This window comes from Pteronotus mesoamericanus, unplaced genomic scaffold, assembly GCF_021234165.1.
Source record: "Pteronotus mesoamericanus isolate MK-2021 breed Mesoamerican mustached bat unplaced genomic scaffold, CSHL_Meso_final scaffold_137, whole genome shotgun sequence".
In the NCBI taxonomy this organism is placed as follows: domain Eukaryota; kingdom Metazoa; phylum Chordata; class Mammalia; order Chiroptera; family Mormoopidae; genus Pteronotus; species Pteronotus mesoamericanus.
Window position 1 is genome coordinate 1,245,964 of NW_026555306.1, and position 71,612 is coordinate 1,317,575.

At 48.0% G+C, this 71,612-nt stretch overlaps 1 protein-coding gene across 1 annotated transcript; it reads right to left on the reverse strand.

Moving 5' to 3' along the window:
- Window positions 1-8,138: 8,138 nt before the first annotated feature.
- On the reverse strand, window positions 8,139-44,582 carry LOC129082825 (CD177 antigen-like). The gene is made up of 17 exons (XM_054588563.1): window positions 44,531-44,582; window positions 44,309-44,449; window positions 43,865-44,050; window positions 43,065-43,184; window positions 42,797-42,913; window positions 27,677-27,817; window positions 27,233-27,418; window positions 26,433-26,552; window positions 26,161-26,277; window positions 15,634-15,774; window positions 15,190-15,375; window positions 14,394-14,513; window positions 14,123-14,239; window positions 9,847-9,987; window positions 8,996-9,181; window positions 8,729-8,860; window positions 8,139-8,468 (listed from the first exon to the last, which is right to left on the reverse strand). Exons 1-17 carry the CDS (start codon window positions 44,580-44,582, stop codon window positions 8,173-8,175), a joined length of 2,499 nt encoding a protein of 832 aa, XP_054444538.1. The 3' UTR covers window positions 8,139-8,172.
- Between the last annotated feature and the right edge of the window lie 27,030 nt (window positions 44,583-71,612).

Here is a 71,612-nt window from a genome sequence, read left to right on the forward strand (position 1 = left end):
CTTGCTACTTCTAAGATTCTCCCTTTGTCTTTATCCTTTGGCATTCAATTATGGTGTGTGTTGGTGTGGGCCTCTTTAGGTTCATCATGTTTGGGACTCTCTGTGCATGCTGGACTGCATGTCATTTTTCTTCACCATGTTTGAGAAGATTTTAATCATCTTTTTTTTTTCAAATAGGTTCTCATTTTCTTGCAGTCTCTCTTCTCTTTCTGGTACCTCTATGATGAGTATGTCATTATGCTTTATGTGGTCCAAGAAGCTCTTTAACTATCTTCCTTTTTTACATTCTTTATTTCCTCTCTGCTGCTCTGATTGGACATTTTCAGCTACTTTGTCTTCCAAATCACTGAAATAATAGTCTTCCTTATCTAGTCTGCTGATGACTCCTTCTAGTGTATTTTTCTTTTCAGATATTGTATTCTTCATTTCTGACTGGTTATTTTCTTTGTTTTTTCTGTCCTCTTTTATGCTTACTATCTTTTGGTTAAGTTTCTCACAGAGTTCATCTATTGTTCAATTAGCTTTCCTCAATTAATGTATCCTTCATTTCTGGCTGGATCTTTTCTGTGCTGCAGAGGTCCTCGTTAAGTTCCTTGAGCACCCTTATAAAGTTTTTTGAACTCTGCATCTGATAGATTGCTTCTCTCTATTTCACTTAGCTCTTTTTCTGGAGTTTTGATCTGTTCTTTCATTTGGGTCATGTTTCTTTGTCTGTTTGTTTTGGAAGCCCCCCCCCATGTTTATTTCTACGTATTAGGTACAGCTGCTTTGACTCTTGTGTCTTGGTAGTATAACCTAATGTAGTAAGTGTCTTGCAGGGTCCTGTGGCACTGCCTCTATTATCACCTACACTGGGTCCTCGAGGTGCGCCCCTTGTGTGGGTTGAGTACACCCTCTTCTCGTAGTTGAGCCTTGGTCGATGTTGGCAGATCAATGGGAGGAATTTACCCAGGCGAGTCACATGTATGGATTGGTTGTGACCACTGAGCACCAATATCTGCCCTCTGTGGAGGATCTGCTGTGCAAGGACAGGGTTTTGGAGCTCTGACATGGTCTTGTGCTATCCAGTGGGTACACTGTCCCTAAGGTTTTCCAGGTGGTGCAGGCCAAGGTCAGCCCCACCTGTATTTTGCCTGAGGCCACCCTGCCTGTGCTATAAAGCAATCTAAGATGGCCGCTACTTGTGCTGGGCTGGGAGCTTTCCAGCTGGAGCCAAGCTGTGAATCCAGGTCCACTGCTGCTAGTGCAGGGACTAGGGCTCACTGAGACCAGTTGTTGTTTGTTTGAGAGTATTTAGGAAGTTGTGCAGTAAGAGCCAAGACCAGCCATCCATATGGAAAAGCAGCTTGGGAGGGTCCCTACATTGGGTGGGGTGGAGTCTGTGGAGAAACAGTGTTATCCAGGTCGACGGAGTCTCAGATATGGCACCATTTGGCAGCTCAGTGGTTCTGTTGGAGGAGGGTTTGGGAAAGCATCAATTGCCTCCGCTTGCCTTGATGCTAGACAGACACTTCACATTCTCCCTGTATGCTGCTAGTACCTTTCAAGCTGCTATCCTATTGCTGGAGCTCAGAGGGAGTGAGTCTGAATAGGTGAATCTGTGTGGAGATTTTTTAAGAGGAACTGATTGAAGCTCCAGTAGTTTCTAATACCAACTCAATCATCACTGGTTTTTGCATCAGGATTTGTGGGGACTTTTGGATACTGGAACCCTGGTCTGGGGGCCTGGTGTGGTTCCCATGATATCCCTTCCAAGCTTTTATCCATGACACAAGGGTGTGGGGCCAGCCTGCTGTGTCAGTACCCCTCCTACCAGTATGGATGGATGCAGTTACTTTAATTCCATAGTTTTCAGACTTCCATTCTACATGATCTCCGACTGTTCTGAGTGATGGCTAGTCTATATTGTAGTTGTAATTTAATGTGGTTGTGTGAAGAGGTGAGCCATGTTTTCCTGCACAACCATCTTGACCAGAAGTCTCAAGTCTCTTGAGCATGCTATCAACATTGTTTTCAACTTTGTATCTGGTAGCTTGCTTGCCTCCATTTCATTTAGCTGTACTTATTGGTATTTCTCCTGTTCTTTCATCTGGGAATTTTTTTGTCTCTGTATTTGTTTCTGTGTTAGGTATATCTTCTGTATCTCCCAGTCTTGGCATGCCTTATGTAGCAGGTGTCCTGTGGGGCTCAGTAACACATTCTCCCTCATTACCTGAGGAAGGTGCTCCAGATATTTCCATGTTTGAGTTCTGTAAGCCCTCATGTTGTAGCTGAGTCTTTTTTATAAAAATTACATTTTATCGTTTATGCAATACAAATGTCCCAGTTTTTCCCCTTTAGTCCTTCTCTGCCCAGCCTCTATTCTCTCAAGCAATTTCCGCACTGTTTCCATGTCCATGGGTCATGCAATATGTCCTTTTACTACTCTATTCCCTATGATGTTTTTTACATCCCCATGACTATTCTGTAACTACCAAGTTGTACTTCTTAATCCCTTCACATTTTTGTCTATCCCACGGACCCCACTCTCATCTGGCATTAAGGAAAATGTTCTCTGTATCTGTGATTCTGTTTCTGTTCTGCCTGATTTTTTATTTTGTTTTTTACAGTCAATTGCTGATAAATATGTATTTATTGCCATTTATTTTTCACATTTTGGTCTTCTTCTTAAAGAAGTTCCTTTAACATCATATAACACTGATTTGGTGGTGATGCACTCCTTTAGTTTTTTCTTGTCTGGGGAGCTCTTTATCTGTCTTTTGATTCCACATGATAGATTTGCTGGGTAGAGTAATCTTGGTTGTAGGTCCTTGCTTTTCATCACTTTGAATATTTCTTACCAATCTCCTCAGGTTTGCAAAATTTCTTTTGAGAAATCAGCTGACAGTCTTATGGGAGCACCCCGGTAGGTAACTAATGGCTTTTCTCTTGCTGCTCTTAAAATTCTCCCTTTGAACTTAACTTTTGGTATTTTAATTAGAATGTGTCTTGGATTTGGGCTCTTTGAGTTCATTTTGTTTGAAACTCTCTGCACTTACTGGACTTGTATGTCTTGTTCATTCATCATGTTAAGGAAGTTTCTTGTCATTATATTTTCAAATGGGTTTCCAATTTCTTGCTTCTGGCATGACCATTATGTGAATTTAGGAATGCTTGAAGTTGTCCCAGAGGCTCATTACATTCTGCTCACTTTTTGGGATTCCTTTTTCTTCTTGATGCTCTGATTCATTGTTTTTTGCTTCCTTATAGTCCAAATCACTGATTTGATTCTTGGTTTCATCCACCCTATTATTGATTCCCTGTAAATTGTTCTCTATTAAAATTAAGGTAGCCTTCATTTCTGACTGGATTTTTTCATGCTGCTGTGGTCCTCACTAAGCTCCTCAAGCATCCTTAAAACCAGTGTTTTGAACTCTGCCTCTCACAGATTGCTCGTCTCCATTTTTTTAGTTATTTTTCGGCAGTCTTTTCTGTTCTTTCATTTGAGTCACATTTCATTGTCTCCTCATTTAGACAGCTTCCTTGTGTGTGTTTTAGGTAGAACTGCAATGGCTCGCAGGCTTAGTAGAGTGGCCTAATGTAGTATGTGTCCTGTAGAACCCAGTGGCACAGCCTCCTCTATTACTCAAGCTGGGTACTCAAAATGCGCTCACTGGGCGGGGGCGAGGGGGTACTTGGAGAGAGATATGGTGTATAAATGGTGAAGGAAGGAGATTTGACTTGGGGGTGGTGAACACACAATACTATGTGTTGATCATGTGTTATTGAATTGGGAACCTGAAATCTTTATAATTTTGTTAACCTGTGTCATCCCAATAAATTCAGTAAAAGGGAAAAAAAACCTCTCTATATAAGAAATAAACCTCTAACTTAGTTCCTTAATGATCACACATAATACTTTTTCTAAAGTGATGCCTTTCCTGAGACTGTGGAGCTTGTACTAACTGTAGAATCATGCTTTTTAGAATGTTGTTCCTAATGCAATCAAATATTAAGGAGCCATTGCCACATAAAGTTGTTCTGAGAGGTTTCTGAGTGTCTTGGAAGTATGTTTACACAGTATGACAGAATGGAGAGAGGCTTTTTTCAAGCAAGAGTTCAAGGGCTGACCAGACTTGGGCATCCAGTAACAGCAAAAGGGGCCAGGTAAACTCTAGAGATTTAACCTTGGATGATAGCTGCTTTTGTGATACCCAAAGTTATAAAAGGCAGGGGAAAGGTAGGAGGGTGCTTTCAAAATGGGTGTCCCATTGCTGTCTCCTTAGAGCGTATTCACAGACTAGAGGTTGTAAAAGACTGGGTGTTGATGAAGTCAGCATCACTGCAGTCTTAAAATTACATCCAGTCAGTCTGTCTTAGGTATAAGGATGTCCCTTGTTCAATGCAAGCCCTGGGGACTTTCTGGAAATCAATGTGGTATGTTTGCTGATATAGTTAAAATAATGTAGTCTACAATTTCTTAAACTCTATTTCCCTGAAATCGCTGACCTTTCCAAAGATCCCTACAACACAATCATCATTCCAACCTAAAATGACTTTTTTCATTTTAAATATTTGACATGTCTAAAAAAGGAAGGAAGGAAGGAAGGAAGGAAGGAAGGAAGGAAGGAAGAAAGAAAGAAAGAAAGAAAGAAAGAAAGAAAGAAAGAAAGAAAGAAAGAAAGAAAGAAAGAGAAAGAGAAAGAGAAAGAGAAAGGAAGAAAGAAAGAGGAAGGAAAACCAAGAGCTGTGTGGTGGCTCCGATGGGACTAAATAGGGTCCTGGAGGGGCACAGCAGTGACTCTGGTCAGGCAGAACAAAGTGGCAGAGTCACTGAACCAAGCCATGGAGCAGAAAGGTCATCGGGGAGTCCTGACAGGCTGGGATCTGGGGCAAAGTTAAATGACCAGGCAGGCACTATAAGTGAGATCAGTGGGGAACCTACGAAAGTGCTGCTTGATACAGGTGCTAACTTTCTGGTTCTGATAGGAAGAAATGGGACCTGGGTTGCCATGTAGGGTTTTGTGACTTCCTGTCCCAGACTAAGCCAGCTCTCAGACCTGGAACCCCATGAATGAAAAGGGCGGCTGGCCCATTTGATAAGGACCCTGTAACCATGGATGTACACAGTGGATCTTCCCCCACAGCAGAGAGATGAGGGGCCATAGATCGGAGGACGTTGGGCACTGGTCAAAAGGAATGAATGCTCGGTCTTTTTGTTTTCCTTCATGGTGGCTGTGGATGGGTGCTGATCCCCAGTGTGAACCAGGTCAGGGCACAGATGGGCTTTTGGTGAAGTCCTTTTCCCTGTGGGCTCCGTGGGGTTCAGGCTCATCTTCTTGTTTATGTCATCCCAGAACATGCAATAACTATCGGCAACTGGAGAAACCCCACACAAGTCATCTGACCTATGGAGCGAGGGCTGTTGCGGTAGGAAAAGCCCAAGGATGCTTCTGATGCTATCGCCATCCTACCAAGACAGAAAATGGGAAGCAGTAATGGACCCCTGGTGGAATTTCCGAGATTAGCGCCCACACCAACGCTTGAGAGGTGGAGGGTGCAGGTTGTTACACCACCTCCATTAGATGCGCCTGTTTGGTCACAGCAGAGGGTCTGGGCCATGACAACAAGTTACGGCAAATGTGACGTGGTGATGACAATTGCAGCGGCAGTTCGGGGCGCGGTTTCTCACGGGCCACGGATCAGACCGTTCATTTTTCTGTATGTTGGGCAGAGATAATCATTTACGTTCACATTTCAGGGACAAGAGTACACCCCAACTTTCTGGTGACTTTTCTTTGTCCTCTCGCTTGCTCTCTCCTATCATGTGCTCCAGAGAAACCCTGATCATCTGATTTTCTCCAGAACGTCATACTGGTCCACTTCATCGATGAATTTATGTGTTTTAATCAGACACAGTGAACACGATGCAGCAAGCACCCTTGATGAATCAGAAATAAGACTGTGCAGTGGGTGGAAGAGAAGCTGTGCTTCGTCCCGCACCCAGTTCACTGGTGTAAATGCTGTAAGTCTGGGCACATCCAGCTCTTCCTTCCAAACTGACAGACAATGTGCTCCCCTTTACTCAGCTGCTTTTAGAAAAGAGACAATTCTCTTAGAATATTGGCGGTGTGTGTGGGATGTAGCACGTTTTGCTCCTGCTCATTTGCCAAGGAACCTATAAGATGGTCTTTTTTATAAACCCAAGCAGAAAAGGGCTCTGATTAAAGTTCAGGCTGGAAACCTAAGTGTCTGGAATCTCGGGCCATAGAATGCAACAGACACAACACCATTAAAAGTTTCTGTGACCAAGAAATAATAAGGATAGTCACAGTGTAGAACTTTAGGATTTTGGAGCAGCTCTGAACTCATTACTGGATCCCAGCAGAGACTGGATTCCAGACCACGCGGCGTCAAGGGCGTTGTGATCTGAACTGCCAATGCTGGGTGCTGTCGGAGCCACCAAAGCACATTAGACATGTCCAGCAGTGCCCATGTCCATGAAGCAGGAGTGTGTGGGATCCTGCTCAGACAGGAACGGAGGGCACTTGTGAACACCCCAGCAGGGGCCTCCGACTCCCATGGCCCCTGTTCCTCCTGCCCCTTTCTCCACCCGTACCCGTGGGCTCCTGGGCATCTCCAGTGACCCACTAGCAGAGGGGAGCGAGCACAGAGCAGGTTTATGTTAGTGTGGGCGAGGAATCCCACCGCAGTTCTAGTCGCCGGGGAACCACAGCTGCTCCCTGGCCGCTCTGTGCTCCTCTTGCGGCTGAAATGGTGAAAGAAGAGGGTCACTCTGCTGATTGCCCTACGGCACCTGCTACCAGAGGGAGGGTGGGTTGCTGGGCCAAGGAAAACTGCATTTGGGAGTCAGGAGAGTTGTTGGGGGAACTCTTCATATTTCATTGGCCAGAGGCCCTGTGCAGTGGAAAGAGACAGAAACTCAGTGGAGGCAAGACCATCAGACACTCCCTTCCCATAAGAACTGTCCCACGGAAATGTCCAGAGCAGAAGCTGGCTGGTGGGGAGAGAATGCGGAGTGGGTGGTGGAAGAAGGCAGCTCTGATTCCACCCCCAGGACACTTCCAGCTGCCCGCCCCCATCCTCCTCTCACGGGGGTGGGTACACACTGGTCCTCAAATTGTCATCAGGACACCATGTTGCCATGATTAAGTAGCAGATAAGAATTGCTTGTCTCCTATGTTGAAGACGCTGATTTCCAGCCGGACAAAGGAAGGAGTCAGTGTGGAAGGCGGAAGGGTAGACTGCGGTGGACACTCCGTTGCCTTTTCCAGACTCCTGCTCTCCCCCCTCCCCGCTGCTCTGTGCTGTTGGGGGCAGGTCTCTGGGGACTGTGTCAATGGGACCTCCTGCCTTCCAAGTGGGTGCAGTCAATGGGGATCTCCAGTAGGAGACCAGAGGGTGGACACTGCGCGGCCCCGGGCCACCCATTCCCCAGCCCCCTGCCCCGTGTGTTGCTGTGGGCCAGTCGGATCGCCCGGCCTGAGGTCAGAGCTCCCACCAGGCAGCCTCTCTAACCCTCCTCCCTGCCTCGGGACCTAGGAACAGGAGTGACTCCTCCTCGGCCTTCGGGCCTAGGGCAGCAGCAGGCCCTGTGACGTCAGCCTCAGGAAACTGTGCACACCCTCTTGCTTTTCCACTTCACACAAACCCACATGTGGAGGGATTCAGGTGGGATGAGGCCCCTGTTTGTGCAGGGAGCCTGGTTCCGAAGTGGGAGCCCCACTGGTCAAAGTGCACCTTCCCCTCCCCGGTCAGGGTGATGCCCAAGGACCTGCAGCTCCAGCGCCCCGAAGCCTCTGCTGCCACCCCGGCTGGAACAGAGATGTGCACCAGACCCGCGAAGGACGGGCCTGAGATGGAGCGTCTCTCCCCAGGCTGCTCTCCTCCCCACCCCCGATCTCAGCAAGCCTTGCCCTCCCCTCCCATAGAGAAACCCCAGCACTGGGAGAAACGACAATGCCTTTATTTTTCAGACACATGTGGCCACTCTTTGAGTGTCCAGCTCCCACGGGGCCAGTTCACCTGCTCCCAGGCCCTTCCATATGTTGCCACCAGGTCACAAAGTGTGTGGGTGTGCGTGTAGATGAGAATCCATGGAGAAGACGGGGAAACAACTCAGTGTTTGGTTATGAGGTCAGAGGGAGGGCTGGGTTTAGGGGTCAACAGGAACTAAGAATCACAGGGCAATAGAGTGAGCAGGGAGGTCACCGCACACCAAAGGGCCAGGGACAGCCCCAGCCCCACCACCTGAGCCAAGTAGGGGGCAGGAGCAGCCCCGCTATGGGGATCTTTAGAAGCACCCCCACGTTGGAGGTCTTTAGGAGCAGCTCTACTTTGGAGATCTTTATTCACATCCTCAGGGAACTCAGCTGTGTGGAACGGCCCAATCCTATTGGTGTGGTTCAACAAGGAGTTGGAAGGTTGGGCCATGCAGCCCTGAATGCTAAGTGGGGAGGACAGCCCACCTAGAGAGTGAAGACTGAGTCAGCGGGGTCTCAAAGTAGTACACACTTAAATTCCTAAGGCCCGGGAATCCCAGACCCTAACACTCCCCCCTCAGACCAGGAGATCTGGCTCTTAAGCCTCCCCACCCTGGAAATCGGGGTCCCTGGCCTCCTTCACCCTCGAGCCCAGGAACTGGGGTCTCAAGAGCCCTCCCACAACAGCTGCAGTGAATCCAGGCCCCCAACCCCTTCATGCTTGGGGCCTGGCCTTCAGCACTCACCTCCTTTGAGACTGATGTAACCTTTATAACAGTGAGTGGTGCCCTTGGGGCACCTGACAGTTATAGAGCTTGTACAGAATCTACTCATCTGCACACAGGCGGGACACTGCAGGTCTCCTGCGGCAGGGGCAGCTGGGGAGTGAAAAGAAGGTTGGGATGCACAGCTGTGCTCGCAGTGGCAGCCACCCTCCTTGAGCCCAGAGATTTTGTCCCTGGGGCCCCATCTCTCCATGTCCCTTTTCTCCCCCAGCCCCTTGGGTCCCCTACCTGGACCAGGGAGGGAGTTCAGCAGGACACTGGTACTGCTGGCATTGTTGCACCCATTGGAGGAGCAGAAATGGGTATAAGAGGCAGCGAGCACTCCGGGGGGCCCCGAGTGGATGGAGACAGTCTGGGAATCCGGTGTCTCAGCCTTGCCGCAGCCTTTGCTCCCCACAATGAGTGATCTGGGTCCTGTGGGCGGGGGTGGGAGACAGTGAGAGCTGGGCTGAGGAACAGGAGGCTCGGAGGGAGACAGGAGTCAGAGATTCCCGGAGGCTTAGCAGGCAGAGGGTGAGAGCGGGTTCCCTGGGTACAGGAGCATAGGCCGTTGCAGGCCGGGCCCAGAGGAGCCCGAGCCTGGGCCCTCCCCCAGCTCTGTCCCCTCTCAGTTCTTGCTCAGATGTCACCTTCTCAGTAAAGCCTTCCCGAGCTCCCATTTTTCAAACTGCAACCTTCACCTCCCTCTGTGCATCTCCTTTCACTCCTGGATTTTCTTTTTCCTCCCCGCCACATAAATGTGCAGGGAGGCAAACCCCGTGATTTACAGATGGGATGCTTTACAGAGCCTGGCCCTCAACAGGTGCTCAGTAAGGCCCAATGTCACTGTTACTTGCATCAGCCCTGTTCTCACACCTTTGCGTGGATTATCAAATATTTCATGATGACCCAGGACACTAGTGTGACTGCCAACACCTAGCACCCAGTTTTCAGAAGAGGAGAGCAAGGTGCAGGAAGAGGAAGAGTGAGGTGGAGCATTCCAGGCATTGGAATCAGGCAGGAAGTACAGGGGACAGAATCCAGGACGGGGGATCCAGGACGCTGTGCAGTGGTCCCGCCCTGGTGCACAGCCCACGCACCTACATCTATGAGCAGAAGTGTCTCCTGACACACCTCGTCCAAATCACATTTCACAGTTGTAAATGCATCCCATTCCACGGGTTCCTTAGCCAGGTTTTCTTTGAACCGAAGCATGATTCCCTTTTGGCAGGTCCTGAAAGCTGGAAAGAAGAAACCACAGGGTTTGTGTCAGCCCAGGAACAAGCCATGTCTCTCCCTCCAGATCCCATGTTTAAGAAGGTGATCACGTTCGTGAGTCACACTCAGCTAACCAGGACAGTCACTTGATCTCAGGTTGCCAAGGGACTTTTGAAAGTTGAGCCCTGCCCCCTTTCCTTGCCACCACTTCTGCTCCAGCATCTGCAGGGACCTTGCTCAACACCCTTGAAGGCTGCTCCTCCCAAGCCCCTCGGAGTGTGGGAAGGAAGGAAGGAACGTTCTTAACCTGAGCCCTCTCTCCTTCCCTCCTGAGGCTCAAGGTCCTCATCTGGATAACGAGGAGTGTAGACTGACACCCTACATTCCTTTAACTGAGAAACCCTATGTGCCAGACAAAGTTCCTCCAGCACCTAGTGTGTGTGCTGAGCATTCACTCTGTGCCCAGCTGGGGTGGTTGCTTTCCATGGATTTGCCCATTTAATCTTCCCGAGGAGCTCTCTCCTCTGGGTTCCCTCATTGCCTCACAGTGAGCACCAAAGTAGGTGGTCTGATTTTCCTCCTCCTCCCCATTTTTGAGATGGAAGACAGGGACAGAGGAGTGGTGAAGTGATTTCCCAGTGTCCCACCACTAATAACTAGCTCAGCTGGGTTCTTTGGGGTGAGGGATGGGGAAGACAGTGTTTGAAGACCTTGCTCGACCACCTTGGCCTCTGAGGTCCTTGGGAGCCCAGTCTCAAAACCAGAAACTTGGGCTTCACTTACAGCCCTTCATTACATCATCAGCAGGGATGTGTCCCCTGACACAGGACTCCTGGGCTTATGACAGAGCATCCACCATGTGTTCCTGCACAGCAGCCTCACGAAGGAGAACCGCTCATTCCCCCCTTCACACACCACAGCTCGTGCCTCCTGCTGCCCTCCTCCCAGCCTGGGTGCCGCTCTCCCTGCCCCCACCTCCCACGTGTTGGTCAACAGCAGCTCCTGTCTTGCAGTCGCTCACGTGGAGAACATTGCTGCCATTCTTAACAATCTCCATCTCTTACACCCCAGGTTACAGCCATTGAGATATCCCGTTGGCTTAAGATGCAGAACACCTCCAGAACCTGGCCATTCCTACCACTTCTGCTGACTCCACCAGCGTCCAAGACCTGCTGGCTCTGCCCTGCTTTGTCCTGAGTCCCCTGGGGGTCCCCTCCTTCACACCCACTTCCCACTTACTCTATTACTCACTCAGCAGCCAGAAGAATCCCCATGAAATGTAAGTTCATTCCTGTGTGACTCCTCTGCTCACAAGACTCCGATAAGTCCCTGCCCCACTCAGAATAAAAGCTTATGTCCTTAAAGTGGCAGCTCCAATTCCCTGCCTCTCCACCCACATGTCCTTCTCTGCTCTCTATTGAGCACACTTCTGGAGCTGCACTGGCCTCTAGGCTCTGCCTGGAACACCCAGCAGGCCCCCGCCCGCCCCACGGCCGTCCCATGTGCTCCTCTGCTCCCGACTGTCTGGAATCATCCACCCCTCCTTGGGTTTGCTGAAAGAGGCTCCTACATGAGCGGATTCTCCAAAATGGTTCAGGGGCACAGCCCAGAGAGGGACCACATCTCCCTGACTGAGACCTCGGCTCTTAGCCACGGCGCTCCCCTGCCTGTGCCGACCCACCGCCCTCACTGGCACCACGGCCCAGTTCCTCAGGGGGCCAGGCAAGGCCGCTCTCGTTCCAGCCCTTTGGTTCTCCTTCAAGGGGCTCCTGCTGTGGCCTGTTTTGGGCACCTGTGCTCTGGCACCCAGCTCACTCCCAGCCCCAGGCCTTCACAGGAGCTGCCTGTCTGTCACCCAGGAATGGCCTTCTGTCTCCGTGACATCTTGTGCCCCAGCTTCTGACGTCTGTTCTTGCCATGGCCCAGTAAGTGTTTGGTAAACTGCTGAATTGAATCAAACCATACACAGGAAGGCAAACACATCTCCCAGGATCTGACTCTAATGTTGAAAGGTAACAGAATAAGTTTACACATTAGGAATACTTATGTGTGGCATAGTAGCTGTTTTTTATGTGTCATGTGTGTGGTTTGTGTAGCATCTGTGCATGGTATGTGGGGAACTGTATGAGGGTGGGTGTATGCGGTATGTGACATGTATATGATGTATTTGTATGGTATGTGTAATGTATGTGGTATGTGTAATGTATGTGGTATGTGTTTGCTGCCAAGGTGTGGCACGGTGTCAGTTTTGTGTGTCTGTGTTTAGTTTGTGTGTGGTGTGTGTGTCATGTGATGCGTTGTATGGTCTGTGTGTTGTGTGGTGTGTGGCGTATGAGGTTTGCACTGTGTGTTAGGTGGAAGAAAGCATAAGTGTAGTAAGTGATGTGTTGTCTGCATGTAGCATTGTGAGTCCAGTTATGTGTATTGTGCATGTGTGTGTCTGTACGGTATGTTGTGTTGCACGGGTTACAGTTGATTTGGTTCAGGAGCGCCTTCTGGACTAAGAATGTTACCTAGTCCCAGAGAGAAGGGTCACACAACTAAACAGAATTAATCAAAAGGAGAGACTCAGACTGTCCCTACGTGGTCAACATATTTCCATGTTTCTGCTCCCAGGAGAAAGGCTAACTCCTACGCCCAGCCTCCCTGCCCACTCCCGCACCAACACCCATCCCAACACACGCCAGGCCATGCCCGGCCTCCCTGGCCTTGCGACCCCTGATCCTGCTGCTGGAATAGCTCTGCTGAGGTCACCCACACCCACCTTGTCCACCTGAAAACTGGCAATCACTCCCCAGGCCCAGCAGCACCCGTCCTCTTGACGAGACCTTCTCAGGCGGAGCCGGGGAGCCCTGTCTGAAAACAGGACGCTTATTCCCAGGGCCGGGCCTTTGCACATGCTGCCTCCTCTGCTTGTTCACATCCTCTTCCTCTTCTGCTAATAAACTGCAGCTAATCTTTAAGACTCGACTCATAGGTCACCTCCCCTGTGAAGCCCTCCTCGGTGCCCCACCCTTGGGACATTACTTTTCTCCCCCTCGGAGCGCCCCGACCCCCTCCCCACAGCCCTGTGACCATCTGCCTCTGCGATGTCTCGGCTCCCCGTCCTGGAGGCCCTTGAGGGCAGGGCCAGGGCCGGAGTCCTCTGCAGCCTCCGAGGGAGACCTCGGAATCCTGCACTTCTCGTCCTGAGCTGGCCCTCCTGTTGCCTCAGGCGGGAAACCTTGGTGTCGGTGACACCCAGGCCCTGTGCCTAAGGCTCCCAGCCTCGCCGGAGGGGTCCCAGCACGGAGGACTCTGCTGAATCCACTCAACATTCCCCTGGAAGGCTTAAGGGCTGGGTGCTGTGGGCGGATGAGGAAACTGAGGTTCGGACAGGAAGGCCCTCTTCCCGCTCTGCTAAGTCCCCTGTGCCCTCCCAGCCTCCTGTGCTTCTCACTGAGACACTCCAGCCCATAGTGAGTCTGCCCAGTGCACGGTCAGGCTGCATTTGTGTGGGTGAGTGGGGACACCCCCACAATGTCCCTGCTTGGCTCCTGCTGTCCCAGTCACACCTGAAGCACCCTAAGTTTTCTCTCTGACCTTCCTTCCTATACAGCGTGGCTGCTGGGGTGCTCTAGCACCATGGGAAGGGGATGGATGAGCATGGTGTAGGTAGGGTAGATGTGAAGAGGTGAGAGACCCAGGGCTACCCAAGGTCAAGAGGATGGGGGGATAGAACTGAAGGCAATGAATCACTCCCAGCATGAGAGCAATGCACTCTGCATTCACTTCTGTATCCAATGAATAAAGCAGAATGCGAAGCAGCCAGCCCTGTGTGAGACTTGACCTTTCCCCTGCTCCCCACTCCCTGCCATGTGGACAGCCTGCCCTCACTTAGTTGGTCAGTCCCAGTGTCATTTAAAATACACACCAGTGAGCCGCTGTCCCCTATCTGTCCCCTGGATGACGTGCCCTCTCCAGCCCCTTAACCTCTTAGCAGAATCCTCACCCCAAAGAACCTCTTGCTGTGAGCATGCCGGAATGAATAATAAACTTCTAAATTACTTGGGGAGGCTAGTGTCAGCGGGATGTCTTTGATGCTGGACTTTCACAAGGGTCCATGTATCCCAAGGCTGCGGGGCCGGGCACAGCCTTGTGTCAGGGCTCGGAACTCACCGTCAGTTTCACAGCTTTCACTCACAGACAAGCGGCCAACTTTCCGAGTCCCATTAAGCAGGTTGCAGGCTGCTTGGGATGTGCATCCCTGGACTCTCAGATTGGTGTTGATGCCCCCTGCGGGAAGAGGCGACACAGAGTAAGAGAGGGCGAGATGTCATTGCTGGGACCATCCCACCCCAAGAAACCACGCCCCCGCTTCTCCAAGTCTAAGGTCTTAGCTACCCTGCCTGCCTTCTGTGCCGACACGGACCCAAATGTCCCAGCTCACCTCCCCTGAGCTGGAGGAGTCCGTTGTAGCAATGCGAGTGCCCGACGGGGCAGGTCACCTCTGTCGGAGAGTCGCAACCTTCTGTAGAAAAGCAGACTGGGCAGTGCACGGTCCCCGGTACTGGGAGGTGAGAGGGAGGAAGGAAAGATTCAGCGGCCTCTGCATTTGGATCTGGTGCCTTCTACACACCCTCCTTTTGCTACTCCCCTCCATCAACCTCTGCAGCCTGCCCAGGCTTGCCCTTAGGTTTTTGTCATCTAAGCCCATGGTGTAGAAAATCGGAGTCATGTATTTACTGAGAAAAGTGTGGGGGCATGAGATCTGGGAGTAGCACTGAGGAGTGATAACGGGGGGCGGGGTGCACTGGGAGGAACCAAGGCAGAGTTCACCCACAATTCTCACTACACAATCCAAGCTGACCGCATGCCCCAAAGATCAGTGAAAGACAGAGCATCTCCCTAAACCCACTTTATGATACAGACAAGGATAGTGAAAAGTTCCAGGCCAAGTTCACTTTGGAAGAGGAAATACCAAAACCTTAAATGAACATGAGTGAACCAAGCCCAACAGCACAGACAAGGGAGCGTGGCCCAGGTCCGGGCCATCGCCAGGGTCAGAGGTGCAGTCCTGGGGGCTGCCCAGGCCTGTGAGAGGAAGCTGCGCTGGGGCGGGGGGGGGGGGGGGGAGTCCTGGGGGAGTGGGCACAGGGCGGGGTCTAAGGGAACAGTCCCTTTCTGCTCCCCTGCTCCCCGCAGCCCCTCTTCTCTCCCCCTCCTTCTCTCCCCATTTGTCTCACATGTAGGAGGAGGTGGGGTCCAGAGACGGCGGGTGCTGAAGAGGTCATTGCAGAGGTCCTCACGGCGACACACACGGGTGTAGGAGACAATGGACAGGCCAGGGCCTTCCTGGTGCCGGGTGACACGGGCCTCATGATCCTTCTCCTGGGTACAGCCCTTGGTGATCACTAGGAACACCTGTGGTCCTGGATGACAGAGGAGGGGCCGGGTGAGGATCAGGACTCCGGGGTCTAGAGGGAGGGTCTGTGGATGGGGTGGGAGCTGGGGAGGAGGTGCCTGGGCTCCCGGGGGATCCTCCTGTGGAGGCGGGGACAGCTCCTGGTAGGAGGGAGGGGGTCTCCTGAGTCTCCACACAGAAGGCAGGCAGGACGGGTCAGGAGGAGGGAGATGCCTGCACAGGTGAGGGTGGCAGTCACGCTTGGGGTCTGTGGGGCCCCCCTCACCATTCTCTAGGAGCATCACCGTGTCCTGGCAGCCCCAGCCCTCCCTGCAGTCCTCCTCGCCAACGGTCCACGTCAAGGGCAGTTCTGTTGCCTCCCTCACAGCCATTGCTGATCCTGAGTGACAGGTCAGGGTCTGTCCTCCTGAGACAAGAACAGGAAATCCACCTTAGCCCACCCTCCCAGGAAATCCCCCCCAAGACGGGGTCTGCACTCACCGGGCAGCACCAGGGTGAGGCCCAGGAGGGCTGGCAGCAGGGCCGGGCTCATGGTCAAGGCAGCAGCAACTGCTCGCTCCTGCTCTTTCTCCCAGGAGACTGAGCCCTTTTATACCTCTCCTCACCCAGGCAGCCGGGGAAGGGTGGGGAGCGGAGGGCCTTGCTGAAGGAGGCCTGGGCCTAGCCTCTGGTTCTCACCAGCTTAAAGGTTGAGAAACCTGAGTCCTTCCTCCTCCCTCAGACTCAGAAGTCCACCCCAGACCCTCAGCAGGTGAATATTGTGGCATCCTGAAACCCAGCCTCCGCTGGTCCGGACCCCAACCCTCTTTCCTAATGAACCCAGCTGTGCACGTCCCCACCCCCACCTTCTCCCAGGTGGTTTGTGAAAGCAGTTCCCTCATTTCTCATGGCAACCTGGCCACCTTCTCGACCAAGGTGGGGAAATGGCCCAAATGCTCTGAGGATTTGGAGTCATGGGTTTAGGCTGGTCCCTATGGCTTTTCTACCCTAAACCTGCCTGCCACAGATGTATATCTTTTTCTCTTTCCTTCAACTATGGCTTTCCTTTTTATTTCCTCTTTTCCAGACCTTCCTCATGCTTTTTCTTTACCTTCTCCTTCTGATTTGTATTCTGATTCTCCTTCTGTTCTCTCCCCTCCCAGCACAACACAGGCTTAGAGTCCCCAGTTTCTGCCACCAAAGAGGGAGCTGAGGTATGGCAGAGGAAGAGTAAACAGCTAGGGAAGAACTAGGATATTCCTTGACAAAGCAAAGGTTCTCAGTTTGAAATAGACAGGAACAGTGGTGTGAAACCAGAAAACCAGCTTTAAGGAAAACAGCATCAAAAAACACTGCCTCATTCTGTTGGCCTACTACTGAGGTGTAAATACTCCTGCCACATCAGATTTTGAAGCCATCAGCAGTTTAACAACCAGCTTGTCAGATCCTGAATATCTAACAATAGGTTTTGCAGGCGTGCAGAAATCACTCCCAGCCCCCTGTGTAGGAGGGAGACGGGAAAGGATACAGTGCTTAGGTCAGGATATGTGGAGGCTGCATAGAGAGAAAAGTTAGGGCTTGTTTTTGTTTCGGCAGCACCTGTACAACAGCACACATGACAAGGTGGGCAGAGTGACTCTCAGTCAGCTAGCCAGAGGGAAGGACCCACCAAAGAATGACCCAACAACAACCAAGGCCCATTACAATCACAGAGCCAACATAAATGGCATAAAGGGCATCCTGAGAGCATTGAGTTCAGGAGATCAAGGAGACTGCACTGCTGAATCACACAGGTCTCCTACCACAGAAGGTCACACCACAAAGTCAGGGACTCAAAGCAGGTCAATATAAGAAGCATAAACAAACAAGAAGAGTCACCTAAATTTGGGACACAAAGAAACAACCCCCAATCAAAAGGAAAGGACGACTCCCCAGAAAGAGTGTGAAAGGAAATAGAGGCATGCAACGTATCAGACACTGAGTTCAAAGTAACGGTTATAGGCATGGTCAAGGAGCTTGGTGAGAACAACAAAGAATCCAGGGAAGCTACAAGGAGCTAACTGCGAACTATATGAGCATGCGAGAGGATATAAAAGCTCTCAAGAGGAGCCAGGAGGAAAGGAAGAAGGCAATTTCTGAAATGAACAACACAGTAGAAGGAATTAAAAGCAGGCTAGTTGAAGCACAGGATCGATCAGCAAGCTAGAGGACAAGGTAAAAAAAAAAAATCCCAGACAGAGCAATGAAATAAAAAAAGGCTTAAAAAGAATGAACAGGGTTTAAGGAAGTTGCAGGACAACACAAAATGTAATAATACCGATATCACAGAGATACCAGAAGGAGAAGAGGAAGAAAGCACAGGAAGCCTGTTTGAAAAAGTAATGAAAGACACCCCTTTTAACTTGAAAAGAAAGGAAAAAAAAGACCAGAAGGGCATAAGGTCCAATCAAGATGAATCCAAAGAGACCCACTCCAAGAAACATCATAATTAAAATTGCAAAATTCAGAGACCAAGAAAGCATCTTAAAGGCAGCAAAGGAGAAACAGCTAGTAACTTAGAAGGGAGCGCCAACAAGGTTATCAGATGATTACTCATCAGCAACAGTAGAAGCCAGAGGGGAATGGCGAGAAATATTCCAAGCAATAAAAGCAAAGACCTGCAACCAAGATTATTCTAACCAGCAAGGCTCTCATTTAAAATGGAAGGTGAAGTAAGGAGTTTCCCAGACCCAAAAAAACAAAAACAAAAACAAAACGCTAAAAGAACGAGCATTGCAAGAGATGCTAAAGGGACTGCTTTAAGAAGATGAAGAGAAAGAGGGAGGAACAGAGGAACAAAAGGGGAAAACTGGCAATGAGGAAGTACCTATCGATAGTAACTTTAATTGTAAATGGGTTAACTGATCTAAGCCAAAGTCATAGAGTACCTGAATGGATAAAAAAAAAAAAACTGAGTTGCATGCATGCTGTCTACAAGAGACCCACCATAGAACAAAAGAGGTACAGAGACAAAGTAAAGGTATGGAAAATAATATTCTAAGCAAATGGACATAAAAATGCTGGGGTAGCAATATCTATACACAAAATAGGTTCAGAAAAAGGTCATGAAGAGAGACAAAGAAGGACACTACATAACTTAAAGGAATAATCCATCAAGAAGATATAACCCTTGCAAACATACATGCATCCAATATAGGAGCACCAAATATATAAGGATAATCTTGGAGGACTTCAAGAAAGATATCGACCACAACATACCGACAGTATAAGGTGTTAACAACCCATTGTCTAAAATGGATAGATCTTCCAAGCAAAGAATTGACAAGGATATTTTGGCATTGAACTGCACTCGAGATAAAATGGACTTAACTGATATACACAAAACTTTCACACCAAAGAAGCAAAATATACTTTCTTTTTGAATATACATGGAATATTTTCAAAGTCAGACCACACAGTAGAACACAAAACAAGCCACAACAAATTCAAGAAAATTGAAATCATCAAGCACTTTCACAGATCACAATGGTTTGAAACTAGAAACAAACCTCAAGGAAAAAACTCACAAACATTCAAGTTCATTGAGACTGAATAACATGCATTTAAACGATGAGTGGGTTAACAATTAGGTCAAAGAAAGCATCAAAAAGTTTCTGGAAACAAATGGAAATGAACACACAACAGCCCAAAACCTATGGGACACAGTGAAGGCAGTCCTGAGAGAAGACTTCGTACAGTCCTACCTAAAAGAGATAGAAAAATCTCAAATAAACAGCCTAACCCTGCACCTGCCAGAACTAGAGAAACAACAACAAACTAAGCCCAGGGCAAGTAGGAGGAAGGAAATAATCAACCAGAGCAGAATTAAATGACATCTGCACTAAAGAATGATTCAAAGCATCGATAAATCCAGGCGCCGATTTTTTGAAAAAAATAAGCAAAATTTTGCCAGACTCATCAAGAAAAAAAGAGAGAGGACTCAAATAAATAAAATCAGAAACAAACAAGGAGAAACTACAACCTATACCACAGAAATACAAAGGACTACAATAAATTACTATGAAAACCTATATGACAAAAAATTTGAAAACATGGGTGAAACGACAAATTTCTAGAAACATAGAATCTTCCAAAACTGAATCAAGAAGTAGGAAGCCTGAATGGACCAATACCAACGAGTGAAATTGAAGCAGTAATAAAAAAAACTCCTGGTGCACAAAAGTCCTGGATTGGATGGTTTCACTGGCAAATTTTACAAAATATTTATGGAAGAGCTAACTACTATCCTGCTCAAACTTTTCAAAAAATTCAAGAAGAGGAAAGACTCCCAAACTCTACTTATGAGGCCAGCATTATCCTAATTTTAAAACCAGATACAGACACAACAAAGAAAGAAAACTACATGCCAATTTCACTGATGAACATAGATGCTAAAACCCTCAACAAAAATATGGGCAAAGTAGATCCAGCAATACATTAAAAACATCAGCCACCATGATCAAGTGGGATCCATCCCATGTATGCAATGATGATATAAAATTCACAAACCAACAAATGTAATACACCACATAAGCAAAATGAAAGGAAAAAATCACACGGTCGTATCAAAAGATGCTGAAAAATCATTTGATAAAATCCAGCACCCATTTATGATAAAAAAGAAATAACAACACTTAGCAAAGTGGGAATACAGGGAGCAAACCTCAAAATAATAAAGGCCCTATGAAACAAACCTACGCCCAACATCGTACTCAACGGGCAAAAGCTAAAACTTGCCCCCTAGAATCAGGAACCACACAAGGGTGTCTACTTCCACCACTTTTCTTCAACATAGTATTAGAAGTCCTAGCCACAGCAGTCAAACAAGACAAAGGAATAAAAGGCATCCAAATTGGAAAGGAGGAAGTAACACTGTCATTGTTTGTGGATGACATGAAAGTTTACATAGAAAACCCTACGGGCTCCACCAAAACGTACTCGACCTAATAAGTGAATTAGTCAAAAGAGTGGGTTGCAAAGTCAGTATGCAGAAATCAAAGGCATTTTTGTACACCAGCAATGAATTATCAGAATCAGAAATTAGGAAAAATAACCCATTTGCTATAGTAACAAGAAAAATATAGTCCCTGGGAATAAATTTAACCAAGGAGGAAAAAGACCTGTACCCAGAAAACTGTACAACACTGGACAAAGAAATTAAGCAAGCTGCAAATAAATGGAAGCATAGACTGTGGTCATGAATTGGAAGAACTAACATTATCTTTATGTCCATACTACCCAAAGAAATCTATAGATTCAACACAATCCCTATTAAAACACCAATGATGTATTACACAAAGATTTAAACATGAGTCCTGAGACCATAAAGTCCTAGAGGAAAATATAGGCAGTAACATTTCAGATATCCCACACAGCAATATTCTCGCTGACATATCCTCTAGGTTAAGAGAAATAAAGGAAAGATGAATGAATGGGGCACATCAAATTAAAAATCTTCTATATGACTAAATAAAACATCATCAGGGTGAAAAGGGAACCAACAGTATGGGAAAACATATTTGCCAATCATACCTCAGAGAAGGGTGTGATCGCCAAAATATATAAAGAATCCATACGACTCAAATCCAGGACAACAAACAATTCAATTAAAAGCTGAACAGACAATTCTCCAAGGAGGACATACACAGGGCCCACGGGCATATGAAAGGATGCTCAACATCACTGGCCATCAAAGAGATGCAACTGAAAACCAAGATGAGATACCACCTCACATGGGTCAGAATGGCCATCAAAAACAGATCAAAAAAAAAACACATCCCAGAGAGGATGTGGAGAAAAGGGAACCCTAGCACACCATTGGTGGGAATAGAGACTGGTGCAACCACTATGGACAGTTTGGAATTTCCTCAAAAAACTAAAAATAGAATTGCCTTTTGACCCAGCGATTCCACTGCTAGAATTATATCCGAAGAACCCTGAAACACCAATTCAAAAGAACCTATGAACACCTCTGTTCATAGCAGGGTTATTCACAATAGCCAAGTGCTGGAAACAGCCTAAGGGCCCATCAGGAAGTGAGGGGGTCAAAAAAATATGGTACATTTACACAATGGAACACTACGCAGCAGAAAGATAGAAGGAACTTCTGCCTTTCCCCACAGTACAGATGGAGCTGGAGAGTATTATGCTAAGTGAAAAAAGCCAGGTGGTGAAAGACAAATCCTATGTGATTTCAACAATAAAGGAAACTAATGAACAAAACAAACAAATGAGCAAAATAGAACCAGAGTCATGGAAACAAGGAACAGACTGACAGGGGCCAGAGGCTGGGGCCAAAGGAAGAAAGAAGAGAAAGGCTGTAGTCAAAGAATAGGTATAAATGACACATGGACATTGACAACATTTTGGGGATTAATTGGGAGCAGAGAGTTGGCAGGGCAGGGGAGAACTAAGGCTGGAAACTGGGACAAGTATAATAGAACAATGATTTTGTACATATATTGTTCTGATTTTAGAGACAGAGGAAGAGAGAGGGAGAGAAACAACAAGATAGAGAGAAACATCAATTGGCTGCCTCCCATACACGCCCTGACTCCAGATGGAATCTACAGTCTAGGTATGAGCTATGGCTGGGAATCAAACCTCCAACTGCTTGGTATTCAAGGTGATGCTTGAACCAACTAAGCCACACCAGCAAGAGCCACATTCCACTTCACTTCTGGAATATCCAACAACAGGGTTTGTGTGTTTCCATATGAAGGGTATCATTTAAATTGTTTTTGACAATAACCTACATGAGCAATGTTTCATCTTTCCCAGTGGCTTGTATTGGGATTGTATGTCACTTCATTGTATTTGGCCAATTCCTAAGTAATCTTTGGTGTAAACCATTGAGGCCTTATCAAGATTTTAGTCCCCATCTTTGATGGAGACCCTTCCATTTCCTTGCACATATTGTCCTATCACCATACTTGGAGAATCCATTATTATCAACACAAACTACATCAGAGCAGATCACTAACTGTTCCAACCAAAGTTCCTCCAACTCCTAGTGTGTGTGCTGAGCATTCACTGTGTGCCCAGCTGTGGTGACTGCTTTCCATGGATTCACCCATTTAATCTTCCCAAGGAGCTCTCTCCTCTGGGTTACCTCGTTGTCTTATGGTGAGCACCAAAGTAGGTGGTCTGATTTTCCTCCTCCTCCTAGTTTTCAGGATGGAAAACAGGGGCAGAGGAGTGGTGAAGTAGATTTTCCAGTGTCCCACCACTAATAACTAGCCGAGCTGAGCTCCTTGGGGACAGGGATGGGAAAGGCAGCAATTGGTGACCATGCTCATCTAATTTGGCCTCTGAGGTCCTCGGGAGTCCAGTCTGAAACTCAGGAGCCTAGGCCTTCACTCAAAGCCAAGGCATCACCATCATGCAGGTCTCCGGGCTGATGACACAGCGTCCCCCAACAAGTGTAACCTGCACGGCAGCCTCATGAAGGAGGACGGCTCATTTCCCCCTTCATACACCACAGCTTCAAGCCTCCTGCTGCCCTCCTCCCAGCCTGGGTGACGCTTCCCTACCCCCATGTTGGTCAACAGCAGCTCCTGTCTCGCAGTTGCTCAAGTTGAGAGCATTGCTGTCATTCTTAACAATCTCCATCTCTTACGTCCAGTGTTGCACCCATCAGGATATCCTGTTGGCTCAAGACGCGGAACACCTCCAGAACCTGGCCATTCCTACCACTTCTGCTGACTCCACCAGCGTCCAAGACCCGATGACTCTGACCTCCTTCATCCTGAGTCCCCTGGGGGTCCCCTATCCCTCTCCCACCTCTCACTTACTCTCTTTCTCACTCAGCAGCCTTAGAATACCCATAAAGTGTAAGGTCATTCCTGTGTGACTCCTCTGCTCAGAAAATTCTGATAGGTCCCCACACTCCTCAGAACAAAATTTTATGTCCTTAAAATGGCCCCAAAGCCCTATCTCTCCAACCACATGTCCTGCTCTGCTCTCTATTGAGCACACTTCTGGAGCTGCACTGGCCTCTAGGCTCTGCCTGGAACACCCAGCAGGCCCCCGCCCGCCCCACGGCCGTCCCATGTGCTCCTCTGCTCCCGACTGTCTGGAATCATCCACCCCTCCTTGGGTTTGCTGAAAGAGGCTCCTACATGAGCGGATTCTCCAAAATGGTTCAGGGGCACAGCCCAGAGAGGGACCACATCTCCCTGACTGAGATCTTGGCTCTTAGCCGCGGCGCTCCCCTGCCTGTGCCGACCCACCGCCCTCACTGGCACCACGGCCCAGTTCCTCAGGGGGCCAGGGAAGGCCGCTCTCGTTCCAGCCCTTCGGTTCTCCTTCAAGGGGCTCCTGCTGTGGCCTGTTTTGGGCACCTGTGCTCTGGCACCCAGCTCACTCCCAGCCCCAGGCCTTCACAGGAGCTGCCTGTCTGTCACCCAGGAATGGCCTTCTGTCTCCGTGACATCTTGTGCCCCAGCTTCTGACGTCTGTTCTTGCCATGGCCCAGTAAGTGTTTGGTAAACTGCTGAATTGAACCAAACCATACACGGGAAGGCAAACGCATCTCCCAGGATCTGACTCCAATGTTGAAAGCTAACACCATAAGTTTATGTCTTAGGACTATTCATTTGTGGCACAGTCCCTGTGTTTTATGTGGCACGTATGTCATGTGTATGGGAAAGTGTATGTGTGTGGGTGTGCGAGGCGTGAGGCGTGTATATGATATGTTTGTGAGGTGTGTGCAGTGTTGCTTGTATGCGAAGTGTGGTATGTGTGTATTCTGTGTGTGTTACATGTATTACACGAGTGTGGCATGGTATCAGTTTTGTGTGTCCGTGTTTGGTTTACATGTGGTGTAGTTGGCATGTGGTATGTTGTGTCATTTTTTGTGTTGTTTATTATTGTAGTATATGAGGTTTGTGGTGTGTGTTAGGTGTAAGGGGCATATGTGGGAAATGTAATATGTGGTGGTGTGGAATGCATGTAGCATGGTGAGTCTGGTTCTGTCTATTTTGTCAATTGTGTGCTGTGTGTCTGTGTGGTATGGAATGTTGCGTGGATTACACTGGATTTGTTTCAGGAACGCCTTCTGGATTATGAATGTGACGTAGTCCCAGGGATGAGGGCCAGACAATAAAACAGAATCAACCAAAAGGAGGGACTCACACTGTCCCTCCATGGTCAGTACCTTCCCAAGCCTCCGTTGCCCCAGGAGAAAGGCCAACCCTTCAGTCTGGCTTTGTGGCTGCTCCATGCCCCCAGCTCCCAGCCCCCAGCCTCCCTGCCCACTCCCGCACCAACACCCATCCCAACACACGCCAGGCCATGCCCGGCCTCCCTGGCCTTGCACCCCTGATCCTGCTGCTGGAATAGCTCTGCTGAGGTCACCCACACCCACCTTGTCCACCTGAAAACTGGCAATCACTCCCCAGGCCCAGCAGCACCCGTCCTCTTGACGAGACCTTCTCAGGCGGAGCCGGGGAGCCCTGTCTGAAAACAGGACGCTTATTCCCAGGGCCGGGCCTTTGCACATGCTGCCTCCTCTGCTTGTTCACATCCTCTTCCTCTTCTGCTAATAAACTGCAGCTAATCTTTAAGACTCGGCGCATAGGTCACCTCCCCTGTGAAGCCCTCCTCGGTGCCCCACCCTTGGGACATTACTCTTCTCCCCCTCGGAGCGCCCCAACCCCCCTCCCCACAGCCCTGTGACCATCTGCCTCTGCGATGTCTCAGCTCCCCGTCCTGGAGGCCCTTGAGGGCAGGGCCAGGGCCGAAGTCCTCTGCAGCCTCCGAGGGAGACCTCGGGATCCTGCACTTCTCGTCCTGAGCTGGCCCTCCTGTTGCCTCAGGCGGGAAACCTTGGTGTCGGTGACACCCAGGCCCTGTGCCTAAGGCTCCCAGCCTCGCCGGAGGGGTCCCAGCACGGAGGACTCTGCTGAATCCACTCAACATTCCCCTGGAAGGCTTAAGGGCTGGGTGCTGTGGGCGGATGAGGAAACTGAGGTTCGGACAGGAAGGCCCTCTTCCCGCTCTGCTAAGTCCCCAGTCCCCTCCCAGCCTCCTGTGCTTCTCACTGAGACACTCCAGCCCATAGTGAGTCTGCCCAGTGCACGGTCAGGCTGCATTTGTGTGGGTGAGTGGGGACACCCCCACAATGTCCCTGCTTGGCTCCTGCTGTCCCAGTCACACCTGAAGCACCCTAAGTTTTCTCTCTGACCTTCCTTCCTATACAGCATGGTTGCTGGGTTGTTCTAGAACTGGGGGTTGGGAATGGTGACGGTGTGCTGGGTAGGCTGATTGAGAAGAGGAGAGAGACCCAGGGCTGCCCCAGCTCAAGAGTGTGGGGAGATAGAGCTGAAAGCAATGAGTCTCTCCCAGCGTGAGAGCCAGGCACTCACATTCACTTCCGCATCCAATGAATAAAGCAGAATGCAAACCATCCAGCCCTGTGTGACACTTGACCTTTCCCCCGCTCCCCACTCCCTTCCATGTGGGCAGTCTGACCTCAATTATTTGGCCAGTCCCAGTGTCACACCCTCAGTGGGCCCCATCCCCTCCACATCCCCTGTACCATGTGCCCTCTCTCTCCCTTTCTGTTGAACAACTCCTACCAGCATCCTCATCCCAAAGCATCCTCATACCAGGACAATCCCACATTTTGCACATGCCTGAGTGAGAGATAAGCTTCTAAATTGCATAAGGGTGCTAACATTGGTGGGAAGTGTTGAACGTCCAACTTTCTTGGGTCATGGTACCCCAAGGTGGTGGGCAGGACACAACTTCATCTTCTGGGTATGGGCCTCACCTTTAGTAGGACATTTTTCACTCGCAGACAAGGGCCCAATTTTTTGAGTCTCATTAAGGAGGTTGCAGGCTGCTTGGGACATGCATCCTTGGACTCTCAGTTTGGCGTTGATGCCCCCTGTGGGGAGGGGCCAGGCAGAGTAAGAAAGAGGGTGAGATGCCACTGCTGGGAGTATCCAACCCTGAGGAGCCAGACCCACCCTCCTCTGCACCCCAGGTGTCAGCTACCCTCCCTGCCTTCAGCGCCGGCAGGGACCCGATGTCCCAGCTCACCTCCCCTGAGCTTCAGGATCCCGTTGTAGCAGTGCGTGTGCCCGACGGGGCAGGTCACCTCTGTTGCAGACTCACAGCCTTCCGTAGACAAGCATAATGGGCACCGCACAGTCCCCGGGCCTGGGTGGTGATAAGGAGGAAGAGAAGACTGAGCTGCTGCTGCATTTGGATCTGGTGCCTTCTACCCACCCTCTTTTCCTGGTCCCCTCAATCAACCTCCTCGGTCTCCCTGGACTAGCCCTGCTCATGTTTCTCTCCTGTCGGCCTGGGTGCAGGATATTAGGATCATGTGCATGGGGAGAGAGAAAGGTTGAGGGGCATGATATCTGGGAGTAGCACTGAGGAGTGATAACGGGGGGCGGGGTGCACTGGGAGGAACCAAGGCAGAGTTCACCCACAATTCCCACTACACAATCCAAGCTGACCGCATGCCGCAAAGATCAGCGAAAGACAGAGCATCTCCCTAAACCCACTTTATGATACAGATAAGGACAGTGAAAAGTTCCAGGCCAAGTTCACTTTGGAAGTAGAAATACCAAAATCCTAAATGAACACGAGTGAACCAAGCCCAACAACACAGACAAGGGAGCGTGGCCCAGGTCCCGGCCATCGCCAGAGTCGGAGGTGCAGTCCTGGGGGCTGCCCAGACCTGTGAGAGGAAGCTGTGCCAGAGGAGGGAGTCCTGGGGAGTGGGCACAGGCCAGGTGGCAGGGTGAGGTCTAAGGGAACAGTCCACCTCTGCTCCCCTCCTCCCTGCAGCTCCTCTTCTCTCCTCCTCCTCCTCTCCCTCTTTGTCTCACCTGCAGTGGGGGGCAGGGCCCAGAGCGGGACAGTGTTCGGGAGGTCATTGCAGAGGTCCTCATGGCGACACACACGGGTGTAGGAGACAATGGACAAACCAGGGCCTTCCCGGTGCTGGGTGATACGGGCCTCATGATCTTCCTCCTGGGTACAGCCCTTGGTGAGCACTAGGAGCACCTGGGGTCCTGGATGACAGAGGAGGGGCCGGGTGAGGATCAGGACTCCAGGGTCTAGAGGGAGGGTCTGTGGATGGGGTGGGAGCTGGGGAGGAGGTGCCTGGGCTCCCGGGGGATCCTCCTGTGGAGGCGGGGACAGCTCCTGGTAGGAGGGAGGGGGTCTCCTGAGTCTCCACACAGAAGGCAGGCAGGACGGGTCAGGAGGAGGACGATGCCTGCACAGGTGAGGGTGGCGGTCACGCTTGGGGTCTGTGGGGCCCCCCTCACCATTCTCAAGGAGCATCAGCGTGTCTTGGCAGCCCCAGCCCTCCCCGCAGTCCTCCTTGCCGGCATTCCACTCCAAGGGCAGTTCTGTTGCATTCCTCACAGACACCAGTCTTCCTGATTGACAGGTCAGGGGGACTGTTCCTAAGATGAGAGTAACAAACCACCTTAGCCCACCCTCCCAGGAAATCCCCCCTCAATGCGGGGTCTGCACTCACAGGGCAGCACCAGGGTGAGGCCCAGGAGGGCTGGCAGCAGGGCTGGGCTCATGGTCAAGGCAGCAGCAACTGCTCGCTCCTGCTCTTTCTCCCAGGAGACTGAGCCCCTTTATACCTCTCCTCACCCAGGCAGCCGGGGAAGGGTGGGGAGCAGAGGGCCTTGCTGAAGGAGGCCTGGGCCTAGCCTCTGATTCTCACCAGCTTAAAGGTTGAGAAACCTGAGTCCTTCCTCCTCCCTCAGACTCAGAAGTCCACCCCAGACCCTCAGCAGATAAATATTGTGGCACCCAAAACCCAGCTTCCATTGGTCCAGGCCCCCAGCCCTCTCCTCCTGAACCCAACTTTGCACGTCCCCACCCCCACATTCTCCCAGATGGTTTATGAAGGTAGTTCCCTCATTTCTCATGGCAACTTGGCCAGCTTTTGGCCCCAGGTGGGGCCCAATTGCTTTGAGGATATTTGTGGGGGGTCTTAGCTGGTCTCCATGGTTTTTCTACCTTAACTTCTGCTCCCCACAAACTTATACCTCTCTTTTCTTTCTCTTTCCTTCCAGTACAACTTTCCTTTTTATTCCCCCTTTCATGACCTTCCTCATGCTTTTTCTTCTCTTCCTGCTGATTCTGATTCAGATTCTTTTTCTTCTTCTGTCCTCTCCCCTCCTAGCACAACACGGGTTTAGGGTTTCAGTTCATGCCACCTGGGAGGGAGCTGAGGAATGGCAGGGAAGAGTTAACAGCTAGGGAAGAACCAGCATATTCCTTGACAAAAACAAATTTTCTCTGCTAGAAATAGATGGGAACAGCAGTGTGCTAGAAAACAAGCTTTTCAGAAAAACAGCTCAGCAAACCCTGCCTCATAACGTTGCCCTATTATTGTGGTGCAAATACTCCTGCCACTTCTGATTTTGAAGCCAGTTTAACAACAAGCTTGCCAAATCCTGAATATCTAAAAAGAGGCTTTGCAGGAGTACACAAATCACTTCTAGCCCACTGGGTAGGAGGGAGATGGGAAAGGGTATGGAGCTTAGGTCAGGGAATGCAGAGACTGCAAAGGGAAAAAGTTAAGGCTAGAACAACAGTAGAGGAGAAAGAGAAGTGAATGTGTAACTCACAATGGTGTTTGTATTTTTGACATTTTTATATTTTCTATTTATTTTGTTTACGACTTTCAGTTGTGCCACATAGACACAGGTGTTTCTCTTATCTCCCACAGAGGCTGCACAACTACCTTGGCATATTGTGGGTGCTCAGTAGATATTTACTGAATGAATGAATGAATGAATGGGAACAAAAGATGGCCCTCTCGTATAGACTGTGCACTTCTGAAACACTGCGCCCTTCCCAACGATTCACAGATTTGCTGTGTGAAAGGCGCCCTCTGAAGTTGTGCGTGGCCTGAAGCAGGCTACCTGCAGGAAGAGGGGAAGAAGGTGAGCAAAGGAGCACATAGGGTCACAGGTCACCCATTAAAGATCTTGTTTTAGTAAACAGATATTCACTAAAGCTGAACTCTGTGCCAGGCACTGTCTTCACTGCAGGGGACACAAGAAGAGCAACAAGAATAAGGGCCCCTCTGATTTTGTTGAGCTCACAGCCTAGCAAGAGAGACAGACATGAAACAAACACATGAGCACAAAACAATCTTAGGCGGTGCTGGGTGAGGGACAGGTGATGTGACAGTAAGTGAATGAACGGGTAGCAGGAAAGGCCTCCCAGAGGAGGTGACCACTGAGCTGAGGGCACAGTTAAAAAGAAAGAGCCTGCCATGGAAAGACAGGTGGGAAGAGTGTTCCAGGCAGAGGGGAGAGCGTTTGTAAAGGCCCTGAGGTGGGATAAAGCTTGGCTTTTGTGAGGGTTAGAAAGAAAGCAGGCCTGGGCTGCCGCGGGTAAAGGAGCCCTGATAGAACACAGGAGTGAAAAGGTTGGCAGGGGCCTGACCAGATAGGCAAAGTCAGGAAATTGAAGCAACTTACCTAGAAACCCTGCATTATTCAAATGGTAGTGCAAAGCCTGGGTGTGAGACTGTTTGGCAAAACATCTGACAGTCCCTGGTGTAAAGTTCTGTTGGCTACCTGGCCTGATTCTGCTGCCCCCTAACTATGGAGTCTCAGGGCTTTCACTTCCCATCTCTAACTTCATCCTCCTCCTCTGTGAGGTCAGTGTAACGATTATCTGCATGTCATGGCTGGAGGATAATCTCTATATAATCCAAAGTGGATTCACAACACATGACAAAAATAGCTAATATTATGAGCCCTTACTCTGTCCAAGCTGTAGTCCAAGCACTTTGTATGTTTCAACTCATTGATTCCTACCTACAACTATGAGGGGGATCCTAATAACTGTCCAGTCATATATGTAAAGAAACTACATTCCAGAAAAGTAAAATAACTTGTTCAAATTCACAAAGTGTGGCAGAGTTAACTACCCACCAAAGATCGTTGCTTCCTTCAGGGTGTAGAGCTCTTAGTGAGTGATAACTGGCCAGGTAAGAACTACACTTCCCAGCCACCCTTGCCTGTAGGCTGACCATGTGACTAGTTTCTACCAATAGAACGTGAGCAGAAATGACTGGTGTCACTTCCCATCCTGAGAGATTAAGAAGCAGGAGTGCCTTCTTCCCACCTCTGACTGGTTGTCAAGGGTGACCTTAGAGCCACACTCAGAAGAAGTCACCATCTCCATCCATCTCAGTCTCTCAAAGTATGAGTAGAGCAGAGGACACCTCCCTCCCCCAAAATATTCCACCAAGTAGACATGTTGCAAGTGAAAAAGAAATATCTATGATATTAAACCACAGATTTTAATTTGAAGATGTATTTGTTGTAGGAACTAGAATTTCTAATACACGACACACAGCTAGGAAGTGCTTTCCTTGAGATAAATGTCCTAGGAGCAGAGCCTGGGACAGAGCTTCCTCATCAAGTGCTTTTCTGAGGGAGTGTTTTCAAGGAAGGGGAGTGAGGGAAACAGGTGGGGAGAACAGGGACGCTAAGTTCAGTCCCACACACGGCACCACACAGTTGGAGCAGCCGTGAAAGAACACCACCCTTTCACACCCCCACTCCATCAGCCATTGGCCAAGGTCTGCCCCTGAGTGGAGGGAGTGGTGAGTGTGTGGCTAGTGGCTCCCACTGGATGCGGTCGATTCTCCAGGGAACAGGCAGCTGTGAGGTGTTGTCAGGCCAAGCCAGCTGGGCAAGGGCATCTGGGTGGGACACAACCCCTCCACTCCAGGCCTGGGGGTGATTCGATGCTAGGGACCAGCTCCTGACCATGATACCTGCGTTGGAATCTCCTATGAATTTCTAGGAATATCAGCTTCATCACAAGAACACAAAAACGAACAATGACAAACACTACCTTACGTCACCAATTGTATACAGCGCCAGAGTCGAGAGCTCTAATGCGCTCAGCCAGCTGTGCCAGGCCTGCTTTCTTACTTTCCTTTCCTTTTCATTGGCTGCACCAATGCCCACAACTGCCTGCTTCCACAGAGGAGAGGATCCAGCCCGCCAAGGCCTCCAAGTTGCCTGTGTCCCAGGGAGAGTCAGTTCCGGGCCCCTCAGCTCACAGTCTGGCAAACTCATTCTGCTTTCTTCTCCTTCCCTGGCCGCTCGGCTCGCCAGGTAGGAGAAGGCTGGGTCGTGCCAGAATCTGCTCTCAGGATTTACCTACAGATGACAAAGCCAGGCCCTTTAGCATTTCCTTGGGGCTGCCTCGATATTTATCTCCTGGAAACACATTTCCCCCTGAGACTTCCTTAGTGACTCACAGGTCAAGTACTTCCCCTTTGGGTTTCCCCAGAACCAGTTCCTACCTCTGTCACTGCCCTCATCTTCCTGGGCAGTGACTGTCCCCGTCTCTCTTCTCATCTTTAAGTACTGACCACTCAGGGCCCAGTCCACACCAGTCGGCTACAGAGAGTCAAGAAGTTCCACCTGTCTTCAAAGGGTTATTTCTCTTTGTTCCCTCATTTTTTTTTTACAAAAAATTATCCTGCCAAAGAGTTGAAAGGTCACTCACATCCTTAGATTTACCAAATGTTAACATTTTGTTGTATTTGACCTGCACAATATTTAAAGTATTTTTAAATTTTAAAAAGAAGCTGTAGAATTTGTGACTCTCATTGCTAAGTGCTTTAGTATGTACTCTCTTAAAAATAAAACTCTTGTGCTATGTAACCACAAGACTGGTTCTTACCCTTGTAATTTACATTAGTACAATACTGTCAAATATTTGGTCCATTTTTAATTTTCTTCCACTGTACCAGTAAAATCCTTTACATTGTTTTTGTTTTCGACCAGGGAGTAATTCAGGGTAACATACTGACTTCACTGGCTCATCTTGTCTCTGTGGCCTCCTTCAGTAAAGAACTGCCTCCAGCATTTTGTTCCTTGTGAAAATCACAGTCCATTTAAAATCATTTTTTAAATATATTTACTGGTGATCCAACATGGTAGAGGAGTAAGTGGAAGCTACACTAATCTCCAGGACCAACCTGGATTTACAACTAAACGGTAGAGAAAATATCCAGAATAACCAAGTGAATAATAGCTGGAGAGAAGCCAGGCAGACCAAAGAAACCACTTCACCACAACATGACTGGTACGGAGTATGGAGGACACACAAGAGGGCTGGCTGACCTCCCACACGCTATAGCTTAGTGCCCCAAAAAGTTTGGAGTCAAAACCCCAAGCTAGGCTTCTAAGTCTACAACACTGGAGCTGGAAAGGAACCAACTCTGCTTCCCTTCTCTTACTCCATTTCTCCTTTTTCCCTCCCTTTTTTATTTACAATGTAAATTTTACCTTCTCTCTTTGCCTTGTTCCTATTCCCTACTGTTTTTATTGCTCCTCCATCTATTCTCTCAAAATCATTTTTCTCTCAGTCATCTCATATTTGCTTTCCTTTCTTATAATAGCCTTAATCTCTTTACACATATATTAATACTGGCTCATTTGCTCTTGATAGTGTGATTGTAGGTGGGTTTTTCTTTCTTTTTTTTTTTTATAGGTGTAGGTTTGTTTCCTGGGTGGTTTCTTTTTGTTCCTGCAGCACCTGAGCTACAGCACACAATATGTGGTAGGCAAAGTGACTCTCAGTCAGCCAGCCAGAGGGAAGGACCCACTAAAGAACAACCCAAATACAACCAAAGCTCAAGCACAACCAGAGAGCCCACATAAATGACATAAAAGGCATCCCAAGAGCACCAAGTTCAGGAGATCAAGGAGACTGTACCACTGAATCACACAGGTCTCCTACCACAGAAGGTCACACCATGAACACAGGGAATCAAAGCAGATCAATCTAAGAAGCAGAAACAAAGAAAAAGAGTCACCTAAATTTGGGATACAAAGAAACAACCCCTAATCAAAAGGAAAGGGTGAATCCCCAGAAAGAGTGTGAAATGGAATACAGTGAGTTCAAAATAATGGTTATAAGGATGCTCAATGAGCTCAGCAACAAATACAAAGAACTCCAGGTAATTACAAGGAACTTACTGAAAACTATACCAGTTATGAAAGAGGACATACAAACTAATAATAAGAGCCAGGAGAGTATGAAGAATACAATTTCTGAAATGAAGAACACAACAGAAGAAATTAAAAGCAGGCTAGATGAAGCACAGGATCAAATCAGTGAGCTGGAGGACAAGATAGAAAGAAATTCCCAGATGAAGCAACAATATGAAAAAAGACCCAAAGATTATGAAGAGGATTTAAGGGAGCTGCAGAATATGAAATGTAATGATATCCATATCATAGCAATACCATAACTAGAAGAAGAGGAGAAAGGGATAGAAAACCTGTTTGAAAAACTAATGACAGAAAACTTTCCTAACATGATGAGAGAAAAAGTCACGCAAATCCAGGAAGGACATAGGGTCCTAATCCAGATGAATCCAAAGAGGCCCACTCCAAGGAACATCATAATTAAAATGGCAAAATGTAAACACAAAGAGAGAATCTTAAAGGCAGTAAGGGAGAAACAGCTAGTAAAACACAAGGGAGCCCCAAAAAGACTATCAGCTGATTACTCAACAGAGACATTACAAGCCAGAAGCGTCTGGCAAGTAATATTCCAAGTAATGAAAAGCAAAGGCCTGCAACCAAAACTCCTCTACCCAGCAAGTCATTCCATTAAAATGGAAGATGAAATAACAAGTTTCCCAGGAAAAAAAAAAAAAATCTCCACCAAACCAACACTACAAGAGTTGCTAATGGGACTACTCAAAGAAGATGAGGAAAAAGAGCCCTAGATGGTGTGGCTCAGTGGATTAAGCTCTTTCCTGTGAACTGAAAGCTTCATGGTTCAATTCCTGGTCAGTGCATGTGCCTGAGTGGAAAACCAGGTCCACCGTAGGGGATGTGCAGGAGGCATCCAGTCAATATTTCTCTCACTCTCTTTCTCCCTCCCTCCTCTCTCTAAAAATAAATAAATAAAATATTTTTTTAAAAAAGATGAGGAAAAAGAAAGAGAGTGAGAGGAACACAGGTACAAAGGAAAAAAATTAAAATGAATAAGTACCTATCAATAATAACCTTATTTGTAAATGAATTAAATGTTCTGATCTAAAGACATAAAGTAGCTGAATGGATTAGAAAACATGACCAACACATAAGCTGTTTACAAGAGACCCACGTCAGGAAAAAGATGTACCCAGATTAAAAGTGAAGGGATGGAAAAAAATATTCCAAGCTAGTGAACATGAAAAAAAAGCTGAGGTAGCAATACTTATATCAGACAAAATAGATTTCAAAACAGAAGACGTGGAAAGAGACAAAGAAGGACAGTACATAATACTTAAGAGACTAATCCATCAGGAAGTTATAACCATTGTAAACATATATGCACCCAACATAGGAGCACCCAAGTATATAAGGAAAATCTTGGAGGACTTCAAGAAATATCAACAGCAACACACCCATAGTAGGGGATTTTAACACCCCATTGTCAACAATGGATACATCTTCCAAGCAAAGGACCAACAAAGATATTGTGGCATTGAAAAACACTCTAGATCAAATGCACTTTATTGACATATACAGAACCTTTCACCTTAAAGAGCAAAAAATGCATTTTTTTAAAAATGCACATGGAACATTTTCAAAGACAGACCACATGGTTGGACACAAAACGAGCCTCAACAAATTCAAGAAAATTGAAATCATATCAGGCATCATCTTGGATGACAAGGGCTTGAAACTTGAAATTAACCTCAGGAAAAAAACTCAAAAACATTCAAATTCATGGAGACTGAATAACATGCTATTAAATTATGAATGGGATGAAAATGAGATCAAGAAAGAAATAAAAAATTTTCTGGAAACAAATGAAAATGAACAGCAACAGCCCAAAACTCTTGGGTCAGAGCAAATGCAGGCCTCAGTGGGAAGTTTATAGCAATACAGGCGTACCTGAAAAAGACAGAAAAATCTCAAATAAACAACCTAACCCTACATCTACAAGAACTGGAGGGACAACAAGAAATAAAGCCCAGAGTGAGTAAAAGGAAGGAAATAATCAAGATCAGAATGGATAAATGACATAGAGACTAAAGAACAATTCAAAGGATCAATAAATCTAGGAGCTGTTTCCTTGAAAAGATGAGAAAATTGGCAAATCTTTAACCAAACTCAACAAGAAAAAAAGATAAGGGACCCAAATAAATAAAATCAGTAACAAAATAAGAGAAATTACAGCTGATACCACAGAAATACAAAGGATTGTAAAAAATTACTACAAACAAATATATGCCAAGAAATTTGACCACCTGAGTGAAATGGGCAAATTTCTAGAAACATATAATCTTCTAAAATTGAATCAAGAAAAAGCAGAAAGAGTGAATAAACCAGTAACAGCTAGTGAAATTGAAGCAGTAATTGGAAAACTCCCATCACACAAAAGCCCTGGAGGGGACAGTTTCACAGGAGAATTTTATAAAACATTTAAGGAAGAGCTAACCCCTATCCTTCTCAGACTATTCCAAAAAAATCCAAGAAAAAGAAAGACTCTCAAGTCCTTTTATGAGGCCAGCATCATCCTAATCTCAAAAGCATCACCCTAATCCCAAAACCAGATAAAGACACAACCAAGAAAGAAAACTACAGGCCAATACCTCTGATGAACATAGATGCTAAAATCCTCGACAAAATACTGCCAAAGTGGATCCAGCAATACAATGAAAAGATCATCCACCCTGATCACGTGGGATTTGTCCCAGGGATGCAAGGAGGGTATAATATTCTCAAATCAATAACTATAATACCCCACATAAAATGAAAGACAAAATTACCTGATCACATCAATAGATGCTGAAAAAGCATTTGATAAAGTACAGCACCATTTATGATAAAAAACACTCAGCAAAGTGGAAATAGAGGGAGCAAACTTCAACATAATAAAGGCCATAAACAAGAAGTCTACAGCTGTCATACTCAACAGGGAAAAACTAAAAGCTTTCTCCCTAAGATCAGGAACAAGACAAGGGTGTCCACTTTCACCACTTTTATTCAACATAGTATTGGAAGTCCTAACCACAGTGGTCAGACAATAAAAAGAAATAAAAGGCCTCCAAAATGGAAAGGAGGAAGTAAAACTGTCATTGTTTGCAGGTGGCATAATAGTGTACATAGAAAACCCTATAGGCTCCACCAAAAAACTATTCAACTTAATAAGTGAATTTGGCAAAATAACAGGACACAAAGTGAATGTTCAGAAATTGAAGGCATTTTTGTACACCAACAATGAAATATCAGAAACAGAAACTAAGGGAAAATCCAATTACTACAGCAACAATAAAAATAAAGAACCTAGAAATAAACTTAACCAAAGAGATAAAAGACCAGTACTCAGAAAATTACAGAACACTGAAGAAAGAAATTAAGGAAGATACAGATAAATGGAAGCATACACCGTGTTTTTGGATTGAAAGATGAGACATCATTAAGATGTCAATACTACCCAAAGCAATATATAGATTCAACACAATCCCTATTAAAATGCCAATGACAAATTTCATAGATTTAGAACAAATATTCAAAATTTTTTATGAAACCAAAAATGATACAAGTAGATTCAGCCATCTTGGGAAAGAAAAACAAAGTAGGAGAGACCACAATACCTGATATCAGTCTATACTACAAGACCACTGTAATCAAAACAATCTTCTACTGGCATAAGAACAAACACATAGATCAATGGACTAGACTAGAGAGCCCAGATTTAAACCCGTGACTCCATGGTCAATTAATATTTGACAAAGGGGGCAGAACATAAAATGGAGTCAAAAAAGGCTCCTCAATAAATGATGTTGGGAGAACTGGAATGGTACATGAAAAAAAAAATGAAACTAGACCACCAACTTACACCATACACAAGAATAAACTCAAAATGGATAAAGGGTTTAAACATAAGCTGTGACACCATAAAAGTCCTAGAGGAAAACATAGGCAGTAAAATTTCCAATATCTCACAAGGTAATATTTTCACTGATATATCCTCTAGGGCATGGAAAACAAAGGAAAAATTGAACAAATGGGACTACATCAAATATAAAAGCTTCTGCATGGTTAAAGAAACATAATCAAAATGAAAAGGGAACAAACCAAATGGGAAAACATATTTGCCAATGAAACCTCAGACAAGAGTTTCATCTCCAAAATATATAAAGAACTTACACAACTCAACACAAGGAAAACACACAATCCAATTAAAAAATGGGCAAAAGACTTGAACAAACACTTCTCCAAGGAGGACATAGAGGGCCCATAGACATTTGAAAGTGTGATCAACATCACTAGCCATCAGAGAGATGCAAATTAAAACCACAGTGAGATAACATCTCACACCAGTCAGAATGGCCATCATTTACAAATCAACAAAATGCTGGTGAGGATGTGGTGGAAAGGGGAACCCTATTGCAATGTTGATGGGATTGCAGGCTGGTGCAGCCACTGTGGTGAATAGTGTGGACTTTCCCAAAAAACAGTAAAAATAGAATTGCTTTTTAACCCAGCAATTTCGCTGTTGGGATTATAGCCTAAGAATCCTGAAATGCCAATTCAAAAGAACTTTTGCACCCCTATGTTCATAATAGCGTTATTTACAAAAGCCAAGTGCTGGAAACAGCCTAAGGGCCCATCAGGAAATGAGGGGGTCAAAAAAACATGGTACACTTACACAATGGAACACGACGCAGCAGAAAGATAGAAGGAACTTCTGCCTTTCCCCACAGTACAGATGGAGCTGGAGAGTATTATGCTAAGTGAAATAAGCCAGGTGGTGAAAGACAAATCCTATGTGATTTCAACAATAAAGGAAACTAATGAACAAAACAAACAAATGAGCAAAATAGAACCAGAGTCGTGGAAACAAGGAACAGACTGACAGGGGCCAGAGGCTGGGGCCAAAGGAGGAAAGAACAGAAAGGCTGTAGTCAAAGAATAGGTATAAATGACACGTGGACATTGACAACATTTTGGGGATTAATTGGGAGCAGAGAGTTGGCAGGGCAGGGGAGAACTAAGGCTGGAAACTGGGACAAGTATAATAGAACAATGATTTTGTACATATATGTTCACATTTTAGAGACAGAGGAAGAGAGAGGGAGAGAAACAAGATAGAGAGAAACATCAATTGGCTGCCTCCCATACACGCCCTGACTCCAGATGGAATCTACAGTCTAGGTATGAGCTATGGCTGGGAATCAAACCTCCAACTGCTTGGTATTCAAGGTGATGCTTGAACCAACTAAGCCACACCAGCAAGAGCCACATTCCACTTCACTTCTGGAATATCCAACAACAGGGTTTGTGTGTTTCCATATGAAGGGTATCATTTAAATTGTTTTTGACAATAACCTACAAGAGCAATGTTTCATCTTTCCCAGTGGCTTGTATTGGAATCGAATGTATCTTTGTTGCATTTTGGGCTAATTCGTAAGTAATCTTTGGGGTGAATCATTGAGACCATGTCAACATTTTAGTCCCCATCGTTGATGGAGACCCTTCCATTTCCTTGCACATATTGTCCTATCACCATACTTGGAGAATCCATTATTATCAACACAAACTACATCAGAGCAGATCACTAACTGTTCCAACCAAAGTTCCTCCAACTCCTAGTGTGTGTGCTGAGCATTCACTGTGTGCCCAGCTGTGGTGACTGCTTTCCATGGATTCACCCATTTAATCTTCCCAAGGAGCCCTCTCCTCTGGGTTACCTCGTTGTCTTACAGTGAGCACCAAAGTAGGTGGTCTGATTTTCCTCCTCCTCCTAGTTTTCAGGATGGAAAACAGGGGCAGAGGAGTGGTGAAGTAGATTTCCCAGTGTCCCACCACTAATAACTAGCCGAGCTGAGCTCCTTGGGGACATGGGGACGGCAGTGGTTGGTGACCATGTCATCTACTTTGGCCTCTGAGGTCCTCGGGAGTCCAGTCTGAAACTCAGGAGCCTAGGCCTTCACTCAAAGCCAAGGCATCACCAGCAGGGAAACGTCCCATCATGCAGGTCTCCGGGCTGATGACACAGCATCCGCCAACATGTGTAACCTGCACGGCGGCCTCATGAAGGAGGACGGCTCATTCTCCACTTCACACACCACAGCTTCATGCCTCCTGCTGCCCTCCTCCCAGCCTGGGTGACGCTTCCCTACCGCCACCTGCCCCCATGTTGGTCAACAGCAGCTCCTGTCTCGCAGTTGCTCAAGTTGAGAGCATTGCTGTCATTCTTAACAATCTCCATCTCTTATGTCCAGTGTTGCACCCATCAGGATATCCTGTTGGCTCAAGACGCGGAACACCTCCAGAACCTGGCCATTCCTACCACTTCTGCTGACTCCACCAGCGTCCAAGACCCGATGACTCTGACCTCCTTCATCCTGAGTCCCCTGGGGGTCCCCTATCCCTCTCCCACCTCTCACTTACTCTCTTTCTCACTCAGCAGCCTTAGAATACCCATAAAGTGTAAGGTCATTCCTGTGTGACTCCTCTGCTCAGAAAATTCTGATAGGTCCCCACACTCCTAAGAACAAAATTTTATGTCCTTAAAATGGCCCCAAAGCCCTATCTCTCCAACCACATGTCCTGCTCTGCTCTCTATTGAGCACACTTCTGGAGCTGCACTGGCCTCTAGGCTCTGCCTGGAACACCCAGCAGGCCCCCGCCCGCCCCACAGCCGTCCCATGTGCTCCTCTGCTCCCGACTGTCTGGAATCATCCACCCCTCCTTGGGTTTGCTGAAAGAGGCTCCTACATGAGGGGATCCTCCAAAATGGTTCAGGGGCACAGCCCAGAGAGGGACCACATCTCCCTGACTGAGACCTCGGCTCTTAGCCGCGGCGCTCCCCTGCCTGTGCCGACCCACCGCCCTCACTGGCACCGCGGCCCAGTTCCTCAGGGGGCCAGGCAAGGCCGCTCTCGTTCCAGCCCTTTGGTTCTCCTTCAAGGGGCTCCTGCTGTGGCCTGTTTTGGGCACCTGTGCTCTGGCACCCAGCTCACTCCCAGCCCCAGGCCTTCACAGGAGCTGCCTGTCACCCAGGAATGGCCTTCTGTCTCCGTGACATCTTGTGCCCCAGCTTCTGACGTCTGTTCTTGCCATGGCCCAGTAAGTGTTTGGTAAACTGCTGAATTGAACCAAACCATACACGGGAAGGCAAACGCATCTCCCAGGATCTGACTCCAATGTTGAAAGCTAACACCATAAGTTTATGTCTTAGGACTATTCATTTGTGGCACAGTCCCTGTGTTTTATGTGGCACATATGTCATGTGTATGGGAAAGTGTATGTGTGTGGGTGTGCGAGGCGTGAGGCGTGTATATGATATGTTTGTGAGGTGTGTGCAGTGTTGCTTGTATGCGAAGTGTGGTATGTGTGTATTCTGTGTGTGTTACATGTATTACACGAGTGTGGCATGGTATCAGTTTTGTGTGTCCGTGTTTGGTTTACGTGTGGTGTAGTTGGCATGTGGTATGTTGTGTCATTTTTTGTGTTGTTTATTATTGTAGTATATGAGGTTTGTGGTGTGTGTTAGGTGTAAGGGGCATATGTGGGAAATGTAATATGTGGTGGTGTGGAATGCATGTAGCATGGTGAGTCTGGTTCTGTCTATTTTGTCAATTGTGTGCTGTGTGTCTGTGTGGTATGGAATGTTGCGTGGATTACACTGGATTTGTTTCAGGAACGCCTTCTGGATTATGAATGTGACGTAGTCCCAGGGATGAGGGCCAGACAATAAAACAGAATCAACCAAAAGGAGGGACTCACACTGTCCCTCCATGGTCAGTACCTTCCCAAGCCTCCGTTGCCCCAGGAGAAAGGCCAGCCCTTCAGTCTGGCTTTGTGGCTGCTCCATGCCCCCAGCTCCCGGACCCCAGCCTCCCTGCCCACTCCCGCACCAACACCCATCCCAACACACACCAGGCCATGCCCGGCCTCCCTGGCCTTGCACCCCTGATCCTGCTGCTGGAATAGCTCTGCTGAGGTCACCCACGCCCACCTTGTCCACCTGAAAACGGGCAATCACTCCCCAGGCCCAGCAGCACCCGTCCTCTTGACGAGACCTTCTCAGGCGGAGCCGGGGAGCCCTGTCTGAAAACAGGACGCTTATTCCCAGGGCCGGGCCTTTGCACATGCTGCCTCCTCTGCTTGTTCACGTCCTCTTCCTCTTCTGCTAATAAACTGCAGCTAATCTTTAAGACTCGGCGCATAGGTCACCTCCCCTGTGAAGCCCTCCTCGGTGCCCCACCCTTGGGACATTACTCTTCTCCCCCTCGGAGCGCCCCGACCCCCTCCCCACAGCCCTGTGACCATCTGCCTCTGCGATGTCTCAGCTCCCCGTCCTGGAGGCCCTTGAGGGCAGGGCCAGGGCCGGAGTCCTCTGCAGCCTCCGAGGGAGACCTCGGAATCCTGCACTTCTCGTCCTGAGCTGGCCCTCCTGTTGCCTCAGGCAGGAAACCTCGGTGTCGGTGACACCCAGGCCCTGTGCCTAAGGCTCCCAGCCTCCCCGGAGGGGTCCCAGCACGGAGGACTCTGCTGAATCCACTCAACATTCCCCTGGAAGGCTTAAGGGCTGGGTGCTGTGGGCGGATAAGGAAACTGAGGTTCGGACAGGAAGGCCCTCTTCCCGCTCTGCTAAGTCCCCAGTCCCCTCCCAGCCTCCTGTGCTTCTCACTGAGACACTCCAGCCCATAGTGAGTCTGCCCAGTGCACGGTCAGGCTGCATCTGTGTGGGTGAGTGGGGACACCCCCACAATGTCCCTGCTTGGCTCCTGCTGTCCCAGTCACACCTGTAGCACCCTCGGTTTTCTCTCTGACTTTTCTTCCTAGGCTGCTGGGGTGCTCTAGTGCCATGGGTGGGGGATGGGTGAGGGTGGGTAAGTAGAGTGGTTGAGAAGAGATAAGAGACTCATGGCTACCCCAGGTCACAAGGGTGGGAGAATACAGCTGAAGGCAATGAGTCTCTCCCAGCAGGAGAGCCAGGCACTCTGCACCTACTTCCCCAAGCAATGAATAAAGCGGAATGCGAAGCAGCCAGCCGCGTATGACACTTGACATCTCCCCCTGCTCCCCACTCCCTCCCACATATACAGTCTACCCTCACTTAGTCGGCCAATCCCAACGTCATTTAAAATATCCATCAGTGAGTTCCTGTCCTGTATTTGTCCCCTGGATGACGCGTCCTCTCTCCCCGCTTCAGCTGGACCCTGCGTACTGGCATCCTCACCCCAAAGCACCTACCAGGACAATCTCTCACATTATACATGCCTCAATGAGTAATAAACTTCTAAATTGCTCGTAGAGCTAGTGTTTGTGGGATGTGTTGGATGCTAGACTTTCACAAGGGTCATTGTATCCCAAGGCTGCAGGGCCGGGCACAGCCTTGTCTTAAGGATATAGACTCACCGTTAGTAGTACATTTTTCACTCACAGACAAAGGCCCGATACCCCGAGTCTCATTGAGCAGGTTGCAGGCTGCTTGGGACATGCATCCTTGGACTCTCAGTTTGGCATCGATGCCCCCTGTGGGGAGGGGCCCAGCAGAGAGACAGGGTGAGATGCCACTGCTGGGAGCATCCAACCCTGAGGAGCCAGACCCACCGTCCTCCAAGCCCCCGGTCTCAGCTACCCTCCCTGCCTTCAGCGCCGGCAGGGACCCGATGTCCCAGCTCACCTCCCCTGAGCTGCAGGATCCCGTTGTAACAATGCGTGTGCCCGACGGGGCAGGTCACCTCGGGCGCAGTTTCACAACCTTCCGTAGACAAGCAGACTGGGCACCGCACGGTCCCTGGGACTGGGAGGTGAAGGGAGGAAGGGAAGACTGAGCTGCCACTGCATTTGGATCTGGTGCCTTCTACCCACCCTCCCTTTCTGACCTCTGCAATAAACCTCCTCAGTCTCTCTGGACTTGCCCTGCTCAGGTTTCTCTCCTGTAGGCCTGGGGTGCAGGAAACTGAGGTCATGTGGATGGAGAAAGAGCAAGGGAGGACATGAGACTGGGGAGGGGCACTGGGGAGAGGCACAGAACGGGTGCCTTGACAAGACACAGGACAGAGTTCACTCACAACTTCCACTATATAGTCCAGACAAAGAGGATGCCCCAAAGGGAAGAGACGGCAGAGCATCACCCCAAATCCACTTTAAGATACAGACAAGGATAGTGAAAAGTTCCAGGCCAAGTTCACTTTGGAAGAGGAAATACCAAAACCTTAAATGAACACAAGTGAACCAATCCCAACAGCACAGACAAGGGAGCGTGGCCCAGGTCCCAGCCATCGCCAGGGTCGGAGGTGCAGCCCTGGGGGCTGCCCAGGCCTGTGAGAGGAAGCTGCGCTGGGGGGGGCGGGGGAGGAGTCCTGGGGAGTGGGCACAGGCCGGGTGGCAGGGTGGGGTCTAAGGGAACAGTCCCTCTCTGCTCCCCTCCTCCCCGCAGCCCCTCTTCCCTCCCCCTCCTTCTCTCCCCATTTGTCTCACATGTAGGAAGAGGTGGGGTCGAGAGAGAGCGGGTGCTGGAGAGGTCATTGCAGAGGTCCTCACGGCGACACACACGGGTGTAGGAGACAATGGACAGGCCAGGGGTGGCCCAGTGCTGGGTGACACGGGCCTCTTGGTCCTCCTCCTGGGTACAGCCCTTGGTGATCACTAGGAGCACCAGGGGTCCTGGATGACAGAGGAGGGGCCGGGTGAGGATCAGGACTCCGGGGCCTAGAGGGAGGGTCTGTGGATGGGGTGGGAGCTGGGGAGGAGGTGCCTGGGCTCCCGGGGGATCCTCCTGTGGAGGCGGGGACAGCTCCTGGTAGGAGGGAGGGGGTCTCCTGAGTCTCCACACAGAAGGCAGGCAGGACGGGTCAGGAGGAGGGCGATGCCTGCACAGGTGAGGGTGGCGGTCACGCTTGGGGTCTGTGGGGCCCCCCTCACCATTCTCTAGGAGCATCACCGTGTCCTGGCAGCCCCAGCCCTCCCTGCAGTCCTCCTCGCCAACGGTCCACGTCAAGGGCAGTTCTGTTGCCTCCCTCACAGCCATTGCTGATCCTGAGTGACAGGTCAGGGCCTGTGCTCCTGAGACGAGAACAGGAAATCCACCTTAGCCCACCCTCCCAGGAAATCCCCCCCCCCCCCGAAGGCGGGGTCTGCACTTACCGGGCAGCACCAGGGTGAGGCCCAGGAGGGCTGGCAGCAGGGCCGGGCTCATGGTCAAGGCAGCAGCAACTGCTCGCTCCTGCTCTTTCTCCCAGGAGACTGAGCCCCTTTATACCTCTCCTCACCCAGGCAGCCGGGGAAGGGTGGGGAGCGGAGGGCCTTGCTGAAGGAGGCCTGGGCCTAGCCTCTGATTCTCACCAGCGTAAAGGTTGAGAAACCTGAGTCCTTTCTCCTCCCTCAGACCCTTTTTGTAATCTCACCAGCATAAAAGCCAAGAAACCCAAGCTCTTCCTCTTTTTATGACTCAGAAGTTCACCCTGCTAGCCCCATCCTCCCGCAGACCCAGGAGTCCAGACTCCAGACCTCACAACAGTTAAAAACGGAAGCACCCTGACCCCCAGCTTCTGTTGATCCAGACCCCCAGCCCTCTTTCCTCCTGAGCCCAGCTGTGCAGTCCCCCACCCCCTCCTTGTTCCAGGGTAGTTTCTGAAGGCAGTTTCCTCATTTTTCCTGGCAACCTGGCCGCCTTCTGGCCCAGGTGGGGAAATGGCCCAACTGCCCGTGAGGACATGGAGCCATGGGTCTTGGCTGGTCCCTATGGCTTTTCTTCCCTAAACCTGCCTGCCACAGATTTATACCTCTCTTTTCTTTCCCTTTCCTTCCAGTAGGGCTTTCCCTTTTATTTCTTTTTTTCATGACCTTCCTCTTGCTTCTTCTCCTTCTCCTTCGGATTCAGATTCTGATCCTCCTTCTGTTCTCTCCCCTCCCAGCACAACACTGGTGTAGAGTCCCCAGTTCCTGCTGCCAAGGATGGGGCTGAGGTACGGCAGAGGGACAGTAAACAGCTAGGAAAGAACTAGGATATTCCTTGACAAAGCAGTTTCTCTGCTGGAGTGATGGGAACAGCGCTGTGCGAAAAAAGCAGCTTCTCAGAAAAACAGCTCAACAAATCTTGTCTCATAATGATGGCTTAATACTGAGGTGCCAATACTCCTGCCACATCTGACTCTGATGTCACCAACAGTTTAACGACCAATTTGCCAAATCCTGAATATCTAACAACAGGCTTTGCAGGTGTGCACAAATCACTTCTAACCCCCTGGGTAGGAGGGAGACGGGAAAGGGTATGGAGCTTAGGTCAGGGAATGCAGAGGCTGCGAAGGAAGAGAAGAATGGATAAGAACAAGAGTAGAGGAGAAAGACAAGTGAATGTGTGACTCACAATGCTGTGTGTATTTTTGACATTTTTATGCTCTCTTCATTTTGTTTGCAACTTTCAGATGTGCCACACAGACACAGGTGTTTCTCTTTTCTCCCACAGAGTCTGAACCACTACCTTGGCATATCGTGGGTGCTCAATGGAAATTTACTGACTGAATGAATGAGTGAAAGAGGAAGAGGGAAAGATAGCCCTCACTTGTGAAAGCTGTACACTTCTGAGGCACTCTGCCTTCCCAAGGATTCACATTGTTGTTGTATGAGTGGCGCCCTCTGAAGTTGTGCGTGGCCTGAAGCAGGGTCCCTGTAGGAAGAGGGGAAGGAAGGTGAGCAAAGGTGCACATAGGGTCATAGGTCATCCATTAAATGTCTTGTTTTAGTAAACAAATATTTACTGCAGCTGAACTTTGTGCCAGGCATGGTCTCACCGCTGGGGATACAAGAATATCAACAAGAGTAAGGGCCCTGCTTTGGTTGAGCTCACAGCCTAGTGAGACAGACAGACACTAAACAAACACATGAACACACACACACAAAATGTTAGGTGGCGCTGGGTGCGGGACACTGATGTGAAAGTAAGTGAATGAACTGGGAGCAGAGAGGGCCAACCTGAGGAGGTGACCACTGAGTTGAGGGCACAGTTAAAAAGAAAGAGCCTGCCATGGAAAGACAGGTGGGAAGAGTGTTCCAGGCAGAGGGGAGAGCGTTTGCAAAGGCCCTGAGGTGGGATCAAGCTTGGCTTTTGTGAGGGTTAGAAAGAAAGCAGGCCTGGGCTGCCGCGGCGGAAGGGGGAGTGCAGAAGACAGGAGTGGAAAGGCTGGCAGGGGCCCGGCCAGGCGGGCTGAGCCAGGAGATTAAGGCAGCCCTCCTGGGAGCCCTGCGTCGTTCCCAGGGCGCTGCAAAGGCTGGGTGTGGTGCTGTTTTGCAAACGGCCTGACAGTCCCTGGCGTAAAGTTCTGTTGGCTTCCTGGCCTGATTCTGCTGCCCCCTAACTATGGAGTCTCAGGACTTTCACCTCTGCTCTCTAACTTCATCCTTCTCCTCTGTATGTTGGGTGTAGGATTATCTGCATGTCATGACTGGAGGATTATCTACAGAAAACCCAAAGTGGATTCTCAACACAAAATAAAAATAGCTAGTATTATAAACCCTTACTCTGTCCAAGCTGTAGTCCAAGCACTTTGTATATTTCAACTCACTGATTCATGCCCACAACTACAAGGGGGATCTTACTAATTGCCCAGTTACAGCTGCCTCTGGCCGGCGAAGACCCACAGTTTGCCGCAGATGAAGGAATGAATCGTTCCAAACACCACTGGGCTGTCCAAGAAAGGGGAAGGCAATTCTCTCTAAAGGAGAATGCCCCGAGCCCCTGTGCTCAGTGGTGTTTATTGAGGGTTACAGGAGGGGGATAGGTAGCAGGAATGCATAGGTAATCTAATTCTATCAGTAACTTAAGCTTACAGTGAATAGGTGTTGTTTAAGAAAGACAATGGCAGGAACACACCGAACTGCTTTGGTCCAAGATGAGCAAGCCTTTTGGCGCCAGCTGGGATTTGGGTCAGGGTCCAGGAATTTTGTAAATTTCTTTCGCAGCCTCGAGCTGGTTATCTGGTATAAGATTAACAGAGCTCGAGGGAGAAACAAAGCCTGCTTCACTGAGTGTAATTTGCTTCTGGGCCTGATTTCCCCAGGGGTCCCTTGGGGTTATTATTGAGTCCTGACTATCAACCGCATTAGCAGTGTTCCAGCCAAGTCTTCCGAGTCCTGCCCCAGGCCCCAGCTTGCACGGGACTAGAGTCCATGTGACTACTCGAAGCGGCCCCTACACCACTTTCCTACATTCCAGAAAACTACATTCCAGAGAAGTTAAGTAACTGACTCAAGTTCATACAGCATGGCAGAGATACATACCCACCAAACATCTTTACTCCTTTCAAGGTGTGGAGTGGGTCCATGGAGAGATGGGGTCGGCTCAGAGTCAGGATAAGAAACTGTGAAGCCTGGAAAGTTTGGGGGGTTTAGGCATTATAGGGGTTCCAGGGGACCTAGAGGTGCCATGCAGGAGGGCTTTTTTGAATCTCAGGATTGAGGTGAGGAATGTGAGTGAGGGGCTGACCTATCTGTTTAGGGAGGAGCCCCTGGGAGGTGTGGTGAAGTGGGGGTGCCATCCTCCCAGACTCGGTTGGGCGTGAGGGTGAGACACAGCACGGGGACAACGGACGCGGTTCTTGAAGACCCAGATGGGTGCCCTGGCATTGGGACGGGAGGGAGCACCAGATGTACAAGCTGGCAGGGGACATGGGCGCTGGACAAGGGGCATAAGGAGACAGAATTCACACTGGTATTGCCAGGAGTTAGGGGATGGGGGACTGGGGAGCACGGGGTTTTACCTGGGGCGTTGAGAATGGTTTAGTACTAGGTAGATGTGGTGGCCGCACAGCACTGTGACGACGCTAAATGCCACTGAATTGTTCACGATGTAAAATGATGAATTTTTTGTTATGTGAATTCCACCTCATAAAATAATTAGGATGAACGAAAGAAGCCAGATAAGAGAGGAAAGCATACTGTGTAATTCCACTTATATAAAATTTAAAAAATGCAAACTAACCTGTTGACGAGGACAAACGTTGAATGAGGGCCTGAGGACTGTGAGGAGGCTGCAGTGCAGGGGGAGGGGTCACAACGGCACGTGGGAACTGTGGGGCGGAAAGGACACACGTGGCGTGTGTTTCCATCTCAGCACTCGTCAGGCTGGACAGCGTACATCTGTGTGGCTCATTGTGTGTCACCTACGCCCCAGTCGAGCTGCAACCAAGGCCTGGTGTCAGGAGTTGCTTGTGTGGCAAGGAGGGGACCGTACTGTTCTTTTGTTACTGCCCTTTCCAAGTGGGCAGAGCCTGCGTGTGTGCCCACAGGAGTGTGATAAAGGCAACAGCTCGCCTGATATTTTTAGCATTCACCGTGTCCTGGGCACTTCGGGGGTTTTGGGTCATTTCATCGCCCAAATGGGGCAGCTGAACTTCCTCACGTCACACAACTTTCCCGCCTCCTGGACTATGCACAGGCTGTGTCCTCTCCTGGGATCCGTTATGCCTGCCCCCTGGCGAGCTCTAGGTTAGCCCGGACTCATTCGCTGTTAGACGTCCTTCTTCAGGAAAGTTTTTCCTGGTCCTTCGTCCAGATCAGAAAGCTAGTCACGGGAGGTCATAACACTCCGTATTTCACCTTTTTAACCATTATCACCTGTGTGATTTTAATACTCATTTAGCAGAAACGTGAACCGAGTCCTCACCATCTTCCTGACGCTGTTCTGAGCACTAGGAATAGTGACTGTGAAACAGAACAGACAGAATCCCATTCCACATGCTGGTGGGGAGTTGGAAAATGAACCAGGCAACAACAGTAATGTGTGATGGCATGTTAGAATGAAATAAGGCACGTGCGGGGTGATTTTTTCTCAGCATAAACGTGTTGGAGCGTGAAGGAGGAGGTGAACTGAGTGGAGAAGACAGAGTGAAAGATGGGAGGACATAAAGCTGAAAAGGGGGGGCCATCAGCTGGAACGCGGGCTTTCCTCTGAGTGGACCGGGAGCCACCGCCGGGTTCTGAACAGGAGTGGGTGCGATTTGTCTGTGTTTAGTGAAGGGAACCGAAGTCTCACCAACCAGCAGCTGCTTTCACAGGATATTGATTTTAAGGTGTTAATTAAGAAAAAAACTCAGCAAGAACAGTTGACCCTCCCTACTGTCCTGCCAAGAGATTCAGAGAAAACCATGCTTTAAAGAGAGAATCAGGATGTTCATCTGGGCCTCATTCAATTAAGTATGGTGCCTGTGGGCCAGGCTAGACACCCTGAGTCCCACTGTCTCTGAGTTGCCTAGAAAGAATTCTCCTGTCCCGCATGTTCTGCTCTCTGCTCTACTCCCTAGGAGTCGCCCATTCTCACTCCTAAAATCTAAGACCCCACTCTCGTTTTCTTTTTCTTTGCTCAAAGTGTCTTATGTGTCCAATGTTTCCTCGCTCTCTGGAATTTTCATGCTTATGTGAATTCCCCATGCTCATGTATTAAAAACTTGATTTTCTCCTGCCAAGCTGTCTCTGTTAATTTGATAAGTAGCCCAGCAAGAAGAGTTCAGTATGTAGGAAAAACAAAATTCATATTATTTTAGCTTTCACATTAGTCAGGACCCGTGTGGTTGCTGGGTTTAGGGCAGGAAGCCTAATTGTTACCGTCAGCATTTAGCTAATTATTGACAAGAAGGTGAACCTAGACATTGAGCTTAACAAACTGGGGGGCATTGGCTGCTTGCTTATCCAAGAAGTTACAGCTTCGCACCCCCGAGGATTCAGCATTGCTCCCCAAGGGGATTAATGCTCCTCCCTCCCTTTGGTACTGGGTTGTTAAGGAACACAGTGGGATGTGCTTGAGCATTAAAGCCTCAGCTACCCAACACTTCTTTGGGTCTTTATTCTTATCATCCCAGAATATTTCTTTGTATAAAAGGCTTTGTATGTTGTGTCCTGTTGCGCTGTCCCTGTTAAATAGATTATTAGGCCCAGTAGAGGAATTTAGAAAATGAGAAGAAAAAGAAATACCATTTGCTTTTATAGCTGGCTGTCGTGACTTCTAGGTAAAGAGCTAATGGGAAAAAGACCTCACAGGTATGGTAGAGAAGAATGCACACGTGGCCCAGAGTCTGAAAACTTGTCAGCAAAACATGTTGCACAGGAGATATTGCTGTGCATGGCCCGCTAAGCACAAGATGGGTAGGCTTGTTTCCTGCTCTTAAGGTTAGATCACCGACACAGTCCCAAAAAGGGCTGCAGAATTGTGGGTTGTCTGTAAGGAGGAAGGCCTCTGGGCCCCCACACCCAAAGGCCATGGATAAGATGCTTCTGGGAAATAAATAAATCAGATTAAGATGATCATTAAAGCTTATGTCATAGCTGATAAATTCTCAAGGTCCACAACCCCAAAATGCCTAATTAGGATTTTCTTCTCTTTGTCTTCTGAAAAGACCCTAAATGTAAGCACTGGGGAGTTCAGGTCTTTAAGCACTAGCTGTCCATTCTTCTTCACTGGTGTCTTTGAAATATATGGCTTCTTTCCTGTCACTGCCGCCTGCTGCCAATCTTTTGGCTGTCTAGGCATCGGGTGAACGGACCCCAATTCAGGGTGGACAACCACATGTGTAGATCTACAGATCTATCCCTTCATTAGTCCCAGGAGTTTTGGACAGGGGACCTGCCTCTAAGCAGGCCTGACTAGGGCCAGCTGATCGTGTGTGGGTCCTTGACTTTGTGTAGGAAAGGGTTGACAACATGAGTCCAGGGGAATTTGAGGGCACGTTCGTTAAAGCTTGGGACAGTAAGACAATGAAGGGCTTAGCCTAGAAGGAGCAACAAGGCATCCGAGGATGGGCTGCCTCAGCTCTCTGGGAAGTCAGAGAAAAGGGGGCTTGAAAGAGACGTTCAAGCGATGAGCCTGGCATGAGCCGCTGCTCATTGCTCTCCCGGCTGCAAGTCTCACGAGGCCCCGCAGAGTTAGCAGGTGGTTGCCTGTGGGGGAAGAAGGGGGGGAATAAGCTGGGGAAGGGAATGGCGTGAGCGTGTCCCCAGAGTGAGAGCATGCAGTGGGCCCTTCGTCGTGAGGGTTTGGTCTCTCTTTTGCAGGCAGGAATCTTAGAGGAGGTCTCAAGGGAGGGTTTCAGCAGACTACGCGTCAGTTTTCCAGGTGTGCTCTTTCAGGGTCGTGGTCTTCACTGATTGGTCTTTGCTAGGGCAGAAGGTCATTAGTTATTGCAGGTGGTCCTGGCCTCACCCATCTGGTTTTGGGGTTTTTCTGGGCCTGGGGGAGAAATACACCTGAGGCTTAGATGTTATCTCTAGGGAAGTGAACTTTTACATCTGGCTGTAAGTTGTTTGACCCCTTTGTTCTGCTCTCTGTCTCCGTTTTCATTCCACTGGTCCCAGCTCACTGGCCTGTCTCATCCCCCCTCAGGGACGTCCATCCCTGAAATCTTTAAGGAGTGATGAGGGAGGAGGGTTTGTCTTCAGTAACTGCTTCCTGCTGGCTATGGTCATGGTCCCTGCCTGTGTAGGGTATGGAAGTCTCTCTCATTTAAGGGAGAAAAGGAAAAGAGACCTGAGACTGGAACAGAGAGGCTGTTTCCAAAGTAGGGACGTGTCGAAATCTCTGAAGAATCATTGTCTTGATATGCAATTGTTGCCGTCTAGAGATGACACATTTACAAGAAGGTTATAAAGGCATGGAATGAAATGAGAAGGAGAATTGTAGTAACTAAAGGTCGGAGGGAATTTAAGAAGCGGGCAATGGAAAGAGGGGGTGATGTTACAGTGTCCCAGATAAGTAGGTGGAGGGGCTTCCCGGGACGAGGTGTTTCACCTGCGTGAAGTCCTATCGTTAATTATATTGAATTTAAATTTGGATAAGGGGTATATTCTAAGATTTTTTGGAGAAGATTTTTTTTTGTCCTGAATTTTTCTGGCATGAAAGAGGAAGCAGTTTCAAGGTGGCAGAACTTTGATCTCCTGTCCTTTTAAATAATAACAGTTTGTATTTCAGAAATGAAGTTGGTAGATTGCTCAGTATTTCATTGACTCAGTTATGTAGTCCTGAAAATCAGCCAGTTCAGTTAAGTTGTGCAGTCTTACTTTAGAAGGTAGTGATGTAGACCGGCTTCCAAAGGGAGACTTATGTGGTGTAGACAAGCAACTAGGTAAATAAGGGACATGTGTAAGAAAACACACACACACACACACACACACACACACACACACACACACCAAAGATTAATGACAAAAGCAAATTATAAACTGGTTTCTGAGTTTGTAAGGATGTCAGCTGAGAAGATGTTTAGGTCTAAGGCTTAAAGTGTTTTTTTCTTCTCTTTTCTTTTTCTTTCTCTCTCTCTCTCTCTCTTTTTTCCCCCTTAGTAATGAAAGCAAGCAGTGACGGTCTGCTAGATTTTCTTTACTGTAGTTTAAATATTTCTGGTGATGACATCAGAGGTTTAGGTGAATTGTGTATGGCTTATACTGCATCAGCAGTTTTCCATAATTCCAAGTCAAAGGAAGAGAGAAAAAAGAAATATTAGTTTGGGAGAAAATTAGAAAAATTCAGCATTCAATTCAGTTGGTAGGTAAAAAATAAAACTTAAACAAGAGTCTAATATCCAAAACTGTGTATTATAGGTTTTATTGCAATAGAATTTTTTTCTAAAATCAAACTTATTTTTATTAAAGATAGTCAAATGAAGACTACTTACTGCATTCAGTTCAGTTTCAATTTCACCTAATTGTTTGGACAAACACAACAGGAATAGTCATTAATTATATAGGCTTTCTTAGATTTGTTTTCCTGGAACATTATCAGATGTCCAGACTGAGCTTTAAGTTGTCCCTCGGGGCAAAAAACCAAACTGCACAGTTGCTATCAGGATTCATCTGCAATATCTATAGGTTTGGGTAAATCCCTCAAGGTTCTGAGGTTCTCAATACGTCTTGAGTTTTTTCTTGTCATCTCCCAGGAAAGCATACTTTTTCCCTTATCTGGAAAGACTCATGAACCATGTGAAGAAAGGAGGACTCAGGCTATTTCTCTGAGGGGCTATTATTAGCTTTAAAATCAATCTTCATTCCTTAAAGCTTTCTGGTGCCATCGAGAGTCCAGGCATGTCTTGAATATGACATTTCAGTCAAAGTCTTGGTTAATAAAACCAAAATTAGAAACTTGTTTTATGTGCTTATTATTAAAAAAAACAGGTTCTTACTGGATTTATGTAAACATATGGTCATGAGAATACTAATATTCACTCAATAAGAGTTGATAAATGCTGGAGAGATTAGGTAGAAAAAATATATAAATCCTTCACAGTTGCTCATGAGGGTAGAATTTATCAAGTTGCTCTAGGGATAAGCCAAGTTTCCTTATACCTGGAAAACAAAAAGATTTAAAAATCAGCAATATTTTGTAGAAAGTCATAATTATTATTTTTAGGTCATTCAGTCCCATATAACCAATTTTTGTTTGTCCTAATTATTTGTTAGTATTTTCATGAACCCAGTTATATCTTAAAGTTTTAGAAGTTGTTATTTAGGTTAAAGATTTGACCTGTTTACAAGCCTCTAATTTAGAGTAAAATAGAATCTATTCATGGAGTTTTCTAAAGGCGTAACATATTTGCAAATGCATCGGAATAAAACAATGACTTTATGAGTGCCCAGAACTGAAAATGACATGGTTGCAGATCTAATTATAATGGATTTATTAAAGAACTTTGCTTATCTGTAATACATAACATTTGAAGATAATAATTTGTTGGTAAATAATAGTTACTATGAAAGGATGTAAAAGAACAATATAAAGCCCACATTTTAGATTTAAGATACATTTTCAATATTTAAAGAACAAATAACCTGCAAGATTTTAAAATGCAGGCTTATCAGAAGTGCATACTGAGGATTAGAAACAATTAATAAACTCCCCATGTGTGGACCACAAACACGCAGAGTACCGCTACCAGGTGCACCCACAGGGGATCATCGCTCTTGGCTTGTTCGGTGTCATTGACAGGACCCCTGCTACCCCTGAATGTTTCTTGCTTCAACCTGGTTCTAAATTTTTGCTTGTTTACCCCTAGGGCATGCTGAAACTTCTACACCATCCATTTTAATAAACATATATGTATACAAATAGAGTGTAGTTATTAGTATTGTTTTACTTGGCAGAGTTTTCCATGTAACTTCAAGTGTATTAAAAAGGACTAATTTGTTCAAAAGCTTCTGGAGAGAGAACTAATCCTTGAGGTATTTCAGGAGCCCATTGGAATAACTCAAAGTCATTTTTCAGTGAAAAAATGTTTCTTAACTGCCGGCCATGATGGAAGCACAGGTAGAGACACTATGCCTCCTCACACAACCAAAAGAAAGACAACAACAAATTGAAAAACAAAAAAACCCCAGACTGCCAGAAAATGGAACTGTATGGAAGCCCGACAACCAAGGAGTTAAAGAAGAAACATTCATCCAGGCTGGTAGGAGAGAGGGCGGCAAGCAGCAGGGTAGGAGAGGAGGTGTGGCCACGCAGTGGCTGGCAGACCTGGCGTCCCACATTTGCGTGTGGATAAAGCAGGAGGAACAACAGGGTAGCGAGACAGACTCCCAACGCAGGGTTCCAGTGTGGGAAAAGAAAGATTCAAAACCTCTGGGTGTAAAAAGTCATGGGGGTTGCTTGGGCAGGAGAAACTCCCAGCCTCACAGGAGAGTTCTCTGGAGAGACCCACAGGGTCCTGCAACATACACAAACCCACCCCCTCCCCCGGGATCGGCACCAGAAGGGCCCAATTTGCTTGTCGGTAGTGGGGGAAGTGACTGAAAGCCTGCCGAGAGCCCAGCAAGGGACATTGTTTCCTCTTGGACCCCTCTCACACATACTGTGACACAACAAAGTGGCCTGCCTTGCCCCGCCCTGGCAAATGCCTAGGACTCTGCCCCTCCCAACATAACAGGCCCACCGAGACAAAGAAATGTGGACCAAATGAAAGGACAGATCAAAGCTCCAAAAATAGAACTAAGCAATGAACAGATAGCCAACGTATCAGACGCACAGTTCAAAACACTGGTAATCAGGATGCTCACAGAAATGTTGAGTATGGCCAAAAATGGAGGAAAAAGTGAAGGCTATGCAACGTGAAATAAAGAAAAATATATAGGAAACCAACAAAAAGGGAAGGGAACCAGGACTCACACCAACACTTGGGAGCAGAAGAAAGACACAAACATTCAAGCAGAATAGAATGAAGGAACTACAGTTCACAAAAATGAGGAGAGGCTTGGGAACCCCAGGGAACCAGATGTTCCAACATCTGAATCATAGGGGTGCCAGAAGGAGAAGAAGGAGAGCAAGAAATTGAAAACTAGTTTGAAAAAATGATGAAGGGGAACTTCTCCAATCTGGCCAAGGAAATAGACTTCCGGGAGAGCCAGGAAGCTCAGAGTCCCAAAGAAGTTGAACCCAAGGAAGCACACACCAAGACGCATCCTAATTACATCACCCAAGATTAAATATAAGAAGAGAACCCTGAAGCAGCAAGAGAAAAAGAGACAGTTACCTACAACGGAGTTCCCATAAGACCACCAGCTGATTTCTGTAAAGAAACTTTGCAGGCAAGCAGGGGCTGGAAAGAAGTATTCAAAGTCATGAAAGGCAAAGACCTACATCCAAGATGACACTTACCAGCAAAGCTTTCATTTAGAATGGAAGGCAGATAAAGTGCTTCTCAGAGAAGGTGAAGTTAAAGGAGTTCATCATCACCAAGCCCATAGTATATAAAATGTTGAAGGGACTTATGTACGAAAAAGAAGAGGATCAAAATTATGAACAGCAAAACGACAACAAACTCACAACTATCAACAACTGAACCTAAAAAGAAAAGAAAAACAAAAGGAAAGTAAGCAAACAACTAAAACAGGAACAGAATCACGGAAATGGAGATTACATGGAGGGTTATCAGCGGGGAGGAGCGGGGGAGAACGGGAAAACGGTACAGGGAATAAGAAGCATAAATAGCCAGTACAAAATAGACAGGGGGATGTTAAGAACAGTATAGGAAATGGGGAAGGCGAAGAGCTCACATGTACGACCCATGGACATGAACTAAGTGGGGAGGGGAATGCTGGTGGGAGGGGGTGCCGGGTGGAGGGGGAGAAAGGGGAGGAAAAAAAATGGGACAACTCTCATAACATCATCAATGAGATATATCAAAAATGTTTCTTAAAATTTAAGCTTTGGGGAGGTTTTTAAACAAACAACCAAGAGATCATGACGTCAACTTTTTGTAAACCCAGGCAAAACAAACATATTTTATAGTAACTACTCTAAAAGACTCAAACAAACCTAAAACCATTTTAATATTTCATAATGTTCCCAGACCACAGGAGCCTGCTTAATGTATATAAGTATTTAACATCTTGAGGCCAATAAATGTTATATTCTGATTACATTTTGCCTGTTTGTTTATTTTGTTCATTAGGTTCCACTTTTGGGTGAGACCACATGGTGCTTTTCTCTCACCCCCTGGCTTATTTCACTTGGCATAATGCTCTCCAGTTCCATCCATGCTGTTGTGAAGGATAGGAGCTCCTCCTTTCTTTCTGCTGTGTAGTATTCCATTGCATACATGTACCATTGTTTTGGACCCACTCATTTACTGATGGGCACTTAGGTTGCTTCCAGCACTTGGCTATTGTAAAGAGTGTGACAGGAAAATGGAGACAACTATTCTTGAACAACAACAACAATAAAATGATCGTGATATAAAAAATCATGATAAAAAAATCATGATATTTCTGCTGGTGGCAATGTAAATAAATAAACTATATTACAGTTATGTCCTCCAGAGGCCGACGTGCACCACACATTACACAGACAGATACATGTCACGTAAAGACCATACACAGGGTCCTAATGGCGAACTTTTGTAGAGAAGGCACAAGATTTTATTCCGTTGCTTTTGACAACTTTTAAGGAAACGAAAAAGAAGGTGATATCAGGCAAGGGCAACTTTAGCCGCTTAAAGTTTTAGAGTGGCATTTTTTCATTAGTTATCTCTCTCTCGTTTCCATTCCTAATACCCAGTAGAAAGGCCTGTTGGGGCTTTCAGGGATAGCCCTCTAAGGCTGTGGATGATTTGTGGAAACAAAGGGAATCTCAGCTGCCTGGGAGGGGCTGCTCTAGCTCCCTGGAAACCTCACAGGACAGCTGTGAGCCTAGGCAGAGCTGTTCTGGCTCCCGAGAAACCCTACAGAACAAGCAGGAGCCTCGACTGGGTTGCTTTGGCTCTCAGAAAAGTCAATAACTCAGTCACAGAAGATCAAACCTGGTGTAATAGGTGTCCAGAGAGAGACCGGGAGTTACAGTGTAAGTAGCCTGTAAAGATGTTTATCCCGCGTTCTGACGGTGGCATCGCCAACGACCAGGGCAGTAGAGGTCCTGGGGATGGATTTGCCCCACTCACACAGGGGACTCAGCTCCATGCCAGACAAACAAGGGGCAGGAAAGGGGTCCCTTCAGATGTTAGCGGTGATAAGGCCTTGACTCACCGGATCCTGTCACCCGCGTGGTACCTGGGGGCGGTCGTGTAAGTGGGTGATTCCATGTCCTGAGGGCAGGTTTGCCTTTCATCTTCGTGTTGATGAGGTGCATTTTTAAAAAGACTTTGTTTATTTATTTTTAGAGAGAGGGGAAGGGAGGGAGAAAGAGAGGAAGAGAAACATCAATGTGTGGTTGCTTCTCCTGTGCCCCATACTGGGGACCTGGCCTGCAACCCAGGCATGTTCCCTAGACTGGGAATCGAACCAGCGACCCTTCGGTCTGTAGGCAGCGCTCAGTCCACTGAGCCCACCAGCCAGGGCGATGAGATGCATTTTGATGAAGGATTTATTGTGCAGCTGACAGGTAGTCTCTGCACTGATGAGGAGAAACAGGAGAGTAATGAAAACAATTCCAGGTCCCAGCAGAGTCATCAAAGATCATCACTGGAGAGGGAAAGGAAATCTGAAGCCTGACTGGGGTGTTTTTCTTTACATACATGAAACTTTCATAAACTTCTGTAGCCTTTTTACAATTTGCATAGACCTTTTTATAACTTTCACGAACTCTTCTACTCTCTCAGAATTAACCATCCTTAGAACAATTCACGTGCAATCCTTTTCCTTTAAGATGTACTTCCATTCTTCATACCTCCTATTATCAAAATCATACAATTCCTTTCCAACGTAATTTGGATTTTTAACTTTTAGAAACTTCAATTACCAATGATAACCAGAAAAAAGGAAACAACCAGCATTTCATAGATTGACACTCTTATGAACACTTTTCATGACAATAGGAGAACATAGGTTTCTCTATTGGCAAACACACTTTCACTTTCAAGAAACGCACCTCCAACGGCCCAGGCTGGTGTGGCTCAGTGGACCGAGGGGCGGCCTGTGAACCTGTGTTGCAGCCTCCCTAGGCTGGGCAGGTCCCCTCAGGGCTCAGGTAGATGGAAGAAGATGCGTGCCGCCCTGGGGGTGCTTCACATGCCTTTATCTGGGGAAATCACACAGGCCACACGCCCGTGTCAAAGAAAATAAACAGGCCACAAGCCCCTGTCCAAGTCGGTGCCCGACTCCCCTCCTTGTCCAAAGCTCCTACCCCTTATATACTAGCCCCCAAAAAAGCAGGCTGCAGGCCAGAATGACAAGTGACATAGCATGCGCTGAGCATGCGAGCCTACTCAAGGCTACGGGGCAGTGATTGCACCCGGGCTCAAGGCTGAGGACACCGCTTTATCAGCCTCCTTCGAGGTTCTGAGAAGTTGCTCCCTCAGTTACCCACCCATCTGGACGAGGGAGCCAGGCTGCCTCCACTTACCCTACAGAACCGAAAGCTCTGTGGTTCAATTCCTAGTCAGGCACATGCCTAGGCTGTGGGCCCAGTCCCCAGACGAGGGCGTGCGAGAGGCAACCACACATTGATGTCTCTCCCTCTCTTTCTCCCTCCCTTCCCCTCACTGAAAATGAGTAAATAAAATCTTCAAAAAACAAAATGAAATATATTAAAAAAAGAAACATACCTCCAACAAAACACAAGACATTTATCAACAACTTCAGATCCACTAAACAGCCTTTCTTCAATTAATAGCCACAAAGCAGACACACTTATGACTTGTCTAGCAATCAATGTTTTAGTATTTCATATTATTTCAAAATACTTAGACATTCAATAACTTTTATCAAAATTTATTCTTTTAGAAAGAAATAGCTGAACTAAATTAAGTTGATTTGCTCAGGTACAGCCAAGGTTTTTCCTCTTTGGTAAATTTACTTCCCCCACAATTGTATTTTCAAAGGTGCCCCAGACAAGAGTTTTAGAAGAAGACCAGGTATTTGCATTTCAAAGGTATAGGAAAAGAAAAATAAGCTTTTCCTAGAAAAACTCGGTTTCCTAAAGTAAATTATCCATGAGCCTTTCAAAATGAGGGCAGGCTGTCCTAGGAAGGTAAGAGGATTTGGTGGACTTCATGTTCCGGAGCCACACCTCTGGCCCTGTAGAGGCTTCATCTGTAAAACAGGGACAATTGTTTTCAAAATCTCAACAGTTGGGTAGCCACTCAAATGCAGGCAAAGGACTGACAAATTCATGCACCCATTTTTGAGATGTTTTTGCCATCTCGGTACACTTTTCTAAATTCACTTTAACCCTCTGAAAACAGCTTTTCTGGGCATTATTGGTTTCAAGAAAGTCTCACCCTAACAGGTCAACCAGGGAAAATTTCACTGGTAAAAATATATATTTCTTCCACCTCCTCCATATCTCCTTAACTACCACTCCCTACTGGCCTAAGGGAAAATGAGCACAGAAATTCAGACAAGAACGATCTAAAAATTCCAGCAGCTCCTTCCAGGGAAAAGCCAGTTTCAGACTGAGGGAAACCAGTGATTATATATATATATCTTTATATATATATATAATCTTTATTTATATATAAATTTATATTTATATATAAATTTATATATATCTTTATTTATATATAAAAGATATATATAATCTTTATTTATTTATTCTTTCCTAGATTAGGACAGAATTAGGTGATCTACCTAAAGATTTCCTCAATGTCTCTGGAACCCTGATTGGTTCACAAAGGAATTTACTTTCACCAATAGAACATTGAATTCTGACTATTCTGACCTAGTCCAATGAATATGCCTACTGGTTTCTGGGAGCAAAGCAATAGAATTATAAAATAATGTTCACTGGGAAACTCCTGTAGTCTGTTCAGTTATAGAAAACTGAAATGGGATTTAGAAAAAGAAAAGAAACAGGAGAAAGCATATGGGTGCTCCAAGGTCTGTGAGAAGACATATCCCCTTCTTTTTACTAATAGTTTAGGAGAACTTGAAATTAACATAAAGAGGGAAATCACTAAAGCCTTTCTAGGTACTGGGGCTACTTTGTCTGATTTTAACCACACCCAACCAAGTTGCCTTATCCCTGGAAGTAAAGCTTCTTTGCAAATACTAGGGACATCTCATAAACTAATGGTTGTTTTAAAATCAGAACCTGTCTTCTTGCAACTAGGGAGGGTTACAGAAAACGTATATTTTTGCTGGTCAAGTTGACCCCAATTCCCCTGATAGGGAGAGATTTTCTTGAAACCTAAGAAGCCTACATACACTTTTCCCAGAAGAGGGAGATGTACTGGAACTAAATGAATCAGATACTAACCCAATGGGTAAAATAATGATTTTCAAGGAACTTCCACAAGAGGAAAAGAACCTTGAGACTGAAGGTTTGTTGCAGGACATTCCTGTGCAACCTTGGCTCCTTTCCAATATGGATATTGGCAAACTCAAGTCAGCCACTCTTGTGAAAAGAACTACTGATAATAGTTTGTCTCTACCTAATATTCACCGAAATCCTTTAAGACCTGAGGCAGGAGCAAAAATCAAGCCCATTATATACACAATATTCCTTAAAAGGGGGACTTGGATTTAATGTACAGCCCCTGTGATTCTCCTATCCTTCCAGTAAAGAAACCAAATGAAACCAAGTGGAGATGTGTGCAGGATCTCAGCGTTTAAATAAAACAGCCGTTCTCAGACATCCTGTGGTTCTGTAACGGGGCACAGCCAGGGCCCCCCAAAGGGTATTATAACAGGGTCCAGAGATTGGAGTGTTCAAGAAAAATATATTCCCCACCCCAGGGCGGGCTGCCATGGGGGATGAGAGCCTTGAGCAGGGCCACTGAGAGTCCTTTTGCATGTCAGTAACAGGATAGCTTCGTTCCTCCTTTGCAAAGCATATCACCAAAGCTAATAGAAAGGTTTAAAAGACTTAATAGAGAATGTGAGAGAGAAAGAAAGAGGAGAGACGGGCCTGCCGGAGAGACACAGGGACCCAGACTCTGGGGAACAGTGTGACCACCGCGCGGGAAGAAAGAGGGGAGAGAGGACTCTCGCTAGGGGGCCGGGAGAAGGTGCCACATGGTTATGGATGAAGAGCCGGAGAGGGCGGCGGCGCAGTGGACGGTGCTGAGACCCGCGAGAGGCCTGCCTAGCCGAGCCCCGGACTTCTGTTCTTTTCTTTCTTAAGGACGGTACCCTGACTGGCCTGACTGGGCAAAGGGGGGAAGGCAGGACGGTGTGTGTGCTGGTGGTTGTTTTGAAGGGATTTTGAGGTTTAAGGGTGACATTTAACCATTAATCAAACCTGTAAAACTTTTGAATAAATAGTTCCTTTTCCTTTTCACCAAACTCTGCCATTCGGAGCCATAATTCCAAGGGCGGCAGGCAAAGGACCCACAACCGAGGGGTCCCGGGGAAGGAGGGTGTCGGTGTTTCGGTAATAGCATCTGGCCACCTGCCCCACGCGTCCTTTAATTTGGTAACAGTTCCAAATCCACATACTTTACGAATGTTATGAGCTACTGCTGTGGGCTGCTAATATTTTCAGGAATAGAGTTATAGAGTGCCTTTTTCAGCATTCCCGTGGAAAAAGTCCTATCTTTTTGCCCTCACCTGGGAAGATTGCCGCTTTAGTTGGACTAAAATGCACCAGGAGGAATTCCATCCTTTTTCTCCAAGGTAGTAAAGGCCGATTTAAATAATGTTAAATTTCCTGAAGATTTCACTCTCGTCCGACGTGTAGATGTTTTACCTTTAGGACACATTAGACTCCCCACCACCACAACACCACCGCCAGGTTACCTATCACAACAGCGAGCTATGAAAGAACACAAAGGTCTCAAGGATAAGCTTCAGTTGTGCTTACCTCAAGTAAAGTACCTTCAGCGTCTCCTGTCTAAAGATGAGCGACGGACTAATCCTGAAAGATTCTGAGATACCTTAGGTTTTTCTCTTCCAAAGTCAAGAAAGCAGTTTAGAGGATCCTGGGTTTCCCTGGACATTGTCACAATTGGGTTCCAGTTGCCAAGAACAAAATTTCCATGGAGTAAGGAAATGCTTCAGGGAATGGCAGTAGCCCTACTACATACCCTTATCGACATCACAGTCAAAGAAGAAGACATCAGGGATTTATGAATTTCATTGGTGATGGTTTAAGGAGGCAGGAGAAAGCAGGGCGGAAAACCTTCTGGGATTGCATAAAAAGAAAAACACAGACACAGACGTGTTTTACATTGGTTGGTACAGGACGGTCAGCAGTTAACACTGAGCACAATGGCAAAAACAATGAGGGGTTTCGTGGTCTCTGCCCTGGTGCAGCGAGGATCCAAAAAAAGGAAGTCGCCCTGGTGTTCCAAAGGCATGTTATCTTCGATGCAGAAAGACAATAGGCAAGCTCCGTTACAGTAAAGACTGACTTTTCTTGGAGAAGAGACAGGCCTAAGACATTACTATTTCCATGACTCACTTTGGGTCCGAAAGGTCTACTTTCAGACCATCCTGTGGGGTTACTTCCTGTCTCTGAGTGTGTACGTCTCACCACGCGAGACTCCCCGAGCCTGGCAGGGTTAGCGTGTGGCCCATTTTCATCCACACGTAAGTGTGCCGATGACCAGCTTTTGGCTGGATGGTATTTTCCTACAGTCACGAAAACTCGTCCCTAAGAAGTCTTAGTGTCAGCATCTGTCTTGCTCTGCAAGGGACCCCTGGGGATGGGGTAACCCTGTAACCTTGGAGGGAAGTCAAGGCCGAATTTCGCCCACAGTGGGAAGCCAGGCCAGCCTTGAGGAGAGTCTGCCGCTTTGTTGTCACCATGGGTGGCCTCCACTGCCCACGTGGCTGTTTTGCACAGGAGCCCGTGAGCACACGTGGGCGGAGGGAGAGAGGCTGCCTGGCAGTGTCCACTGAATACTGAGAGCGGCCTGTCCTTGGCGGGGCGTTGCGGCGGGCTTTAAGGTGGGACGCGAACATCTCCGTGCTCCGTGGCCACCCGGGTGAATGACCCCAGTCCTGCCAGTTTTCTTTTCATGCGTTTATTCTTTCCGCATCATGACCAGGGTGCTCATATAGATCCACAAAGACGGAGACTAAGCACGTCCCTCCCCCTTATGAGGCAAACCCTGAAGTCTTGTCTTTCGACAACTTTCTCTACCTCAGAGTTTCAGAACCGCATGAGTGGAGTGAGTGCCAACACAGCGCCTCCCGACTTCTGCCGGCGCCAGCCCGCTGTGCGGTCCATCCATACCCCTGGTCTGTGCTCTCCCTCCTCTGCGAACACATCACAAAAATCCCCATGACCACCTGGGTGCGGGCACAGGGAGGGGCAGGAGGAGCAGGCGCCATGGGTGTCTGAGCCCCTTGCTGGGGTGTTCGCCTGTGCCCGCCAATCCCGCCTGAGCCGGATCCCATGCCTACCTTTGCATGGATGACGGATGCTGCTTTACATGCCCACGGTCACGTACTGGTGGCTCAGACAGCAGCCAGTATGTGATGTGCGCTTCAGGTCACAGTGCCCTTTGTGTTCATTGCCCGGTGTCCGCCAGTGTGGGCCTCTCTCACAAAAGACTATGGCTTAGCGACAACACCAATGTATTTCTCACACTTTTTGAGGTTGGAAGTTCAAGATCTGGGTGCTTGCACGATCGGGTTCTGACGAGAGCCTGACTCTGGGCTGCAGACTGACTTCTCATTGCGTCCTCAGGTGGCTCAAAGAGAGCTAGCTGGCTCTGGCGTCTGTATTTGAGGGCACCGTGATGGTTACTCTTCTGTTCAATGTGACTGGCCTAAGGGGTGCCCAGGTAGCTGGCAGAACACCATTTCTGGCTGTTTCTGTGGGGGTGTTTCCAGAGCAGAATAGCATTTGAATGGGTGGAATGATGGCCCTCACCATGCAAGTGGGCTTCTTCCAATTGTTCGGCCTGACTAGACTAAAAGGTGGGGGGAGAAGGCACTTGCCCTCTGCTTAAGCTGGGACAGCCATCTTCCCTTGCTCCTCGACAGCAGCCCTCGCCCTCCTGTTCTCCAGGCTTCAAGCTTGGGCTGCACCTTACATTACTGCGCCCCTGGCTTAGGGCCTGAGGCTCGGACTGGAACCACCCCACCCGCTTTGCCGGGCTCTAGCCGGCAGGAAACAAATCGTGGCACTTCTGACCCTCCACAGTCACATGAACCAGTTGCTCATAATTAATCTCTTCCAGTAACTCTCTTTCTTTCTCTCTCTCCCCCCTGTTGGTTCAGTTTCTCCACAGAACCTGACGAATACACACACTGATCCCATTCATGAGCACTCTGCCTCATGACCTAATGACTCCCCAAAGGCCCGAGCTCCAAACCCCTTCGCACTGGAATTACAGTTTCAACAGGTAAAATCTGGGGGGACAAACATGTAGTCCAGAACCCAGACTCCGCTGGGGCCGAGGAACAAGCCAAAAGTCCCTTTTCAAATGCTGAATGTCGACGTGCAGAAGGAGGCATGGATTTCCGCCCCCACAAACCCCCACACCTGGAGTTCTGCCCTGGGAGTCTCCTGTTGGAGTTTGTAACATGTTCCACAGAAAGCGTGCTGAATTGAAACATCGGTACACTTACCTGTCCTTAATATTTATAAATACAATCATGCAGGAGTTATTTAGAAGAATATTTTAAATTTCCACCTGGAAGATAGATATTGGTGGGAGGGGACTCAGGGTAATTTCAAGTAGAATTTTTTGTGGTTTCAGTGTGTCTGCTTTTGTAAGTTATTTCTATATGGCCTATCATTTACTATCCCTACTACTTCATATTAAAATGTATCTACTTTTATCAACACATGATTTTACTTTTTCAGAGCCAGTGTGGGGCTTAGTCAAGTCTCACTTCCTCTTGCAGGAAGTGAGCTTTTTGCCCAATGGTATTTGTGAAACGTTACAATATTTTAAAAATCTATTGCAAGTGACTGACCCACTACACCAAAAAAAAAAAAAAAAAGAAAGAAAAGAAAAAAGAGTCAACTGTGGGTGACACCAGGACAAAAAAGCATTGGAATTTAGATTTTATTTTTATATTTGAGAAGACTGAACAAGCTTTGCTAATTTGATTTCTAATTTATTTATGTGGGTCTAAAGTCAATTGCAGTCAACAAGGAACCCATTTTAAAGCTGTTTAAATTCTGCTAGAGTGGATTGCAAAAATAAGGTGGGGGAAAGAATGGAGTGAAAAAGAGAAGAGAAAAGAGGATGAAGGAGAGAGAGAGAAATGAAAAACAGGAGAAAGGAAAATGAGCCTCAGGATGGAGGAGATCAAGGAAGTGGAAAGAGACACAGCGAGGTCCAGATTTATAGTCTCTGAAGATCGGCCGCTTTCCTCCAGACATTGACCTCTGATCTGTTCCCATGATCAGACATTCTTAACTCGGACCCCATACCAACCCCACATTTTGACCAGAAACATCTTCGTCCCTGACTCTGATGCCTCTGACCAGGGTGAGCCCTGGTCTAGAAGACCCTAAACCCCGACTCTGCTATTTCCTCTGCGGACCTGAACTTGAGAGAACAGAAAACAGCCTTTCACCAAGTGGCCATTCACCTCCACAGCTGGTGTTTCTCCTGTGAGACGGCCTGTGTCGTGCCAACCTTCAGCCTCCCTTGGCATCGCCTCTCTCCACCCATGTTTTCTACGTCTTCTCCAGCCTTATTGGAAAGAATTACTCCCGGCCCTGGCCGGCTGCCTCAGCTGGTTGGAGCGTCACCCTACACAACAGAAGGTTGCAGGTTAGATTTCAACTGGGGTGGATACTGAGGGAATGGGTTCAATCTCGAGTCAAGGTGTGTACAGGAGGCAATCAGCAGATGTTTCTCTCTCCCTATCTCTCCCTTCCTCTTTCTTTAAAGTCAATAATTATATCCTCAGGTGAAGATTAAAAAACAAACTACTTCCTTGGCCTCCTTTTATTACTAAATCTTCCAGGTACTCCTCAGGTTAGTGTGGCAGCATTTAACATGATTGACCACTTCTTTTTGGACTAACAGCTGTAAGGTAAATACGAACTGAAAAAGAAAAGATACTCACTTTCCCTGGTGCAAAAAGAGACGAGAGTCCCCTTTCTCTCTGAGCATTTTTGTTAGAAAATGTGTTTTTGTAAATTCTTTCTTTCTCCCTTCGAGTTGCATATTATGTCAATTTAACCAAGGAAGGGCTAGAGTTGTATACTGAAAACAATAAAACATTAATGAAAGAAATTGATGAACACACAAATAAATAAAAAGATACCTCATGTCCACGGATTGGAAGGATTAATATTGTTAAAATATTTGTACTACTCAATGTGATCTATACACCCATGTAATCCCTATCAAAATGCCAAAGCTACGTTCTACAGAAATAGAAAAAATGATCAGAAACCATGAATATCTGGAATAGCCAAAGCAATATTAAGCAAGAAGGTCAAAGCTGGATGCCTCACACTGGTTTCAAAATATAGTACAAAGCTATAGTAGTCAAAACAGTACAGCATTATCATAAAAAAGACACATTGCTCAATGAAAGAAACTAGAGAGCCTAGAATGTAAGGTCGATTAATTGAGGACAAAGGAACCAAAATTATACAATGGGGTAAAAACAGTTTCTTTAATAAGCGGCTTTGGAAATAGAGGACACCCCCATGCAGAAGAATGAAACTGGACTGCTACCTTACACCATACCCAAAAATCAACTCCAAAAGGATTAAAGACCGGAGCATAAGACCTACAGCCATAAAGATCCTAAAACAACCTAGGTAGGAAGCTGCTTGATATTAGTCTTAGCAATGATCGATTGATTTGACACCAAGAGCAAGAATAAACAATCAGACTACATTAAAAAAAATCCTATTGGTGTTTTTCACAGAAATAGAAACAAAGGCTAAAGTTTCTGTGGACCACAGGAGACCACAAATAGCCAAATCAATCTCGAGAAAGCACAAAGCTGGAGGTACTACACGTTCTCATTTCAAACTCCAGTCATGCATCACTTCGCAACCGAGATGCATTCTGAGAAGTGGGTCATCTAGCAATTTCATCATTGGTTGAACAACAGCGTGCACTTCCACAAACCTAGATGGTACTGCCTACTACACACCTGGGCTGTATGGTATAGCCTACTGCTCAGGGGCTACACATCTGTACAGCATATTGGTGTAGACAACTGTGTGGGAGCTGGAAGGGAGATGGGGCCATTGTTTCTGCTGCTGAGCGGCTGCTGGGGCAGACGCAGCTTCAGGTGAAGAAGCAGGTGTTTCTTTCCCTCTGGGTGGGGCTGTGGCCGCGCCACCTTGAGACCAGGCTTTCAGAGGTGACTCCCCACCTTCCATTTCTCCAGCTATTCAGTGGTTTCTCAAGCACCTAACTCTTTGTGTAAAAGACATTTCTGCACAAATGGTCATGGCAGGTTTAGTTGTCACAGCCCGAAGTTGGAAACAACACAAATATCTTCGAAGGGGTGAATGGATAAATTTGGCGCATCCCTGCCATGGAACAGAGCTAAAGGATTTCTGGGTGAAGAACTATTTCCAAATAATTGTTTGCAGGCAAGAAGCCAACTTCTGCCCAGAATTACATATTGAATGATTCAAATTTTGGAAATTCTAGGAAATGCCAACTAACCTATAGAGACAGAAAGTAGGTGAGAGTATTCCTAACGCTGGGCGAGGGGGTGGGAGAGGGGCCCAACGAAGAGGCTACAAAAGGGCCTGCAGAGGCGTTAAGACTAAACGACGTGCTCATTACCTTCATTGTAACAACTTGTCTCCTGCATGCGTCTGACAAAACTTAGTAAATTGTATACCTTCAATATGTTAAGCTTATTTTATGTCAACTACAACTCAATATCTTGAAAATTATATATACACAAATGCAATATTGCTTAAAGCATAAGGTGAATGAAAACGTGCAACTGAAATAAACTCCTAACTGCCACATGCCTTTTTCTGCACAGTTTTCGCTTGTCCGACCAGAGGACGGCAGAGCCACACCGCGGCCTGCGGTGCCCCCACCTCTGCAGCACCCCCCGCCCAGCAGGGTCCAGCCTCACCACCGTCTAGTCCACGGTCCTCCTCGCCCCCCAGGCTGCCCACACTGGACTGCGGCAGCTCCTCCATCCAGCCAGGCGTCCGCCCACCCAAAGGCCCGCCCTCTGCAGGCAGCTCTTTCCCACCACCCTGTGGCCTTTCCAGGCATGAAGGGCCACTCACACCGCAGATCTCAGACAAAAGGCCGCTTCCGCAGAGGTGCTCTCTGTGATGCCCAGACCAGCTGGGGCTCGAGTACACGCTCTGGATGCACCAGAACTGATTCTCCTCAGCCCGTCTCTGGATTGTAGTAAACTCCTAAGTGCTGGGATGTACCTGAGAGCCTGTCTCTGCGACAAGGTAAACTCAAGGAGCACAAGGCCCCCGTGTGTCCTGTCCTCTGGGGAGGTCCCAGGGCCCAGCCGAGAGCCTGAGACACCACAGGCGCTCAGGAAACACTCACCAAGCGCATAAGAGAGAGCACACAGGGGAACCCGCCACCCTCTGCGGCACTTGTGGGCAGAGCACATTCTTTATCGTCACAGAGGAACTGGTGTCAACATGGGAGGAGGCCACCAAGTGCTGGAGATGTCCCAGAGGTGGGCCTTTACCCCTTGTACAATCAAGACAGAAGACAGACACCTTCCAACAGTGACTGCCCAGAACCCCCTTTATTCCTAGGAATTCACAGCCCTCCTACCCCCACCCTGTGAGCAACGTCTCGTCTCCCCGGGGCCTGCGCAGCAGCCTGTGTCCTTCTCCTTCTCACTGGGACCGGGCCTGGCACACACTCCGGACCCTCCGCACCCGGAGGCGTTTCTACCAGAGCAGGAGGGAGCCCCCCTGAGGTCAGAGGAAACAGGGATGCCTCCCCAGCCCCCAAGGTCTCTCATCTGTGGGACACCTGCCTGAGGTCCCTAAGAACATCTCAGCAGCCAATGATGTCCTAGGGAACAAGGGCAGCATCCTGTGCAGGATGGGACAGGGGGAGCCTAGAATCTCTGGTTGCTTTCCTCTCAGGTGAGCTGAGTGTCGCACGGGGTCCCCCCCTCCACTCCCAGAGGAACCCACAGGGCCTGCTGGGTGAGTCTGCACGTGGAGCTGCTCCCGCTCCTGGGCCCTGGGGGAGGCCTAGAGCAGAGGACAGGCAGGGACACAGACGACTTGGAAGTAAAGCACCCCATGCTGTGATGGGGGTCACGCGGGGCATCCTGGAGGTCAGCCCCCCAGGCCGGCACCACCTCCCGCCCCCCGGAACCCTCAGGAAGACCCTCACCAGCCCCTCCCTTTGGCAGAGAGCTCCTTCTGAAACGGCACGTATCCCGGGAAAGACGGTTCTCCTGACACCACTGGGCTCGCTGTGCCCTAGAACGGAGTCGGGAGGCCTGGGGCCCTCAGCGACAGGGTCCTGATCGGCCGGACTCTCAGCCTGGAGGTCAGAGCCCCCTCTGTCCTGGGCTCAGCGTCAGTTCCCACCCTCTGGAGCCTGGGCAACTTCCCTGGTGCTGACAATACACTGGCTGCGGGTCTCCTCTTTGCCTGCAGGGGCAACGTTCAGACAGTCACACACACAACGCACGGAACGTTCACCCGTGATCCTGGCTTTGGCTCTGGAGGTGGGGAAGGAGCCTGATTTGCATCCCCTGCTCAGACAGGCTTCTGGGCCCCTTCCTCGTGCTGCGCTGTTTCATCCGCTCCTTCCAGGAGCTGCCAACAAAAGCGGGGCCGTGCAAGAGACCTGGCAGCTCCGCGACCCGAGTGCCGCACAGCGTGGTCTGAGCACAAGTCCCTAACTGGGCAGGCGGTGGCAGGTGGTCACGTCCCAGGACCCGAGTGTGTCTTTGTTTGTTTGTTTGTTTCTTTGGTGTTTTTGTGTCTTAGCAAAGATTGGACTGTACCTTAACTGAGCCTTGTCCCCTGTTCTTATGAATCCTGAATAACATACCTTCTAGACATCAGAGAGATATTCTCTGCTGGACCGTTCGAAGGCACAGCCTCTTGGCCCAGACTACAAGGCCACAGAGCCCCTCGGGTGAGCTGGTCCCCTGCAGACCCTCGTCATGTGCTGTGAACGTTAATTATCCTGCATCCACCACTGTAAAAACAGGAGGCATTGCCCCCTTTTGCCTTTTATCTCATTCTCGAGGTCTTCCCACTGTGCTTTCTCTGCCCTCGTAATGCATTGCACGGAGCTTTCTCCATCTTCTCCTTTGATTATCATGGACAAAATGAACGGCAAACTGCCGTTCTTTGCAGAATTTGAGACCTTGCTCCAAGGAATGCTGTCAATGTGGCTCAACTAAACTCGTAAAAATGCCCACAGGTTGAACGTTTCTCACGGTGACAGGCCTGGGAGCCGCCGCTCTCTCCACGGCCCCTGTGCTGCTCCCTGCGCGGGCAGCGCCCGCGGGCGAGGAGGGTTCAGCGCAGGAGAGTCTCCAGGCAAAGGGCAGAGGCTCCCAAGGCTCAGGGAGCACGAGGACAGGCTGACCAACAGGCACGGAGAGAGAGGGTCTCCCTGAAACTGCACTGAGACACAGCAGAGGCTCGTGCGGGGCCGAGCGCGTCATTTTCTCCGGGGGACACGTGCTCCCGTCCAACCTGCCATTACAAGTTTGCTTCACAGGTCAGTCAAATCAGCCTCCCTGAGATTTAGTTCGAGGCAGAGTCTCTGGCCCACCGCACACGGGCCGAGTCACAATCTGCCTCTCTATCAGGAACTGCGGACCCTCCCTGTGCTCAGGAGAGGGGACGGGGTGTCCCACCCCTGCGTCCCTGGGTCTCAGCCCGGCCAGGCATCCACGTTAGCTGGGCAGCGGCTGAAGCAGCATTTCTGAGGTGTCATCTTTACCAAGTCTCACAGGTGAG

Coding starts and splice junctions, on each gene's coding strand:
- LOC129082825 (XM_054588563.1), bottom strand. CDS start 44,582: ATGAGCCCGGCCCTGCTGCCAGCCCTCCTGGGCCTCACCCTGGTGCTG. Junction 8,861..8,995: donor GAACTCCCTCCCTGGTCCAG/GTAGGGGACCCA, acceptor TTCACTCCCCAG/CTGCCCCTGCCGCAGGAGAC. Junction 8,469..8,728: donor TTACATCAGTCTCAAAGGAG/GTGAGTGCTGAA, acceptor TTCACTCTCTAG/GTGGGCTGTCCTCCCCACTT.